Genomic DNA, 70,965 nt, shown 5'->3' with positions numbered 1-70,965 from the left:
ATGATGGAGCGGTTTTTAATGTCAAAACCCCCCAAAAAAAGAAAGAAAAAAAAAAGTTGGCCTGCAGGAGCGGAGGCGTCGGGGTGAGAGAGGGGAGGGGGTGAAGGGGGGGCAGCAATTACAGTAGGCCGTGTCTCCCAATCCATCATAAAACGTCAAGTTCATTGTTGATGATATTGATTATTATACAGCGCATTGTAATGTTTATTGCGTCCCCTATTATAATATGCAAAATATACCACATGTAAACACCTGCCATCAATTTCAAAAGCGGGCTAATTTGTCTCGCCTCTTGCACCAACAACCCCCCGCCACCCCGCCTCCTTTCATTGTTTCATATTCTTTTGATGTTTTATGACTAAGCACGTGGCCTCTGTTTTACATGAGACTCCTGGTTCAAACCACCAGTCAGTCAAATCTCCTCTCAATTATTTCCCTCCCAAGTCAAAGAGTCACAGGAACCCAAAAAGAAAACCGCACACACAGAAAAATAAAGGTGCCAACTAGAGTCAAAAATGGTTCACGATGCCATAAGAACCATTTCTGGTTCCACAAAGAACCTTTCAGGCCAAGGACCATTTCTGCACTCCTTTGCTCAGACACCTGCATTGTGTTTTTGTTTAATTGCCCTTGTATAGGCTCATTTCCATACCACCCAGCCCATGGAGGGGTGTGGTTATTTTCCAAATCCATGCCATCACCCACCATCCAATCACTCAAATAAGAACCTTTTAACAGCCCAAAGAACCATAGAGGAACACAAAGAACCATCCACTAAATAAAGTAGTTCTCTAGTAGGTTAATGGTTCTTCATGGAACCACACACACCCTTTTAAAGAACCTGTTAAGAACCATCATTTTTTTGTATGTATGATTGGTTCCAAAATGTGATGAGATCCAATAGGAATCTATACTGTATATCCAGGGGGATTTCAGAACTGAGGAGTCACATGGTTCCCTGATGCCCTAAAAATGTGATCACTGGTAAACAGGGGCGTAGCTAGGAATTATGGGTCCTATGTACAGGCAGGGGAGCCTGGGCCCCCCTCCACTTTCCTCTCCTTCCCATACTATCATTATTCGATTTATGACAAATATCAGTCTACTCATCCACAACTCAAGCACGCCTCCACGCATTCATTTACACATCAATTATCGGACACATCCCTGATTGAAAGTATGGGTTTTGTCAAACCGTTGCTATATCATATTTGTTGATAAAGTTTTGTTTGCAGTTTTGTAGATTTCCACCAAAAGCTGTTTCAAAAGCAGAGCAGTGTGAAATAAAAGTCTAAAATATTCATTAATATACACTTGAGGATCACAGAAGGCATTTTAGTCCGGACACTTCAGCCAAGTCTCTGGTGAAGTCTGAATAAATAAATGGTCAAATCCACAGAAACCATTTTTCTGCTCTATTGTATATAAGATTATTAGAATGTGTTTAGATTTAAATAGTAAGTCAAGGTGGTTTCATGCTATCTGAACCCATGAGATCTCCATCTGAATCTTTTTGGACTTGAACAATCCTATTGATATGGCCAACATGATGCTTAATAACTGGATCCAAATATTAATACCAACTAGATTTAATATTTAGGACTATTATATACTCAGTCTCATTTCCTATTGGAAGTTTCTCATAAATAATTCACAATAAAGCCAAAAGAGAAATGTGGTAATATAATTAGAAAGGGATGCTATAAAGTAAAGTCACCTTAACTCTTTAACAAACATGAAATCTGTTATGCTGAGCCACATAATAGATGGTAACGGTGTTTCTATGAATACAATATGTACAATTTTTGTAGGTTTATAAGTTGACACATAATAATATAATAATAATAATAGAGATCATTTTGAAGGAAAGACTTCCTCTATTGGTTGTATTGAAATGAGCTGACCCTGATCAGAATTGAAGATGTTTTATGGAAAAATATTATCTGACATTGATTCCTTAGTATTCAAAGAACAGATGATTTAATTATCTTAAATGTCACTATTTTGTAAGCAAAGTGCTCAAAGAGAGATAATAATATCAGTGATGAGCAACAGCTTCACTTTGATGCCAGTAAATCATTTTGTCAAAATAGGCGCCACATTTTCAGACTGTGTGCATGTCATTTTGTAATGAAACTCTTCAGTTATTATCTATTAATCCAGACTTTTTTTCATCTGACTTCCAGGATCAAGCCTGCCTCCTTATCTCTCTCCTCGCTAACAGAAACTTCAAATTTGTAAACTGTAACTTCGACACAGGAAGTCCAGTTGTCTGGACTTCATGTGAGCTTTGTCACTGTTGCTTCTCCTCAGGAAAGCCATCTGTATCGATGGCAGAGGGCGCCTCATACTGCCATGACTATCGTCCAATGGCAGGGCCTGTTGATCAATCAAACCTAATTTAATTGGATGTAATCCTTAAAGAACAGCCAGATGGGAGCCATCAGAGGCAGTCTGTCCACTCCAGCCTCTGATTCACTTCCTGTTCCCAGAAGGCCGTTCTCCAGGCTCTGAAGAATGATCCTGCACCACAGAGCGTGAATGGATAGATTAGGCGTTCCGGGTTGAGATCAATATTTTTGAATGGTCGATTGGCTGCTACACAAGATGGCTGCCGTCGAATGTTTTATAACGTTGTCATGGAAATTAGTGTTAGTGAATTGCACTGCACTAAACTCAGACAGCTGATGTGTTGCCATGGAAAAGACTCTAACTGGATTTCCAGCAGCGGTTGTGTTGAATTTCCCATATTTCTGAGTCTCATGCACTGTGAATGAAGCACTGACAGCATTATTAAACATCTCAGCGCAGCCATCTTAGCTGTACCAAAGAGAGATTGCCACGGTACGTCAAGGAGCCCCTTTTTCTACCCCTTCTATTTCTATGTCCTGTATCTTTCCCCTCTCCTTCTCCCCTGAGGAAGCTTGACGTGACAAATAGCTGGATCGGCACTTTTCTGCAGCAAAACCAACATGCCCCTCATCATCGCTGGGTGCAAATTTGATCAGAACACACCCAGAATCCCCCGGCTGCCTGATGATGAATTGGCATATTAGGAACAATGTTTATGCATCAGGCCAGCACTCTCTGGCAAATGACAGTAAATTGCCTCTCAGACAAATCTCTGGCCTGGGATTCCACTGACTGCGGATGAATTGAACCTTCTTGGATCCCGCGGGTTCCAGGAAACCTTGTCAGAGGAGAGCAGATGATGACTTGTCCCTAATAGGCAGAGAGTCACTGATCCTTTTGTCTAAAGTGGGTCATTCTCAACTCATTTGTCGAACACCAAGGTGAAATTGAACAAAACCAAAATGCACAGCAGCACTTCAGAGGATTGACATAAGTGATTTGAATGAAGATAGAGGTAAAGCTACACTAAATATGACTATTGATTGTCCGCAAACTATTATTATATTACTATTATTACCCTGTTTTTTGGGTTATGTATGTTCTTTGATGTCTTAAATGTTAGCTTTGATGTCTGTAAATGTCTGACTCAATGATCTTACATGCAAGGCAAATCCCTGTAAAAAGCTAAATAAATGAAATCTGAAATCTGAATCTTATATTCTAATGTTTTGAATCTATTTTGTCATGTGCATTTGTGGAATATGAAGATGAAATCAAACAAACCTAAATACACAGCAGCACTAAACATCAGTTTGTCATCAGTGACTTGAGTTATCAGGTATTGGAGTAAAGCTACATTCATTACTACAGTACTTCATTACTGTAGTGTATATTTATGTTTTTAATACACTTTGTCAGATGTTGTTTTCCCATTGATGGAGTGACCTGTGAAGTTAGGAGTTGAACTTGGCTGTTCATATAGCTTTTATATGAATTTACGTCCATGTAAGCTGGTCTAGCCCGGCTTGGTCCAAGTCCAGATTGAAGCCACAGAATGAAAACCAATAGCCCAGGGCTGATATAGAGTAGCAGTGAGAAGACGGAGCAAACCGTAAGAGGAGCAATAAAGCTAATGTGATCAAAGAAAATGGCTCTCTGAATAGAGGTGGGATGAAAGCCACAGCCCTGAAATCTGGATTTGCAGACCCTGGCAGAGGTGACAGAATGATGAAGTTTCTATTGGATTTACTGAGAGTCGAGGCAAAGTAGCCCTAAACCGCTACCACTCGTGTGTTGATATGAAATTGATAGGCCATATGTGTTCATGTAAAGCAAATTATGTTGGTAGACTTGGTAAGATTTTAGGCACATGAATAACATCCCAGATTGAAAAAAGTTGTGAGAGATGTATACAGTGAAGTAGAGCTGCAACGATTAATCGATTAATTGATTAGTTGTCAACTATTAAATTAATCGCCAACTATTTTGATAATCGATTAATCGGTTTGAGTAATTTTTTAAGAAAAATAAGTCAAAATTCTCTGATTCCAGCTTCTTAAATGTGAATATTTTCTGGTTTCTTTACTCCTCTATGACAGTAAACTGAATATCTTTGGGTTGTGGACAAAACAAGACATTTGAGGACGTCATCTTGGGCTTTGGGAAACACTGATCGACATTTTTCACCATTTTCTGACATTTTATAGACCAAACGACTAATCGATTAATCGAGAAAATAATCGACAGATTAATCGACAATGAAAATAATCGTCAGTTGCAGCCCTACAGTGAAGCAATACATTAGCGGTTATTGTATTCAAGGTATTTTTGGTATTCTGAGGAGAAAATGTGAAATCAAAACCCTAAACTAGAATGCCATTAGTGGTCGTAGTATTCTGAGTAGTACTAGTAGTAGCTGCAGTAATAGTAGTAGTAGTAATAGCTGCAGTAGCACTAGTAGAAGTGGTGTAAGGAGAATTTTTGAAATCAAAAACCCAAAGTAACCAAATTAGAATGCCACAGCAGTTTTTACAAAGTGATAATATGTGGGTCACACCTTAATAAAACAGATATTATGTGAAATATGAACTAACAATATTCTGTATTCATGATATAGGTGAAATAGAGCAAAGAAAGTGATTGAGAAACACTTTCACTTTCCACAAAAACTGTTGTCAAGGTGTCTTTGAGCAAGGCACTTGGCCATCAGCTGCTCAGTGGCCAACAGCAGAGGACTGTGGTTAGGGTTAGGGTATTTGGCAGCTCCCAGGTATGAAAATGTGTAAATGTATGAATGTGAAACAGGGTGTTGTTGAATAAAAGCGTACTAACTCCATTAACCTTCCCAAGGTAAAAAAAAAGGTTAAATAGAATTATGCAGCTAGGTATCACTGGAAGTTTTTCAAAGCCAAAACTATCTACAAAACTTTCTATTCAGTACCGTCTCTTCAGCAATACTTTTTACGTTATCAGTATTTGTTGAATGAAAGCACATTTCATTATGTGATTGAGGGAACTGTTTTCAGTTTTGGTGAAATTAAGCCACACAAAACTGTTTTATTGATTTCCTCAGTATGAATGCCCAAAAACAAGAAGAAATCTGGAGTTCTCCTTGGTTCTGTTTACATGCACAGAGAATACGGTAACACTTTATTTGGATAGTCTAATGGTAATATTTAGCCAACTATCAGGTGAGAAAAAGTAGATGTTCAACAAAGTGTCACTTACTCAAATATCTGTAGACTTTTCACAGTATTGTGAGTATCACCTGAAACTCAGCAGACATTTTAGTGACAGATTATAGTCACTTGATAGTAAGTTGAATATCACCACTGGACTATCCAAATAAAGTGTGACCGTGAATTATTTTCTTAACCCGGTTGACCCATGTAAACATTGTAACTGGGTTAGAATAACCTGATTAAACTCATACTCTGATTATGAGAATCCCAGTTCAGATGTCTGGTTTACTCCCATATTAAACTGGTTACTGTGGCATGAGACATCTTACTCCTTTCACTTTGGCTTTTCACTGTCTGCGCAAACTCAGACTCGCAGAGCATTATGGGTACATTTTGATGTCAACAAAAGACATGGCAGTGAGCAGTATTTACTATTATGACTGGGATCATCATTTATTTCCTCTGTATTAGAGGTAACCTGCTGCTCAGTCAAAGAGAGCAGCTGGCAGCCGCATCTTTATCAATGTTTTGCTTGTGGATTGTTTTATCTGTGGGCTGAACACCACAGGTAGACAGGAATACTCTGTTAACTGGTTTATTCATGGCAACAGCGATAGAAGGATATCAAAGGTTCATGTAAACAGATTAACCTGAATAAGACCTTAACTGGAGTATGGCCAATAGCCAGGTTACTCTGTGCATGTAAATATAGCCGCTATGAGAAACCAAATCTCCGTGAAACCTTTCAATACCAGTTTGGATGCTTAAATAATCAAAATCAAAAATTGGTAAGGCACCAATAGTCATCATTTTTGATTCCCTGCCCTATCTATTGGACATCGGCAGCATCTAACAACCAAAGACAACAAGCGGGGTGTGTCGAGGTCTTGTTCAGTCCCCATTCAGATGCAATCACAAAATGCCCACCAGTTTGCGTCCACGTTCGTCCGCCCTCTCCTTCCCCTGGCTGTGTTTGCAGGTTTGCATCTGAATCAGGGGCTGGCGGGGGCCGAGCGCTCGGCCACGTGGACCAGATTGATGTCATTGTCTCGGCACACTGACCTTTGCTGTAATACCCACGGCAGACATCACAAACTCTCACATCAATTTAGCCCAATTGGATGTGGCATGTCTTGGCTAACTCAATTTGTGGAGAAATGCACCTGTCTCTGCCTTCCCTCCCTATAGATTTACTGAATTGGGGGGGTATTGCAGGGAAGAGAAAGGGAGAGCGAGGGGAGGGTTTTGGAGTGGAGTCGGCTGCTGCTCCACCCCCACCACCCCCACCCTCCACCACAAACACACACACACACACACACGCACACACACAAACACACACGCATATAAACACCAACCTCTCTCTCTCTTTCTCTCAGCTCCTCTCCCTCCACCATACTTTGCAGATGTAGCCCTTCTGCGGCAGCACACACCCTCCCTGCAATTGTGTATGTGTGTGTGTGTGTGTGTGTGTGTGTGTGTGTGTGTGTGCATGTGTGTCTTCCAAGGTCTGGGCAGAGCGTCTGGGAGGAGCAGAAGGAGAGCCATTAGCCCAGCGGTAATCAGATTAGAGCGACGTTAAAGGGGGATGTGAATTTAAACAGCCAGCAGAGAGAAGAAGAGGAAAAGTTGGAGGTGTTATTAAGGTTGTTCATTACTCATATGCTCTGTGTGTGTGTGCGCGCGCATGTGTGTGTGTGTGTGTGTGTGTGTGTGTGCATGCTTTTGTATGGTGTGCGAGGTGACTTTTGTATGCAGCATAATGTGCCTTCTCTGTGTCCATACAGTCTGTGGGTGTTTACTTGTACAGTATGTGTACGTGCATGCATGATAGCCTGTTTGTTTAAGTGCACATGTGTATGTGTGTATGTGTGTGTGTGTGTGTGTGTGTGTGTGTGTGTGTGTTTTATGCAAAGCGGGCGAGCTGTCAGAGATGAATAATATGTGTTGGGTTCTGAGCATTAGGTAATGAGCAGCATGCTGTGAGGTGAGGCATAAGCCCTCCATCTGTGCTGATACTGTTTATTTGTAATCACACACACTCTCTCTCACACACACACACACACACCTACTTTGATACTGATATGAGGTATTCAGTTAATACACATTCTAGTCAAACATGCTGTTAGACCTTTAAAACCTCACACATATGCACACACACACATACACACACACACACACACGCCCACAAACGGATGTTGAGATAACATTTGCTGGCCTTATGGATTTTCCCTGCAGTGTTATTGACAGGCGAGTCGATAACCCAGCAGGGCAGAGACAAACTGAACCTTAGTATTCACTTAACATTGACTTGACTGGAATCTGCCGGACGACACACTGACAAGAGCGCTGCACGTCAAAATAGCCGAACGTTTTGCATGTCAAAATGTTAGAGCCGATCTTGTGATAAAGTGTCAAAACATTTTGCATTTCAACATGTTTAATGGAGAATGGGAGGAGATGTGAGATTGAGCAACATGACTGGCTGAGAATCCTGGCTAATAGGGAGGAGACGATATGCTTCGATATCGCGATGTGGGGTTCACGATTCGATAAATCCACGATACAATGTAATAAATAAACATTCATTGACAACAAAGTATGACTGTGCAGAATTATGTTTATTTCTGAGCCACAAATCTTTCTAGCAATGGCACTGGCTCACTAGAATGTAATTTTAATTTTAAAATGTCATTACAAAGTGCAAATAATATAATTTGGATGGAGAGTTTGTGAAATTGTGATGGGCAAGCCGTCTCATTTGTGATTACTATAGCAGAGTAAAATGAAGCTAATATCACGATTCATTTTCCAACCCCACGATGTCACATTGTCACATTTTTGTATTGCGATATGTTGAATTTCGATATATCGTCCCATTCCTACTGGCTAACAATGGTAAATTTATAAGAGACAATAAACGTTAATTTATTCAGTAAGATATTACATAGCTACTATTAGACAGCATCAAGACAGAAAATGTTATTAAGTTTGATTAATAGTGACGTATGTTGGAAATCAGTCAGAAGGACAGAGGAACCTTTGTACACTGTAACTGGGAATGCATTAGGTTACTGTAAAAACATTTTGGACTAAAGTTTTGGAGGTGTTGGGTGGTTGGGTGGAGTCACTAGTACCAGTGTCCCCTCAGTTATGTTTGATGGGCGATAGAGCTCAGATACCCAATACATCAAATGATGAATTCTCAGTTATTATACTAGGCATCATGAGAATAATTCTAAGTTACTGGAAAACACCAAAGACCTTGGATCTTAAGGAATGGGTCAAGAGACTGCATCATATAAGCTTATGCTCAATAAAATGGACAGTAGGAAAGAAGGCAGAGTATTTGTTACCTTGGGACCGTTTCTGGACGCACATCAAGTTTAATGATGGATCCATAAGATTGCTCATATCCACGTGGGACTTGTTTGTTTGTTTGATGTGTAAGATATCTTTCCAATCTGATTTCCCTGTATCATTGCATCATTGTATCATTGCATCACTGCTTGTTTCACTGCTGTTTATTGTTTAAACTTTGAGATGTGTCATTGTCATGTGCCAAACCTGTTGAAATTTTTTTTTTTTTTTAATTACAACATGCCTTATGGTGCTGCTGGAGCAATAGTATAATACTGATGTTACATTATCTGCTATGTGGTAGATGCTTCGTCCAAAGTGTCTTGCAGTACTATGAGTGGATACATTTTGGTATGGGTGGCCACTAGGGCTGCACGATATATCGTTTCAGCATCGTCATCGTGTGCGCATGCGCAATAGTCACATCGCAGGACATGCGATGTCAAGTTAAGCAAATTAACTCAAACGCGTCATGCTACAACTTTTTTGCTGCTTGATACAAAAGGAAAACTCGCACGGTTCTCATTTTCCATGACTAATCTACAAGATAAGTCTGTCTGATATAACATAATTTACTCCGATTTAAGGGTTTGTTATAAGAGTAGCGTATGTTACCTTTCCAGCTTTCGCGGCTCCGACCCGTAGTTGGGAAGCCTCTGGTGTTGTGCTAGCCTACTTTAGCTTAGCCTGGCTCGTAGCTGGTAACAAGCTTTTTACTAAGAGTCCGGACCAACTCTGCAGTGGAGAACTGGCACTTTATTTCTGTACAGCAGCGAACATAATGCACGGCCTCTCGGTGACGGTCTAATCTCTTTTCTGCTAACTATGCTAACTTTACTCACTTAGCATCCCGCAACTCACTCTGGCGGCGGCTAAAAACCAAAACACACTCACTTCCTAGTACGTCACCCGTGCAGGTTACCCACAAGGCCACCTTCTTAAAGGGGCAAGGCTTGATAGAGCTATTCAAGTCATTTGGTGAAAATTCCTGTATTTTTTCACATCGCAATATATATCGCAGAAAAAAAATATTGCAATGTCAGTTTTTTCCAGTATCGTGCAGCTAGGAAACAAACCTCAAAGTGTTAGTGCCTTGCTCTATCATTTTGAGCTACACAGGGAATTGAACCCCCATCCCATCGACCTACACTGGACCACTGAGCAGTTAGTTTTGTATTTTTTAAGGAAAAGCACTTCGAATATTTGTGCTGGTGGTGAATCTTGAGTAAAATTGCACCGGTATGTACAAAACAGAACAAATAAAAAATCATAAACACATCACAGCAATCTATTTTAAAGTGATATTTCACTTTGATATTGAATATTTTCAGTTTTTTAGTACACAGACCTCAATAATGGCCACTCTGGGGACCCGGGCTCACCGCCGCTCACTTCAGTTTCTAACTCCAAGCCTAACAATTATACTTTTAACACATCTGCAAACACAGCAAAGCGGACCCAGGTGATATTGTTTTTCATTCTGAGTCCTGGGTCAGACTTTTCAAGAAGCAATTTTGCCTTTTTGTAATCGATACTGAGAGTTAGAAAAAGCTTGAATGCCAGTGGTGACAGAGAGATCAATTTCTCCACCCACAGCAGCAGTAAATAGACCAGAATGCAATGCAGCTATAAGATGTTGTTGTTGCAGTTTGAGTAAGGAGATTTTTTTCTCACCTGGAAAAACTCTCACTCTGCTATTGCTGTTGCTATCACTCTCTCCACCTACATGTTTAACACAGCTGAATGTTCATACCCCTTCTCTGGGGGTTGTGGAGAGGCATTCTGGGAAATGTAGGAGATCACTAACTGAAGTAGAAGTAGATGAGGCAGGTTGAGGGAAAGTGGGTACAACAAAAAAGTATATTACAATACTTCATCACAAAATAACTCCGGAGGTCTCCACAGGTTACACACACACACACACACACACACACACACACACAGACACACACACAGACACACACACTTAATGACATACAAACACACAGTCACAGTCACATGCAGGCAGACATACAAACACACTTTTCTTTCCCTCCCAGCCAAAGGTCCACACAGTGACCTATTACAGCCAGGCTGCACAGACTGACCCCTACTACCCCCCCCCCCCCCCGCCACCACCACCACCCGTCCCTTTGCCCCGCTCCCCACCCAAATGCTGAGGCATCAGTGCTCCTGAGCACACAGTCCTGCAGCCCCCCTGACCCCGCGCTGTCCCCCATTATAGAGCAGTCAGAAAGCTTTTAGGGGCTCCGGTAACGCTGAAAGATTGATGGCGTAAAATGGGGTGGAGGAGGGGGGAAGAGCAGGTGGTTAAGAAGAGAATGTCCTGCTTAATGGGTTGCCAGGAATGTAATTCAATAATTATGAAAAGTGACTCAGGAGAGCTGGCTGGATGGATGGATGGCTGGGTGGATACTGAGGGAAGCAGCAGCAGCACATGCCTGAGCATCCTGCCCCCCCGCCCGGCCAAAACAGGTGAATTATTGTCTCTTTCACTCTCTCAGCCTTCATCTGATGGGTGCCAGGGCCATAATACAGCACAAGGCCAAAAAAAAAATTTTTGCCAAACAAAGACTTAAATTACCCATTATCCTTTTATAAAGAACTGTAACTTGTTTTAATTTTGTGCTAGCAAGTTGGTGGCACTTTTATCCAGGCACTTAGACATGTTTTGGCAAAGGTGGTAAATTGTCATCCCTTAACCTTCATTTGCCACCCCAAATTTTTGAAATTGTAAGGTGCAAAGGATTCCCTAATAGCAAATCAAATAGCTGTATTTCTACTTTTGGTGTCATTTTCACCTTTATTTAACAATTCAAAGAAGAGATAGACAGGAAAGATTGGGAGATGACATGTGACAAAGGTCCAGGGCCGGATTCAAACCCAGGACACTGTGTTTACATGATATGTGCCTTAGATCACTGATCCACCAGGATGGCACCAAAATCACCAAAGTTTTGACTGATAAAGTTTGATGTTCACTTTTCAGCCACTGACAGATGAAAAGCACAAAATATCTGCAAACAGTATGAAAAGTTGCTTTATTTCCTCATGTGAATAAAGTCTGATCCTCCTCCGCCTTGTAGTAACTATAAGCAAGTGTAAGTATTTGTATGTATATGTAATTATATGTCTGTTGTCCACTCTTATATTTCATGATTCTGTAAAAACATCCTGGCTTCACTTCTGCTTTTTTTAAATGTTAGATATCACATTTTGAGATGGATTTCTTCAACTATCCCTGGCTACTGTCTGACTTTACTGATTAAATTAAAGTTATTGGGTGTCCTCAAAACTCGTGTGTTGTCAATATTTTACAGACCAGATCCCACACACGCTGCAGACCTGCTGCACGTTAAAGGTATCTTTAAAATCTGTCAGTATAATTTGAGGTTTGGTTTGATATCATGAGAATCATCCAACCTGTCATCAACATGCTAAAATGTCTTCTTGATACTTTCTTCCTTACACAACATTATATCTATTCAAATGGCGCAAAGTTGGACAAAAATGTGTAAAAAACTGAACATTTTGTTGATGTGGTGAATGTGTACAGTGTATGGTGTACATTACTATGGATGAAAACAGTACAGCATATCTCCACTGCATGATGTTTTTTTTCTTACTTGAATTAAAAGATGACATAATCATTATCTGCTACTACATTATCTACATTATAATCATTACATATTTATCTGACAAGTTTCATAATCTTTGGGCTTTTGAGATCTGTTATAATCCCACTGTATATTTTTAAAATACACAAGCCTCATTGAGAAAATGAACATTATTTTCATCACTCCTGAAAAATATATTTTTGGCAGATTTTTTTGTTTGTTTGACAGTGATATCAGTGATATGGCATCTGTATGTTGCTTCTGTTGTTTCAGTATATACTGATTTTACTTACTGGATTTAACTGACACACAATAAAGTATCTTCTGTGCAGGAAGAGTATTTTGCAGTTTTGATGTGATTTACAAACTGTAGCATATACATCTGACCCCACATGTCAATAAATGCCTTTGCCAGTTGGTGAAACTCTTCCCATCAACTCTTCCTCATCTTTCATCTATTTCATCCTCCTCCTCCCACCTTCCTCTACCCAGGGTCTATTCTTGCTCTGTGTCTTCTTACTTTCGCTCTCCAAGATGTATTGATAATTTCCAGCAAAAATACAATTTCAGTTTATTCTACAGAGCGAAAAATCCAATAGCGGAGTCTTCAATTCAATTGTGTTTTACCGGAGTGGAGAACAATAAACAGGGAGGAGGGCTCCGTTCCAGACGTTCACCATGAGATTATTGTTCAAAAGAGATCTGATATGATTACAGGAAGCAATAGATGATAATTACATCACAACATGACTTTTCCTCAGCGAACACTTATATTCATCTGGGTTATGCATTGGCCCAAAACTGAAATGTGGCAATGCGTGAGCTGACATGGCCTGCTAGTCCCAGTGACTGGGGTTCAGACAGTGTTTGCAGTCACTGCAGTGTCATGGGGCCGGAGTCCAGGACGTTTATTTGGTGGACTCTTTTATCCAAAGTGCCATACTGTAACATGACTGCATATATTTTTAGCATGGGTGGCCCAAGGTGGAATTAAACCCGATAGCAGTGTTAGTGGGATACAGAGCCAAAATTAAAAGGATATCAATTTTCTGTGTAAATGTGTCCTTAATATAATCCAAATTCTTTATGATTCATCTTTTAGGAGGTTAATACAATAATTGAAACAAATTGACTCTTTAAACCTCTTTAAATCTATAACTACATATATCATAATTGTAATAATTTGATTTGATAATTGTGTCTTTATATTACATAGGGATATACAGTAGGCTACATTTTGGTCAATGGCAAAACATGCAGACAAAAGATCAATATTAATACCTTTCTAACAAAATAATCTCCTTCAATACTAAACATCTGCCATATGTCGGCTATAATGAAGAATATGCGCAGACAGCCTTCAGTACAAAAATAGTGTAACTGAGGTCAAGTCTTGCCTTGTTTATTGAAAAACTTTTTTGGAGTGCTGCCTTTCCTCTTGTTTTCAGGATTTTTGTGAAAATATAGGCTGTAAGCATTGATTAGTGTTATTATGTTGATGCCCATATGTTTGTATGGCACTGTCTCTATCTCCACTGCTGAGCCAATTCTTTGTATAGCTGGCAACACATGCACTGAACAAAAACTGGGGAAAAAAAGTAAAACAAACAACAAAAACAACAGACTTGGAGTAATGGGACTGCAGTTTGCCAGGCTTTGCTGTTTGGTAAAGAGAGAGCAGTGGTGAGGGCCAGGCGGTGAAAGATGGCCACTTTTACAAGGCAAGACAATGCAAAAGAAAAATAACAAAACTGGCCAACTTTGATGGCCCCTGAATATATTGGGCACTCTGCCTCGGCTGTGTGTGTGTGTGTGTGTGCGTGTGTGTGTGTGCCTGCAGCAGCGGGTGGGGGGCAGAAGGGTTAAGTAGGATAGAAGGCACCCATACTTCAGATTGGCAGCAAGCTGCCGCAAGGATAATCTAATCAGGGGATGCAATTCAATTAGCCAGGGGTCTCTGGGGCCACCGAGCCAGGCAGCCGGTGGCAGCGCTGCTACCGAGGGGCCGCTGCCTGCGCACCCGACACCCCGACGCTGCCTCCGCCGGGGCCCCGGCCGCTCCGCATGAATGCAGATGAAATTTGAAATATGAAAATCTCCAATAATTTATGGAAGTTGTCAGGAACGCCGAGCCAAGCTGCTGCTGCTGCTGCTGGTGCTGCTGGCTGGAGGGAGGAGGGGGAGGAGGGGGAGGAGGGGGAGAAGGGTGTTTTTTTTTTTTCTATGGAGGTAAAATTGTCTTACAGCTGCTGCTGGTGCTGCTGGTGTGTGAATGGTCACATTATAACACACATAACAGTACAGTATGTCACTGCTGTTGTGGAAAAAAAAAACATAACTGCCATTTGGGTGTTTTTCATGTTTAGATGATCTGTTTTGTGTTGAGTTTCACGTTTTTCACCCCTGGGCCTTTGAGACCTGTTACAACCCCATTGTAGAATTTAAAAAATACATCAGCATCAATTAGAAAAGAAGCATTGTTTACATCATTACTGAAAAGCTTAGTTTTTGCAGATGCATTGTTTTCCTTCAAGGACATACAGTACATGTAAGACTATGTTGTTTTTTCCCCATAAGAATTTAACTGGAAAACAATTTCTAAGCCTTTGACAAGAGCTCACTCACTTGGTCAAGTCTAACTTCTAACTTACCCTCATGCTGCATATTATACATTCTGAAGATACACCTTAATTAAACATGTGAATCCTCAGACTTGTTTCAAAGAGCAACACTGTGCACATCGTAGCCTCTATCATGAAGATTTCCTCTTCCTCTCCTCCATATCTGTCTCAAATAACAACAACACGCACCTCCTCAGGAAAAGAGAAGAAGCTGATGAGAGATGAAGGGGAAAGGGGGGGGTGAGAGAGGGAGGGAGAGGGAGAAACCAAGCAAGACAGAGACAGGGAGAGAGAGAGAGAGAGAGAGAGAGAGAGAGAAGGAGGGGGGGGGGGAGAGAGAAGCTCTTAGACAGATTATTGCTCATTAGAGGCTGCCTTGCACCGTACCATTATGTCAGGAGGAATCCTTTTTCATTTGCACAAATTTGCCTGGAATTTTTCTTATTTAGCCTGGCCTCCATTATCAAAGCTGGAAATCAGATTAGCCTATGATTATTCTCTGGCTCGCTTGCCAACATTTCCCCATGCGGCCAACGCCGGTGGCTTGGATTTGTCTTGGCCTTTTGTTAACCTCTCTGCCCACCAACAACACACACAACAGCAGATATGAAATAATTCAGTGCGGGCTAATGGCTCGGCACAAGCCCACTCAGGATTGGATTTGTTCGTGCTGTACAGTTGTTTGTGTGAAATTTGAGTCCCATGGGATCATGGGAGCCTTTGTGGCGATGTGTTCCAGGTCAGTAATAAAGGGGGAATTACAAGTCATTCCCCTTTTTGATGTATGAATTTCTTTCTAATATAGATTTAATTGATCTTACCAGCCAGTAAACAAGGGATGTGTTTCTATTTTTTTCCTTTTTTGGGGGATAACCATATGTGAATGGAGACCCACTTTGTCATTCACGACTATCAAACAAGGCTGACACTTCCAGAAGTACAGAGGAACAGGTGGAATGGTTTCCCATTGCTAAATAATCACTCCAATTAGTCAATTAAAACCCAAGGGCGGAATCAAGTTATGGATACCCCATGAATACGCCCCCGCACTAATCACAAATCAACAAAGACACATTTGACTGTTGTGGTTTCATTAACCTATTGCTATTGAACTGTTCACACTGATTTTGCATGGCTTTAATTGGCTCTAAAGCAATAAGGTGTAATTTGTTGTTAGGTAGGTAGTTTTCGGTTCATTAGTAAATAGTAGAAGTCGTTGATTGTAGCTACAGTATCTGAAAGCATTGTGAAACTTAATAACAACCCAAATATATAAGCAGGGTTGGAAATGAACATCAGCCTGCAGCCAAATGCTGGTGTATTTTGGGTGTAGCTGATGAGTTTTTCTCTACCGGACACTTTAACTGGTAAAGTGTCATCCCTCGCCACCATTTTAGACCCTATTCTACACTAAAAACCGGGTAAAATAGTAATATTTGTTGATTAATTCTGGGATTTACCAGCCACTGTGTCACATAGACAAACAGGTAGCTGCCCTGTTGACACAAGACAGTCAGTAATGCATCCATATTTGATGCTTCACTGAAATCTTTTGTGATTTAACCAGTGTGTTTTCAGCATTTGTTTCAGCTCCAGAGGTTGATTTTTAATTCTCTTTGCAGTCTGTGGTTCCCAGCAGCCGATCACCAAATCACCAAAACATCCTGAAGTTCACCGCCTGTGATGACACCTTCTTGATTTTAAGTAGTTTGTGAATTTTGGGATGTATAGCCACTGTGACTGGTGGGTGAACAAGTTAATCTTCTTCCCTGAATATAAGGCTGCATAAACTGAATGAAATTCAATCGCAGTAACATCTCATCAACCCTCATCCCCCAACCTAAAAAGTCAAGGTTCTCTTTTTAATTACTATTTTTAAAAATGCTTTATCAATATATGGAAGAGCAGAAATTCAAAGGACAAAGACAGACATTTTATGCAATATTTTGTTAATTTATTTCCATAAAGGACAATAACATGAAAAAGCAGAAACCATAAGGAGTGACAGTATTCATCACATCGGCTGCGTCAAAATACATTTACTCCATATATAGTACATTTTAACTACTGTTATCATTAAAATGATGCAACACTCCATACAATGAGGACATTGACTTAGGGTTAGGAAGCAATCAATAGCATATGAAATGAAATCTAAAGGAGAGAATACACACATTTGAGTGTAGTCAATTAAAATATAAATGACTGAGACTGAATTAAACAGGGTATTGCTGAAAAAAGAACATTTGCACTCCTTAGTATTGGTTAGTGATCTCAGTATTTAAGCTTATTCTACTACAGTTCTCGTTGCAAATCAGTCCGGATCAGCTAAATGCCTGGAATATTAAATGTAAATGTAACATACGTGCTTTGTAATGTCTTGGGTAAATCAGGGTTCCCACACTCACCTGGACATCGAATTCAAGGGCTTTTCAAAGACTTTCAAGGTCTGGTTTGGTGAAATCCAAGGACTCAGAATCAGGTCTTTTCTTTGCTCATGAACTTGTCAAGTCAAGAAATCCTGGTGAAATGACTGATTTTAAAACTGATCACTGCTGCTATATCAACACAAATCTCCATCACAGGTTTTCACATATACAGACATATTGATGAATTTGGGTGCTGTATTTTAATTTAAAAAAAATGAAGTACTTTCAAGGCCACCCCATTCATTTTCAAAACCTTTCAAGAACTTATTTTTCTCAAATCCACAAACTTTCAACAACTTTCAAGGCCTGTGATTTAAGCTTATTCTAATATTGTCCTCATTGTAGATCAGAAAATAATAAAAACGTTGAATGTAAATGTGACACATCGCTGTTGTCCTGCAAAAACTTTGTAGTCTTGGTGATTTTCATGTTTTAACTTCATTTGACAGATTAAATGTTTCTCTATGGGTTGAGAATTTCTACCACCCTTGGTTTTTCTGAAACCCTTTCAAAAACCCATTGGATAAACTCAAAAATGCATGATGGTCAAGCTGAAAATAAGGCTGTTTTTCTTTATTCCTGAAAAGCTGACATTTTGGAGATACGCTGTGCCTTGTAACATCCTTCCTGGGTGAATTAGTGTTAAAAAACACACCAATTTTTGATCCTCCTCGATCTCTATGGGACCTGCTGAGGCCTGATGAGCCTCGGAGCCTCGGAGCCTCAGTTCCCCGGCCCCACCGCTCTCCCAGACCCTCGTCCTGCCAACTCCAGCCAGGCGGGCCTGCAGGACATCGTGTAGCCATGCTGGAGTCACTGAAAGCTGCCTTGGTAGGAGCAGATTGCTGCCTAATTGTGCTTTTGAGAGCCGCTGTGCGCTGGGGGTTACAACAGGGCGGCGTGCGGTCTGGGGCCACAGCAGTGGACGTCGGACCGGAGGAATCCAACCTAGCAGGGTCTCATTGATCAGCTGAAGCAAAGGTCAGCGGAGTTATGCATCTGCCGACCGGCTACTGGCCACCCGGCTGCACCACAGATACATCTATGTGGGCGTGTTGCTCGACTTTGCTTTGAAGCTTCTGCCATGCTGGGGCCGGAGAGGCAAAAGCAGCCGCATCTCTTTGAATGATAACTTTTTGGTTGTGAACTTTTTTTGGCTTGTGATAATTTCAGTTTGAATAGAAGCCTACAGATCTGATTTCCAGCTTTGCTTCTTCCGCTTCCATTTTTCCCATTACATCCTGAGTCTAGATGATCCATCTCTCTCTCTCTCTCTCTCTCTCTCTCCATATCCCTCGTCCCTACATCCTTTCACCCCCCAAGCACTCCACCAGCCAACCCCTGCTATTTTCACCCCACACACATCCGTCGCTGCACTTATCCAGCCTCAGACGGCTGCTGGCTCGATAGCTAAACGGATTATCCAACAACAGAGCACCTCTCCCTCTCTCTCTCCCTGTCTCTCTCTTTCCCTCTCTCTCCCCATGCACTCCTCTAGCCGTGGGTCCTCGGAGGCGGAGGGGCCCTATTGAGCGGGGCCCGGGCTCTCCACTAGCCAGGCTCTTTATTGAGGCGTCTATGGGGCTTTATGCTGCCAGCGCTCGGCCTTGCCCTCGCCATCATCAATCATCCCCGGCTCCAGGGCTGCTATCACGGCCCAGACAGGCGGCCAATCACAGCCTTCCAGGAAGCTCTATAGGAGATGGAGAGAGAGAGAGAAGGAGACAAGGAGAGAAGGGGGGGGGGGAAAGAGAGAATCACTCTGTTTCCGTGGCTGCCAGTCTCAGTCTGATTTGATTGACATCCTCTCTACCTACTGAGTGCATGACAGTACTGGGATTAACAAGGACTGGCCTATATGGCATTTCACTTGATCATGTAGTGAGAGAGCGACATTACAGCACACATGATCATGTTAAAAACACATTGTAATAATAATAATGACAGCAGGTATTTTGTCAGCAATAGCAAAAAGAAGTACAGTAATCTTATAATACATTTTAGAAGATAGGCCTATACAAATAATAGAAATCCCTATAAGATTAAGCCTATTATAGGAGTATTATGATATACCACAGGAGATAAAACATACTATAAGGTGCAATAAGATTACTAAAAGCTCACTGAATGTCATAGACACACTAGAAGTTCTTATAGGAATATTATAGGAATATTATAGTGATACCATAAGAAATAAAATATATAGGTGTAATAATGTCACTGTTAACTAATAAGTGCCACAGACACACTAGAAGTTCCTATATGAATATGAGAGGAATATTACAGTGAAGGAAGGGAAGATGCAACAAAGCCAAAACGAGAAAAAGGGTAATTTTAGGAGGGTAAAAAATTGCACGTTAAAGCTCACTTTCCTCTTTTTCATCAAGCCTCAACAGTATGTCGAATTCCTACTCTGGGCTTAACTTTTTTAATAACGATTTTTTTTTTTTTTTGCCCCATCTCTCTGTGCAGCCCTGAGCTCTCATCCTGCTCCAGGAGGAATAGGCGGAATCTGATTATAGTCCTATTTTACAGCAGACGCCGGGGCGCAATAAAGGGAGAGAGCACGGAAACGGGACTCGGCCCATCAATTAGATCTCTATTAGCAGCCAATGCAGACCTCACCTCAGGAAACGCCGGGGCCCTGAAATTAAACAATTCTTCAAGCCCGACAAGCCCTAGTCAAGTCTCACAGTTTTTTTTTTGAGAGGGGGGAGGGGGGGGGGGGGGGGGGGGGGGCAATTTCCTTACAAAAAACAACTATCTTATAATTTTTTTTAGAAGGATATATACAAAAATCACGGGAAAAATATGAACTATATAGAATATCCTATTATAGGCTAGTGATAAAGGGAATTTAAAAAATACCATCAAGTATGATAAAGTCACTTTAAAACTCACTATTGAGTGCCACAGACACACTATGAGTCCCAATAGTAATATTATAGGAATATTATAGAGATATAGGATGTTTACAAAATACCATAAAGCGCAATAAAGTCACTAAAATCACCACAGACACATGTAAGTCTCTATAGGACTGGAGCATTACAGTATTATCACAGTGATTTTTCGTTTGGCTTGCTTGTCCTATAACCTCCATCCAGTGCCATTAATCTCCAACTGTTGACCCGCTGACCTGAGGCGGGACAAAATGTCAATATTGGATAATTAGCCGCAGCAATAAGGCTATTTAGAAAGGACACCTTGAGAGGCGTCTGGTCATTAATTCATAATTGCTTTTAGAAAATTGAAAGTTTTTACTTTGCAATGTTTAGGTTTCATTTTGGGTCGCCTGCAACAAGAGCTGTGAAATCCCCACAACTATCTAATTAGGTTTATTTGTCACTGGAATAAGCTATTTCTATGTAAACAGGCGCTTTATGGGTGAGGGATGTGCAGAGATACTGGATCAGCTTCCTGCAGTCCCAGGCCAAAGTCTCCTATATATTTATGGGTCCATAATCTGGTTTGTTAGCTCAGTAACCCAGTGAGAAAGACCAATATTACTGGAATGATATCTGACACCAGTAGTTGACCCACATGCCTGCCTGCCAGTGGTTTTGGTGTGTTTGGTTCTTTTTTTTCCCTAAGAAGAGGAAACCTTTGTCCTATAGCTGCAAATTTTGATCATTTTTACAGAGGAAGACAAAAGGCTGGGCGATTATTCCGATAATAGACGAGGTAATGAAATTTCCAGTATAGTTTAATAAGGAATAATAGGCTCTTTATAGGCTACCAATCAATCAAAGCATGTCCAGTCAAAGACTTTAGGGTTATATTATGATGTTTGTTCACATAAGTGATCACAAAACTTTTTTCTTTCTTTCTTTTTTTGGGTGGTAGGCTGGATAAAATGCAATTGCTTTTTATAATGTTTCGAGGCAATTCATTTCTGGCATGATTTGATGCAAGCCCAGACCACGAGTCCTCTTAACAATCTTCGCCTGTTTCTCAGTACTGTGGCACGTATTTCTCTATTTGTTCAATCAAAGGATGGCCATTTATCATCGAGAAGGACAGCTTCGTATTTTCTACCTAGCTCGCTCGGTTCCAGCACCAAATTCAGCATTTTTATGGAAAACTGCAGTCATTTTGATTGATGAAATCCAAAGATGTCTAAAACAATCCGGGGGATCCCCAACTGTGGCGCACCGGCGGGGTGCTCCAGTGTTGTCATTGTTCCCCAGAAATAAAGGAGCGCGTCCGGAGAACACCAGGGAAAAAAATCACGATTTCAGTTCAAAAGGGCCAGAAAAGCAGCATTTCTTTACAGGCAGTGGGAAAGTGCAGGAAAACCTTTTCCACTTGCAGACGAAAACAATACTTGCTTGGTTTTTTCCCTCTTGATGCATTCAGCTATATAGACATGGGCTCATAGAAACAGGGCCAGAATAATGAATTGATTATTTTACTGTGAGGGTGGATGTTATTTGTGTGTGTTCTGGCCTATCCTATGTCAGTCCAGGCCGGCTGAATGGCTGGTGCAACACATCCCCCCGCATTAATCCGATTTGCTAAGCATATACCTCATAGCTGAGATTTTATACATAAAGTAAAATAACTATTCTTTAAAAACCTATTTCAGCGCAGGGATACACTTATAGGCTTTCCCTGCTTGTCTTGTTTGGGATGATTCATAATGTCACAAGAAATGTCACCTGTCTGGGCTAATTGGCGCCTTCTGTTATTAATACCAGGAGTGTGGCTCCCTTTTGCACCCGCGGAAATAGGCCTATATTACTTAATACAGCGTCACCCAAAGGGAGTTTCAATAAATCTCCCTTTAACGGCGTATTCCCTCAAAACTCCTCCAGGCGAGTGGAGGCCGTGTCAAGATTGCGATTGTGTGCCAGTGCTTAGGACCAGCTGCTCCCAGGACAGACAAGCCCTTGTCAATTAGGCAGTGACAAGCAGGTCCTCCAGTTGCCTGCAGGCGCTCCACCAGCCAGCAGTGTACAGTCCCCGCAATTAGTATCAATTTCTGTCGAGACCTCCTTGGAGCACACAGACACAGGCCGGGTAAATGGCCAAACATTGTCCAAATAACACCATGAGCCACAAATGACAACGTGTAATGGGCCAGTGTTAACCGCGCCGCGTGCTGCAGAGAGAGAGGGAAACGTCTGAACGCCAGAATTCAAATTTAAAAGAGCAGGATAGTCCCGGTCTTCGGTTCTGATTGGCTGAATCGAGTTCGAAACTGTTGTAAAATAAACCCATCAACTCATACCTGTGACCGTGTAACTGATAATGTAACCTACATATTAATGCGCCAACCCAAAATCACCACTCATAGGCCTACTGCCACAGGTGTAGCGACCATCCTGTTAAGTGTTTAGTGTTTATCCAAGAATTGTATTGCTTGATGGAATAATAACAAGTTAATTGTAACTGTTTTATAGATATGTGTTTTAAAAAAAGGAATGCACTAAACGAATCACCATACAGGTAAGCCTACTTCTGGGAACAACTTTGTTACGCTAGCTACAGCCTACTGTTCAAGAAATGTTAGCTAACGTTACATCGCTTATGGCAGAAGAGTATGTAGGCTACTTAACATGTAATTATTACTGATTAAAATGAACAATTACGTTATTGTTATTACAATGGTTTGTTACCGCCGTTTTATAAAAGCATAGCCGACTTAAGGCTGTGATTTCTAGTGAATTTACAGCAGCTAAGAGCCGTTGGAGATGAACTAAGCTAAGCGGAAACCACGGCTTCCTGCGGCTCATCGCTCAAACGAAACCGGGTCGTTTTGGTTCTATGAGAGAGTAAATAAATGTCAGACCGACACTGTCACAATACTGACAACCTATAGAGGGATTGCTCACCAAGCGCCTTTGTAACTGGTGTCACCGCTAGCAGCTGGTGGTGGCATTCCCGGGCCTCGGACTGCCCTTTGGCCCCTGGGGGGTTGGACTCCGGACAGGGCGGTCCAGCCGTCTCTACGGCGCCGTGATAGCTCGGGTCAGCGGGGCCAAGTTTCCAGCAGGACGGGCAAAGTCGTCGAACAAAACCCCCAAAGCTCACCAGGCCAGTGGGATCATTAGTATGAGCGTTTGTTTAACTAATTAGCAAGCTGGGCAGTCACAGGGAGGCTTGTAGGCTACATGGGCGTCAATTCATGGGTATGGCAAGGTGCGGGCATCCCTTAGTCTAAGTGGGTCCAAATTTGATACTCATAGTTTTTAGTATTATGATGAAGCAAATAATTTTACTTGGAAGCCATAAGAAAGCACACCAGTGTTGCATTCAGGACCAATGTTTGGTTATGTAATAATTTATCACACTGACCAAATAGCCTAATGTCTAATCAGTCATCAGTCATGGCTCCATTTGTCTCCAGAAATATAAGAAATAGCCTAAATAACAATAGATGCTTTGCCATAGTGAATTGACGCCCCTGGGCTTGTGTGAACAATAAGTCGTTATTTTGGGGGGAAGATATGCTTACTGGGTTCAAAGTACAGGATGGGGACAGGGCAGCACACTGAAGTTCAAGAACAGTGCAAACAGCACATGCCAACAAAGGGAGACACAAAGCATTCAGCTGTGGTAGAGCCGAAGAAGAAGTCCAGAGAGAAGAGAGGGAGGGGGGTCCCGCGTTAAATATGGGAAAGTTTGGGGAACGGGGTCGACAGGTCAAGAAAAGTCAACAAGAGAGCAGTCTTGATGACAGAAGGAATTTAATATCAAAAATACATAAATCTTCAAGTGAGGGCAGGCGTATAATGGGCACAAAGGAGGCGAGTGTTAGAGTCAACACAGATTTGTTGTTGGCGATAAAATGGATCGGGCCAAGTTGTTAACATTTAACACAAAACGTTGGCACTAGAATAGAAGTTGAGCAGAATAGAAGGGGGTTCATGTCAGGCAGAGAGACAGCTCGTCTTTAGGGACAGATCTGGCGCTGGCGGGCACTTTTTTGCGCACCAGCACATGAAGTTTATGACTTGAAATTCATCCAAATTCCCCTTTAAAGAGAGCTATATTCTGACAATGAAATGAAATAATCCAAAGTTAACAATTAATGCCCTGCTTCATGTATTGTTTGGCTTTGATTGGGCTATTCCCTATAGCTTGCATGATGGCAAGGGGGCCCTATCTGTGCTGTTGCGCTTTTACGCACGACTTTTACGCATTTGGATCACTGGATATCTTCGGGAATGCAGTCAACCTCAACTCATAGTAAATAGTATCAAACTGATATAGCTGGGGGTCATGGTTTACCAAGCTTTTTGTTTATCATTACATCACTGGATATCCTTCATCAGGTACAAGCTGGAGGTTAATATCCCCATCCTGTTGGAAATAGACCTACATTTGTGTCTGTATTGCCTCTGACTGCTGTGCCACACTGGCTGCAGCGCTGAGAACTCTGTCTGACCTTCGCCCTCGGCCCTGCGAAGCCCTGCAAGTTCCCCGGCAGTCGCAAACAACTCTGAATTCCATAATTCTTTGCGAAAAGGCACTATTAGGGGAAAAATCCTTCCTTTTTGACAATTTAATAGTGCAAACTAATCATCTGGGTGACATGGGCCATTCATCTCCTTACAGGCAGACAAAGACAAGGCCTCTTCCATAGGTTCGTCTGGATCCTGCAGTCAGACCCGGCTCTATTTTGAGATCAAGTGCACAATAAAAGCATTGTGACTGCTTAATGGCTATGTTTGTGAAACCACCCAAAACCCAGTGTATTAAGTGCATTTTTTTTCCACAGAATGAAAAATAACGTGGACTATAGCCCGCAGAACTGAGAATAAGCCGGTTTCTATGCGAAGCAAAATAGAACGAAACTTTGTTTGGATGCTTAAAGCAATCAAAACATGAAACAAGAGAAAAGATCAGGGATAAAGCTTGGTGCCACAAAATTGCTTAAACCCCCCAAGTTATGAATTCGTTTCTGAATCAATTTAGCGGTTCCAGGCATTTTCCAAACATCCTCTTGCGGGAGTAACAAGACAGGGAAATTGATCCGGTGAGACCTCACCTCTCGGTGCGCCTCAATAAAAGAGACATCAGCCTCTCTCGACGACTGTATAATTTTTAATATATATGCAATAAATGTTCAATTTGTTTCCTGAAATGACGGGAAATAATAACGTCAAATTTTAAAGCCATCCATTACAGACAAACGATGCTCATGCATACGTGCTCTAACGCACAGTGCTTTGATTAATTCACATTTTGATTGTGTTTGATAAAGCAATAACATTACAGCGCTGCATGGGCTTGACTTTGGACCAGTTGGACCAATTCCCCTTCTGCAAAAAAGATATGATGGTGGCTGCGTTTTGATTTTTTGAAAATCCTATCAATATTTAATTTATTAGGCCTTTGTCGTTATATAGACCACATTTTCGTGGTTTTGATATCCAGTTGCTCTCCAGGTGGGTCCTTAAGGCTGAATTTCCTCCATCAAAATGAGGAATATCTTAATTTCACTACAGATTATCCAAATTAAAGAATGTATAGCCTATGAATGCCTATTGTGGGGTTCACTATTTTCCCATGTAGTCTACAGTGTGGACAGTTAAACAATTCAATACTGAATCAACAACCACAAAACTCCTCTATATGGGGGCATAATCTCATCAAATTGGTCCTTGATATGAAAAGGTTTGACAACCTCTGTCCTATGTTACAGACAAAATCTACCCACTCCTCTGTATAAATCATATAGCCTACAATTGCATGCTCAAAATGTCACAATTTTCTACATAATTCAAACAGTAGATATGTAATTTAGGAAGGAAACTCCTTAGATGATATGAATCTGATCTTTGCAATCAAATATGATGGAAAAAAATGTCTGTTCAAGATGTCCATAGACTCTTATAATAATCCCATCACAACACAAACATACCCTTATGAAAAAAATACAATAGTAATGTAAGGATAAATACATTTTAGGAGGATGCTATAAAGATATAATAACAAAACTGTAAGTCTATATTATAGCAATATCATAGGAGGTAAAATACCATTTAGTATAAAGTCACTATAAACCCACTATTGAGACACTAGAAGTACCTATGAATATTATAGGAATATTATAGCAATACCATAGGAGGTAAAATACCATTTCATATTAATATAAGGTCACTATAAACTCACTATTGAGACACTGTAAGTCCTATAGGAATATTATAGTGATACCATAGGAGATTTAAAAAAGTACCATTGAGCATAAGGTCACTAAACTCACTTTTGAGTGCCACAGACACACTATAAGTCCCTATAACAATATTATGGGAATATTACAGTGATTTTAGTTAGGTCACAGTCCATGAATGTGGTCAAGTGGAAGCAGTGCAGGTACAGAGAGGCCAGGATCTCGGATCACTGTAGGCCTCGACACAAAGTGCATTAAGCTGGCTGATCTTTCTCAAACCATTTGATTAATTCACCCCCATTCAAGCCAAAGGGAGCAAGGAGTGGAGGGACGTGACCAATGACATAATAGGCTCTGTCAAACAGCCTTGCAAAACGCCCAGACCATTTGTGGTGACAATCCTGACGCCATCAGTTCCATTATAGGCCCCTATTCAACCCAGAAACAAACATAGGCTTACTTCTAAAAGGGAAAAAAGTCGACTTTCTCGTGGATCCCATTTGCTTTTTATGTCAATAGTTTTTGACTCAATGGTTGCGGCGGGCATCAGATTCCTTGTAGCCTTTACAACTAATCGACCAGCAGACAATTTTTGTCAGAAATAGAATAAAATCACTATTGAATACCACAGACACTGAAATGAAAACTGTTTAAATAAGACTTTTTCCACTTTCATTTCAATATAGCAAACCAGCAAAATCAAAGGAGAAGCAAAAGGCTGCTCATATCTGACAATGCATTCAAAATGGAAAAATAAAACACCTTGGTTGCATAATGCACACACGCCTTATAACTGGGGATGGTAACTGTGTTAAAATTGAACTAATCCCATTCCAAAGCATGCACAAAGCAAATTCTCCTTCACCTGAAATTGATTAAGTGATTCTAATTAGATCAATCAAAACCTGGATTTCACTGAAGGTTTCTTTGTTGCATAATGTCAGTGTGTGCAGGGAGAAAGTATGGGCAACAAGGAGCTAAAGCAAGATCTTAGAGATGCTGAAAGGTTTATATCAGATGATTTAAGAGACTTTGAATATCCTGGAACACAGTGAAGACCATAATGAAGATCATAATAAAGAACCTTATAGATCAGGCCCGATCCTCCAAGATAGATGACCTGCGTGTGAGGGGGAGGCTGAGGCCAAGAGCAACCTGCCTGCTAGAGTCTGGTCGCTCCATGCATTTAACAACCATGTTCCCCACTATTTTGAAGACGGAAGCCAATTGTCACCCAAAACAACATCTTCATCATGCAACAGGACACAGCCAGTCTCCCAAAACCATGTGGGAAAATGTCTTATGGTTTGCTGAAACCAAGGTAGACATTTTTGGTTTCAATCTCAAAGATGCCCAAGAAGCCAGTATGTCGGGCTACATGTGTATGGTGGCAGCATCATGCTACGGGGCTACAAGGCTGCAGAAACCATGAGGTTTTGGGGGAAAACCTGCTGTAAAGCTGTAAAAAAGCTCAAGTTAAAGAAGAATTTCATCTTTCAACATGGCAGGCATCTGAAGCACACAACCAAATCACCCAAGTGATGGAGGAAAAAAAGGAGGATCAAGTGTGGCAAAACAGGAGACACTTCTCACTAAAAACAAACAAAAATCCAGTCCCATCTTAATGATGCAAGCAGAGTCAATCTCCCAAAACCATGCTGGAAAATGTTGCATGATCTGATGAAACCAAGGGAGAACTTGGTTGGTTTAAATCAGAAAACAGTCCCAAAGAATCCAGTATCTCTTGGCATATGGTGGCAGCATCATGCTTCAGGACTTTTTCTCTTCACAGGGGAAAGATACCAAGATATTTTGGGGGAAAAAATCTGCTGCCATCTGCAAAAAAGCTCGAGTGAAAGACGAATTACATCTTTCAACGTGACATCGATCTGAAGCAAACAATCTGAACCAAATTTGGAGGAAATTGACCAAGGGATGGCTGAATAGAATATCTGTGAATTGACTTGCAATTTGAGTGAGCCTGAACTCTTCTGCAAAGAAAATAGAAGAAATCTTCTGAATCTGCTTAGTTGGTAAAAGTGCTGTTCTCAAAGCAAAAGGTGCTTCAGCTGAGTATTAATTGAAGGGTGTGCACACTTACACAACCAAGGTGTTTTAGTTTTCCTATTTTAATACTTTGCCAGAAATGAGCAGCCTTGATTTTGAGTTTTTGCTTTGATTTTGCCAATTAATGGGTTTTCACTTCAAGCCTCAAGGCAATAAAAACTATAACTTCTGGAGGGTGACCTTTTATATGCACTATAAATAATACGATTTTCATTCAAATTGTATGTTTGTATTCAGTATTGTATTGTCGTGAAATATTCCTGAACAGGCTTGTGTCTTATGTGAGTTGAAAAGCTCTTCTCAGACCAGGCAACAAAGAGATAAAAGGCAGAGGGGGCTGTTGATAACTTGCTTTATTGTTTCTTTAACCAGTTTGGGGGAAATTAACCGTGTCCTTCTTTTCCTCCCTATCAAACCAACTCTTTTTTCTAGTCGTCTTCCTCGCTTGTCCCGATTTTCATCCCATTCCACACCCTGTTTGTTTTGGCAAAATAGAGCCAGGGAATGAGATACAGCTCTCTTTTTTCCATTACAAGCGCATTCCTTTGATTAGACGATGGTTTATTTCTTTTAGCAGGCTTTCACTTTGTTCTGTCACCCGCTTTCATGGCTGATTTTTTTTATTTGAAAGCTGTTGATGCAGAAGCTTTGAAAGAGGAAAAAGTGAGCGCAGGTTCAAAGCTTCTTTGTTTATTTTGTTTATCCAGATATAAAAATGTGTGAAGCAAAACGTTGGTTTACATCAGTTAGAGAGAAACCCTTTTCATAAAAGAGATTTTTATTTTAAAAGAGATTATTATTTAAAAGAGATTATTATCATTATTATTATTATTATTATTATTATTATTATTATTAGTGGTCGGCAAATAGGCCTAGTAGCCAAATAATAATAGTAATATTAATACTAATACTACTACTAATAAAAATAATACTAATAATGTTATTGTTATTAGCCTATTATTATCCTGTTTACCCGAACCATTTGCAATGAACAGCGCATCTTTCCAGCTTGAATTGCAATCATGTTCACTGCCACTGTATTTTATGAAATCAGAATATCAGAATTTGATTTTGATTTCATTTTATGACGCTAAATTAAAAAATAACCAGCTGATAATGTTTAATAAAGCAGTTTTTTTTTGCCCATGAACCTAGGCTATCCTGTGGTAAAGTTGCCTAATAATAATCGTGTCAGTAAAAGCCGTCTGTGCTGAACTTGACCGATGCAGGTGCATATAAAGAGGAAAAGGAAATCTCACAGTATCTCGTTTTATAATAGCCTAGATATTCAATTCAAATATATGGAAAAAATGTTTTGCACTCTGTCATCCGATAGTTTAGTCTTAATGTCTCAAGGCGTGATTTTATTTAACGAAATTGTTTTGCGGCTCTGGTGCTCAATAGCGAGATTATAGTCATTTTATAGTAGCCTACTTTATGTTTTTTTTTTTTTTTTATCTCCTACGGTATCACTATAATATTCCTATAAGACATTCTATAGCCTATCGTTTACAGCCTACTTTTGCTGTGATTTCTATATAGTATTCCTCTAAAATGTATCACAGGATCATAGTTGTTCTTCGGTAAGGCTCGCCCTGGTAAAACATGGCCCGAAAAAAAAAAAGTTCTCATCTAAATTCTCACCTTGAGCTCTCTAGTGACTGGTAATGGTCCTAGAGGAGCTGACGCTTTAAAATCATCAAGGTCTATTCTCACAAGACGACATGCCGTTTGGCGAGTTCTGTCAGTTCGAGCAAATTAATATATCGACAGTGTGAAAATAGAAAATAAAACAGGGACAATGTTTTTCAACAGACAGGCAGAATAATTAATTAAACATATAAAAATGCATGCAAGCCAGGACGCTGTAGCCTACTTACTCTGCTGTGTTGGGTTGAGTCTCCGGAGTTTAATTATAAGCCTAATTTCCAATCGCAGATGGTGTCAAAAAATCTGCGACTATTTCTCAGGGATTCTCTTTAACAAGTGGAAACTTAGTGTCCTCCTGCACCATTTTATACATGATGAGCCGTCAGTAATGGGATTATTAAACAAAAACGTTTCAGGCGCTGGCGTTAACCTTTTTTAATGCCTAATTAGGTTTTGCAAAGAAATAATTAGATTCTACAGTGCTTACACTGCCTATATTTTCAAATGGCATCTACAGCAAACACATCAGCCTGCGACACTCTTGCCAATAATCTTCGGATATATGCGGCAGGCTTTACAGTAGCAGTCAGATGTAAGATTTTAAAACATGTTGGGACCAAATAAGGTGCGCTAAAAGCTAAAATAATTATCCAACAGAGGCTATAGGCTAAACTGTAGCAGCACTAACACGATAGGATGGTCGAGTGCGCCCTCTTGTGGTATTTACTGAGGTAACACTTGAATTAAGCAATAAACCAGGAGAGCACTGCATTTAAAAAAAAATAAAAAAAAGATAATAAAGAACTCAAATGTTCAATAAATCTGTTATTTTCAATCGATAATAACAATAACAAATATTATTCTTCTGCTAAGCAATATAGCCTAGTTTTTGAACAGTGGTTAAACCAAAGATCTTTTATTCAGAAGATGAATCACTTCTGGGGTGGGAGGGAGGGAAGGGGGGGGGGGGGGGGGGGGGGAGTACCTTCCGGTCTGCAAATGTGGGCGTTGACCCTCGCGCATGCGTTTTCCCTCAAGCAGAGCATGAGCATAGCCGTTACCATAGTGACCGATCCAGCGCAGACCTGACAGTTCTTTTTCTCCAAAACTACTCAGCACAAAAACATTAATTTTAGCTCTCTGGAGCTCCACAATAGTTTTTTCTTGGGTTAACTTGGTCCAAATAAATCCTAGACGTTCTTAAGCCAAATCTCCTAACTTTGAATTCAAATAAAACAGTTTAGCAAAACAGATAGGCTACAGTTAAACGTTCACGAATGACTGGTATTCGATATTTCATCTCTTATTTAATTATGACCATATTTCATGCCTTGGTATGACTTCCTACCAAATTCAGAGAGCAAAAACTGGGAGTGTGGAAGTTGTAGGTCTACCTAATGTATTGAGGAGGCACACATAAGGATAAAGATAAGTGTCATGTATTTTTAGTCATTTATAATCAGTAGCCACCTCAGGAGGTGAGAACATGGATGTGAACACCTGTTTTATGTTTGATGCTTGACTCAATGATCCTTGAACAGGAACAATGCAAGGAACTAAAAGCCTGATTTTTCTCTTGCAGGCAAAATCAGGGGACAGTAACACAGTACCACATTTAGGCTACCTGTATAAATGTGGTACTATGTTACTGTCCTCTTCACCTGATAGTAACATAGTACCACATGTATACAGGTAGTAAGCCTACTACCTGTATAAATGTGGCACTATGTTATTGTCCCCTTCACCTGATGAGTGTGTGGAGGATGATGTTGATTTGCAGTTTTCTAATGTTTCATATTCTGCAGTGGAATGCTCAAAGTTTAAAAGCAAATGATCATGAATTTAAAAGATTCGTTGCAGCTTTTAAAGATAAACCGGAGCTAATCTGCATTCAAGAAATATGGTTAAAGCCTAACCTGGACTTTGTCAGTCCTGGTTATGAAAGTCTGGGAAATGATTGATCTGATAGGTCAGGTGGAGGATGTGCTACTTTTGTGATAGCAGGAGCTAAATACAAAAAAGTGATAGAGGAAAAAATCCTAGGCACTCTCCTCTGTATAAAGTTAAAAAGTCTTTGTTATTCTTGGCTATTTCATGTTAAAATGTTAGAACATGCACCAACGCATTGCAGCCCCACCCGGCCTTCTTCAAGATGCAAAAAACAATGACTGTTCTTTGTCCTGATTTACTGAATGAGACACTATTATGCCTGTACAGGATAGAGGAACTTGGGTGTGAGGTGGGACTGCTGTGGGTTCAGGGACATGTGGGGGTAAAGGGCAATAAAATGGTGGATAAAATTGCAAAATCTACACTAAAAAGAGGAAGAATGGAGCTGAATTTATTATAGCCTATATGGCAGATTATAGTGTCATAGTATTTTCAGAGAGACTTGAGAAGGAATGGCAGGATGAATGGAACAACAAGGAAATGGGAAGACAGTATTTTACAGTCCAAAAGCCTGTTAAGAGGAGAAGTATTTATATGAGTGGTGATAGGAAGGACACTGTTAAACTGAGTGTCCTGTAGGCATTTGACACCCTACCTTTAGTAACAGCCACTTGTATGCAGAGTTATTTAAAGATAATGGGAAAACATCAGGATGGGTTATGTGAGTGTGGTAAAGTTGAAACTGCCCAGTTTTTATAGACTGTAAGAAATATAGCAAAGAGAAGGAGATACTGGTTGAGGAAGAAGCTAAATTAGGTGTTTGTTCTCTTTCTCTTGAGACTCTGCTAAGCTGAAATAAGAACCATCAGCTAGTTGAAAGAAGAGTCTTGTCCTTTTTACATGCCAGTATACACAGCAGCCTATATAAGCGGATATAGACAGATAATTAATAATAATAATAATAATAATAATAATAATCATTTGTAAATAATTTGTTATTTAATCATTTAATTGATGATTAATCTCTTGTTACATGCTTTGGCAATATTGTTTGTTTGTGAACTGTCATGCCAATAAAGCACCTTGAATTGAAATTGAATTGAATTGATAAATTATTCTGGCTGGTGGATGGCAGCTGGAAGTGTCCCAGCTGCCGGAAATTTGGAAGAAGAAGAAGAAGAAGAAGAAGAAGAAGAAGAAGAAGAAGAAGAAGAAGAAGAAGAAGAAGAAGAAGAAGAAGAAGGAGGAGGAGGAGGAGGTTTTAGGTTTTGTATCACAGGAAACCACTAGCGCATCCACACTCCAGCCCAATAGGTGGCGGTAATACACCTTTCGGTTGGATGTCAACCGTCACAAAACTAAAGAAGAAGAACCACTAGCGCCATATTTGTTTTGTTCCGCTGTATTAAACAGTCAATAAGCAATATCAGAACCAATCCTAAAACTAATGTGTTCTATGTGGAGATTTCATTGAGATATAATGATATAAACCAATATCCATATTTTCACCTCTTTTCTAAAGCTTGTTGTCAAATTCTGGTCCGGAACGAAGCTCCCCTCGGACCCTGCCGTAGCTTTCCATTGCTTTTTCAGTTTTGCCCGCTGTTTAAAAGCGGCCCTCATCTCCTCCCATTCCTGAACATTTTCTCAATGGCGGAATCGACGGCGCAGGGGAGCCAAACTGATGCAAGTGCCACCAAGCCAAAAAAGCCACGCCACTGGTCACAAATCTTACACGATAAAGAACGAGGCAAAACACGGGTCAATATAGGACTTGCATTAGATCCGTGGAGAGCTCTAAGAGAAAGAAAGGGGTTCAGAACTGACTGCGATTTGGCGTTCTTTCTTTTGGATAGGTGAGTGACATTTACCAACTCGGATGGCTTGTCATGTTGGTTTTAGACACTGTCATGCCTCAGATTTGTGCTGACATACTACTGAGATGAAGCCTGTAACGTTACAGGCGTCAGGTCAGTGTTAGCACCATGTCTGCCAACAGGCTACGAAAATGGTTAATTTTTCGATTCTAATTGGTCATCCGTTTCCTTTGCTTTCCCCGCCCCTTTTGTGTGAAAACGGTTTCTCAGTTGCGTTGGTAACGAAGACACTAATCCCGTTTGAAACCCCGGTAGAGTTTGGCTAGCTTGTAGCAGCTGTAGTATAATGGCAGAGAAAGAGCAATCAAAACTCCCACTCCCGCCTCTGCCTACAACGGCTTACACTACTAAACACAGCAAGAAAAGAAAGACCGAAGAATAAAAGCATGCGACTAAAAAGAAACTGTGCCAAGAAAGAGATAAGACCAGAGTCAACATCGGTGTGGCTCTTGAACGATGGCGAGAGCTGAGGGAGTCGAAGGGCTTCAAAACTGATGCCATGGTCGCTCTGTTTCTGATGGAGAGGTATTTTACCTGGTGGAGTTTGTTATCGTCCCGAACTGTCTAGCCGACGTAGTTAGCTAGTGGGTTAGCCCAATGCTAACGTTAGCTGTGCTGTAACTGTGTTAGCTACGTAGGTAGTTGTGAGTGGCTGTCGTTTGCTGGGATGTAAATGTCGTGATGTATAACGTTATGTGTCTTCTTGCAGCTATGAGAAAGATCCGACAAACTCCACACCTTGGAGACCAAACCCCCCCGCTGTTCCTATCTCCGTCCGGTGAGTGTGACTTTATGCCGTGGGTGGTGTCATGGATTAGACTGTTGTTATCTTAGCTGCCCACTATGTATCTTTTAATATCTTATTTACACACCAGACTACATCTTTCAGTGTCGTGCAGAACAATTTTACACATTAAGCCCCAACCAACCTCCTCAAACCATTACTTTCCTCCCACCCAACCCATGACATCTATTTCTATGTAGCAACGGCTCTGTGTTGTGTCCTTCATAGAGAGCGGAGAACAATTTTAGTGAGCAAAATTTGGAAAGTATACAACAACAAAAAAATCCCACACCCTCCTTTCAGCGCTCCCTCTAAACGCATGAGCGCAGTGCATCATTTGTCATCTCCAGACTCCCAACTATTTAATGTCAATCACATGTAAGAAAAGACAACATATATCGTTGACATAATGAACACAAACAATAAACATAGCTATAGTTTTTACTCACAGCAGCTTTGAGTAGCCACCTAGTGATTTATTTCTGTTTGCATCCGTGACTGACACATATTTACAAGGCTGAATTTGGCATTGAATATATTTTTTTACATGTTAGAGCTTCCAGGTCGAGAGCATTGGCTTTGATGAGGAGAATCTGCCCAAACAAAGCACAGCAACTGATTGAAGAGAATGGGTCCGGTGCAGTGGCCGAAGTAGAGGTGGTCGTGCCAGAGGAAGGGCAAGCGGTAGAGTCCGAGGAAGAGGAGGCAGGGTCCAGGGAAGAGGAGGTCGAGGACGAAGACGAAGACGAAGAGACAGATGATGCAGAAGAAGCGGTAGAGGATGAGGAATTGGAAGCAAAGGACGGGGGAGAGGTCGGCGTACAAGAGGCCAAGGAGCAGATGGACTAGATCACTGATTCTCAACCTTTTCCATATCAGGGAAACCCCTAATTTAGTCCACATTAGGGCTATGGACCCCCATTTGATGAGATTTTGTCTCTCCGAACCAAATCTGACAATATTTTTATTGCTAGATATGATTTTGTCCCGAATCCCATGACTATCTGTATTGTAGGTAGAGTGATAAGTGAAACTATGATCAAAACAGTCATTCTTCTACATTCTCTAATTGTGTTAACTTCTTGGAAGTTAAATAATGGTGAAGTTTCACAATTCAATTTGCTGGGGCCCCCCTGGAACCCCCTCAAGGACCCCTGGTGGTCCCCGGACCCCACGTTGAGAACCACTGGACTAGATGACGTGCGTTGGGTTGAGGACCTGCAAGCTCAAACGATTGCAGATGAGCAGGTATCTATAGTAGCATATTACATTTTTCTGACATCAACAATACCTACAATAACTTGTGTTTTGCAGTAGCTGTTTTCTGTTTGTCTGTGGATGTGATGCTCTGTGGCTCCTCTGTGTATCTATGTTGACCTGGCATGTACTGTGGCGATATTGACAAAATCAAATATCACATGTTTTTAGACTAAATAACTCAATATCGATAATGTGACAATATTTTGGGGGAATGAATATTCGTGCTATTTACACACAAGAAAAAATTGAAAATGAGTAGTGAGTTAGTAATCAGTAGGAATATGGATATGATGAGCAGATAAAAGCAATCATTGTTCATTTTACTCAGCCAGAACTGGCTAATAAGTTCAGAAAATTGTATCACTTTACTGTAACACAGCCTTTAAGACCAGGAAGAAGTAACATAATTTAAGTTATTTCACGATATTATAATAACCAAAACCCCAGGCGATATCTAGTCTCATATCACAATACCTGTTATTATCCAATATATCGTCCAGCCCTACTCTTAAAGACAGTAAAGCTCTATCCAGTTCTATTCAATAAAAATATCTAATCATGTCCTTACATGCCAGAATTGGGAGGACTGAACTTGGAACAAGTGCATCAAGTGCTGGAGCTCTGTCTGATCTCCAGTATTCTCCACTTATCCTCAACAGATGCTCCTCCGCCAGGCCCTCCTGTCCCAGGTCGACCCACTTGGTGTGTCTTGGTGATGCGGGGACATGTGACAGATGTGGAAAGAAAGTGCTGTGGCCAACATCCTGACTGGATATAGCACAGGGTTGTGATACCCAGTTGCTGTGTCTGGAAGATGCGCGACCATTGCACAGATACACATTCACAGTACAAATGCTTCCTCCCCAGTAGGGGAGGGGGGGAATGTTCTGCAATACTGCTGTGTCCTACACTACACCGTAATTTACATTGTTCAATAGAAATATTTATATTGAGTGGATTTACATATGTATATTGCAGATTCTATTTTTTTACAGAAATATAGATTATATAAGAGCCATACTGTATGTAAACAGGAGGGAAGAAACAGACTGCCCAGACTTTTCATTCAGTGTTGATTAGCAACACAGTCAGCAGTGGCTGAGAGGACAGGCCATGCAGGTGGCATCCCTCTGGTGCAGCGGCAATCTTCTACTGCTGTGGCCTTTTGAAAGGATATCAAAATTCGACATCTGACAGTAATTACATTATTTAAGAGACGCCCACATTACTGTCAAAAAACGCTAAGACTACTACTATGACTAGTTTATGCAGTGACAAATGTTCATGTCAAGTTTCAGTGTCATACTCAAGGTTCCTACACAGGTCTGGAAAGTCTAAATGTATGGAAAAATATTTTGATCATTTCATGATGGAAATTGCACAAAAATTTGGGGAAAATGTTGTACTGTCCTGATATACATACGACTACACATTCTCTGTGGCTTTAGACCGCCGTCATCTCTCATATTCTGATATTTTTTTGCTGTTAAGAGTAATCTTCATCCTTAGTATAACCTTAGTATAGGGGACTATCAGCATAACACCAAAATGTTCAAATCAAGAAATTAAAATCTGGAAGCTTGAAATTGACACTTTGTAGGAGCCCTTCATAGCCAAGTAATATTTGTCCATGTTAGATCGGCAAGATATAGCCCTAGTAATATTTAATGGTAATTTCATTGCAACATTTCATTGACATATTGAGTCATTTGTGTTTAGTTTTATGCTTTTATCAGTAACTGGTTACCATCTCTGAGATTCAGGGCTCGTGCTTTGGTGCCTTTGTTTTTATTCCCTATGTCTGATATTTGCGAATGCTCTTAGATGTTATTAGTTTGGCTGTGTTTAGCTATGGAGCCACACGTTTGTGTTTTTTTAACTATTGTGTCATGACTTTGTTTAGATAAATATCCAAGATCAGAATAAAAAGTTCTGGAGTTCAGATTCTGAAACCATCTGTAAATACTTACCTGAAGATCATATGTGGAACTTGGAATAAATTTCTTCACTTTTGCCTTCTTTGTAACAGAATACTATGGATGTTTAAACTAGCTCACACACACGATTATGTTACCACTTCAGCTCATGTTATGCAATGCATGTTACCTTGCATTACTCAATAGTTATCTAACATTTCAACAGAAAATGGCATCGACATACAAAATCAGCACCATATATTTTTGCTCCCGTACAAAAAACCAACAATATGGATCTTTGACATACTATTGAACTGCCTTGACTCAGCACCTGATGTCTTGTCAATTTAAAAGATAATTTTGCAAGTCAAGAAAGTCGCAGTTTGTCGTAAAACTGTTGAAGTATAAGACTGAAAATACGTCATTAGAAAGACTACACACCCAAAAGTCGCGTAAGTGACGTCATAACTTTCTCTCTCCACAAGCTACCCAGAGCCGCTGAAGCTAAGTCCCTCTCAGATAGCAGCAGTATTATACACAACCTGGAAGATAGACAGTAAGAACGGATTTAAACTGGTTTAGGATAGTTTTAGTACAGTGGGGGCTAACGTTAACGCGATGCCTGTGTGTTTCGTATGTTTCATTCCATGTAGGTGTCGGTGACGTATATTGTGCGAGACGAGAGATGTAGTTCACTGAGCGGTTTCACACAAAACTAAACGTTACTTTCCTGTTTTACGACAAACTGCGACTTTCTTGACTTGCAAAATTATCTTTTAAATTGACAAAACATCATATGTGTAATTCATGGCACAATTCAAACGGGATCAAACAATTATTTGTCTCGCCGTTGACTACCGTACATATTTTTGGGGGACAGCGGAAGGGGAGGGACTTCACTTAGGCTCTCTGTTGTGTGTTTTTTTTTTTGTGAACCAGAGTGTATTTCACCCATGGATGTATTAAACTAGATTTCACCGATGTTTCTGACCGCGAGTAGCCGCGACTTGGGTGTGTTTTTTCCCGTGAACCTATTTCACCGGTGTTTCTGACCGCGAGTAGTGTGTAGTGACAGTAGTGTGCGTGACATCAGAGTGATTAGAGAGATCTAATCTTTGTTGCAGACCACCTTTGCTGATGCTAACATGCCTAAACATAGCCGTGCCAGGCGGGAGCGGATGCGCGAGGCAAAGCGCCGTGCACGTGCAGCTGAGTCCGACGAAGCACGAGATGCACGCCTGGCAAGCAACGCAGCGCGCATGGCTAACATGAGGGCAGAGGAAGCGCCGGAGATGCGAGCAATACGCCTGGCAGACAACGCCGCGCGCATGGCTAACATGAGGGCTAGTGCGCGGCTGCAGCAGGCGCGCCATGACAATCGCAACCTCGCACGGTATGATGATACTGACTTCATGGTGATTACAGGCAGACGCTGAGCAAACCAGAGCATGCATTAACGGTGCCAGTGGGGCTACTCACAGCCTTAGTCATCGGGGAGGGTCGTATGGTATTGCTGGTGTAATTGGTGGTGTATTTAAGAATGCCATACAGAACCGATGGCACTGAGCATGCATTAACGGTGCCAGTGGGGCTACTCACAGCCTTAGTCATCAGGGAGGAACCGATGGCACTGAGCATGCTAGATGACAGCATTTCACGCGTTGTGAGAAAGCACATGGGTAAGTCTATTTGATGCAGTGTGAGGAAGGTGTTTGATGATGTAGAGATTTTTGACCACACAATCCATGTAATTATCCCCCCCCCAAAAAAAAGAACACACAAAAAAAAACCACACACACAATGAAGATGTAAAACAGACATGAAAGCCTAAGAAGATATGCTTCTGTGATGGCTGTCTGCAATCTGTGAGTCTGTCACAAAAAAGGAATGTATAGCTTTATTTTTCTCTTCCAATTCAGAATGTTTCTGTGTTTTATAGCCTTATGTCCCACTAGGGATGAAGAATATGAAGTCTTAAATAAATAGTTGCATTATTCTGGCAATGAAACACTGGGGCTTATCCATACACATTGCATGGGGCTTTGACTCCATTGAGGCCATAAAATGTTTGTGTGAGCTTTTGCACCCAAATGACGCGTAGACGCTAGCATTGCACTATGTCATGGCAGGTGTATTGCTCAGGACCCAAGGAAGCGCAGTGTCGAGTGTGAAGTTGTTTGGATGAGCGGTTCTCGAGAAAGCTGCAAGCAGCAATACTGGAGGCCAAGCAATCAGCCACTGAACGGGCACTGCACTAGTACTACTAAACACAGCAAGAAAAGAAAGACAGGAGAAGAAAAGCATGCGACTAAAAAGAAACTGTGCCAAGAAAGAGATAAGACCAGAGTCAACATCGGTGTGGCTCTTGAACGATGGCGAGAGCTGAGGGAGTCGAAGGGCTTCAAAACTGATGCCATGGTCGCTCTGTTTCTGATGGAGAGGTATTTTATCTTGCTTGGTCGGATTTGTTATTGTCCCGAACTGTGGGTTAGCCCACTGATAACGTTAGCGGCGCTGTACCGTGTTAGCTACGTAGGTAGTTGTGAGTGGCTGTCGTTTGCTGGGATGTAAATGTCGTGATGTATAAGTTATGTGTCTTCTTGCAGCTATGAGAAAGATCCGACAAATTCCACACCTTGGAGACCAAACCCCCCCGCTGTCCGGTGAGTGTGACTTTATGCCGTGGGTGGTGTCATGGATTAGACTGTTGTTTGCTGCCCACTATGTATCTTTTAATATCTTATTTACACACCAGACTACATCTTTCAATGTCGTGCAGAACAATTTTACACATTAAGCCCCAACCAACCTCCTCAAACCATCTTCTCTTCTCCCACCCAACCCATGACATCTATTTCTATGTAGCAATGGCTCTGTGTTTTGTCCTTCATAGAGAGCGGAGAACAATTTTAGTGAGCTAAATTTGGAAAGTATACAACCCAAAAAAAATCCTGCACCCTCCCTTCAGCGCTCCCTCTAAACACATGAGCGCAGTGCATCATTTGTCATCTCCAGACTCCCAACTATTTAATGTCAATCTCAAAAGACAACACATAGCGTTGACGTAATGAACATAAACAATGAACATAGCTATAGTTTTTACTCACAGCAGCTTTGAGTAGCTACTTAGTGATTTATTTCTGTTTGCATCCGTGACTGACACATATTTACAAGGCTGAATTTGGCATTGAATATATTTTTTTACATGTTAGAGCTTCCAGGTCGAGAGCATTGGCTTTGATGAGGAGGATCTGCCCAAACAAAGCACAGCAACTGATTGAAGAGAATGGGTCCGGTGCAGTGGCCGAAGTAGAGGTGGTCGTGCCAGAGAATTGGCAAGCGGTAGAGTCCGAGGAAGAGGAGGCAGGGTCCAGGGAAGAGGAGGTCGAGGACGAAGAGACAGATGATTCAGAAGAAGCGGTAGAGGATGAGGAATTGGAAGCAAAGGACGGGGAGAGGTCGGCGTACGAGAGGCCAAGGAGCAGATGGACTAGATGACGTGCGTTGGGTCGAGGACCTGCAAGCTCAAACGATTGCAGATGAGCAGGTATCTATAGTAGCATATTACATTTTTCTGACATCAACAATACTTACAATAACCTGTGTTTTGCAGTAGCTGTTTTCTGTTTGTCTGTGAGTATTCGTGCTATTTACACACAAGAAAAATTTGAAAATTAGTAATGAGTAGTGAGTTAGTAATCAGTAATAGTAATATGGATATGATGAGCAGATAAAAGCAATCATTGTTCATTTTACTCAGCCAGAACTGGCTGAGTAATAAGAGTAATAATAAGTAATAATAAGTTCAGAAAATTGTATCACTTTACTGTAACACAGCCTTTAAGACCAGGAAGAAGTAACGTAATTTAAGTTATTTCACAATATTACGATAACCAAAACCCCAGGTGATATCTAGTCTCATATCACAATACCTGTTATTATCCAATATATCGTCCAGCCCTACTCTTAAAGACAGTAAAGCTCTATCCAGTTCTATTCAATAAAAATATCTAATCATCCTTACATGCCAGAATTGGGAGGACTGAACTTGGAACAAGTGCATCAAGTGCTGGAGCTCTGTCTGATCTCCAGTATTCTCCACTTATCCTCAACAGATGCTCCTCCGCCAGGCCCTCCTGTCCCAGGTCGACCCACTTGGTGTGTCTTGGTGATGCGGGGACATGTGACAGATGTGGAAAGAAAGTGCTGTGGCCAACATCCTGACTGGATATAGCACAGGGTTGTGATACCCAGTTGCTGTGTCTGGAAGATGCGCGACCATTGCACAGATACACATTCACAGTACAAATGCGTCCTCCCCAGTAGGGGAGGGGGGGAATGTTCTGCAATACTGCTGTGTCCTACACTACACCGTAATTTACATTGTTCAATAGAAATATTTATATTGAGTGGATTTACATATGTACACTGCAGATTCTATTTTTTTTACAGAAATACTATAGATTATATAAGAGCCATACTGTATGTAAACAGGAGGGAACAAACAGACTGCCCAGACTCCCATTTTTTGAGCTCAATGCTTTAGCCTTCAGTATTCTCATTTTTCATGCAGTGTTGATTAGCAACACAGTCAGCAGTGGCTGAGAGGACAGGCCATGCAGGTGGCATCCCTCTGGTGCAGCGGCAATCTTCTACTGCTGTGGCAGTGATTGGCCTTTTGAAAGGATATCAAAATTCGACATCTGACAGTAATTACAGCATTTCAGAGACGCCCACATTACTGTCAAACAACGATAAGACTACTACTATGACTGTAGTTTATGCAGTGACAAATGTTCAATGTCATACCCAAGGTTCCTACACAGGTCCATAAATGTATGGAAAAATATTTGGATTATTTCCAGGATTTTGCAAAAAAAAATTTGGGGAAAATATGGGAAAATGTTGTTGTATTGTCCTGATATACAGTACATACGACTACACATTCTCTGTGGCTTTAGACCGCCGTCATCTTTCATTTTCTGATATTTTTTGCTGTGAAGAGTAATCTTTATCCTTAGAGAGATATAGTGGCGTTAGTATAGGGGACTATCAGCGTAAATCATACTGAACACCAAAATCTTCGAATCAAATCAATAAATTAAATTCTGGAATTTTGAATTTTAATGGTAATTTCATTGCAACATTTCATTGACATATTGAGTCATTTGTATTTAGTTTTATGCTTGTATCAGTAACTGGTTACCATCTCTGAGATTCAGGGCTCGTGCTTTGGTGCCTTTGTTTTTATTCCCTATGTCTGGTATTTGCGAATGCTCTTAGATGTTATTAGTTTGGCTGTGTTTAGCTATGGAGCCACACGTTTGTGTTTTTTTAACCGTTGTGTCATGACTTTGTTTAGATAAATATCCAAGATCAGAATAAAAAGTTCTGGAGTTCAGATTCTGAAACCATCTGTAAATACTTACCTGAAGATGATATGTGGAACTTGGAATAAATGTCTTCACTTTTGCCTTCTTTATAACAGTCCTATGGATGTTTAAACTAGCTCACACACACACAAATATGTTACTACGTCAGCTTAAGTTATGCAATGCATGTTACCTTGTATTACTCAATAGTTATCTAACATTTCAACAGAAAATGGCATCGACATACAAAATCAGCACCATATATTTTTGCTCCCGTACAAAAAACCAACAATATGGCTCTTTGTCATACTATTGATCTGCCTTGACTCAGCACAGAAATGTATGGACCGACTGCAATGGATTGGACTACTTTCAATAAAAGTAGTCCAATGCAGAGCCATCAGCCATCTTGGCTGGTCTGTGGATGTGATGGCCAGCATGGTCCAAGCTCTGTGTACTGGAGGGGAGAAGCAGTATGTGATTATGGGAGGACTCCAGTTCTGCAGTTGACCTGAAAGCACAGTGGAAACGATAAATCTTTGCTTTCTGTTTTGGTTATACATTACTATTCAAGGCACAGCAGCACCAATTCAGAAAGATGGTGAAATGATGGCATAATGGAAAACAATAAGATGCACATAAACCTATGTTGCAGGGTTAGGGTCAATTCATGAATGAACTCGGTTCCTATTCAACTGAGGAATTGGAATTTGAAAAAAAACTTACAGGAAACAGAATTGGAATTGAATTGAAATTTCAGAAAGTTGAATTTACCACTTACTTACCACTTAACACTGAATATGTACTAATATGTACTTCTCAGCCACTGAGAATTCATCATCTCTGCAAAAAAGACAAAACATTTTCGACAACCATCTGAATGAACTACTTGATCTGAATCCCCTAAGCGAGCGGGCTAAACGCTAAAATATCGCGATAACAACTCCCCTTGTTGCCCAAGAAGGTCAGCTGATCATTCACCTCACTCCCTGTAGCGGCGCATGTCACTGTGAACCTGGCACGCTACGGAACAGCACGATTCGTTTTATCCTGGTAAGCTATATGCTGCACCACTTTATATGTTATTAATATAAGCAGCTATGACTTTCCTTTCTGTCCAAGTGAATGCTTGTTGTAGCACCCGAGACGATAGTCAACGTTACTAAGATAACGTTAATTCATTAGCTTAATACAGCTGCTATGCTAGGTAGCTAACGTTAGCTGAGGAGCTAGCTCACATACTAGTAGTAACGGTAGTAAATGTGAGAATATTCTAGACTAGTGACACTGCTGCTAGCTTGCTAACACTACGTTAGCACCATCAAACCCCCGATGCGCAACCGTCTCAGTCTGATTCTCTACATACTGAGGCTTGGACTGATGCAAAGTCATCCAATTTTAAGCAATAGCTAGCTTCTCCGCTAGCCTTTCATCTTCCCTTAATAGCTAAACTAACTAATGTGTTGCTGTACAACTTGCGTTATGTCAGGCAGAACAAATGATGGCTGGTTGGTTATAGTCCATCAGTTCCTTTGTTTACTGTTTTGCTTTATTTAACCAGGTTCGTCCCATTCAGATTAAGACTTTCTTTCAAAGGACCACAGTCCGCACTTCCTAGTTTTCTTTACTGAATATTTACATATAATAACTTGGTTCACCTCTGCACTTCACACTGATAGCCTGAATGAAATTACACCGATTGGTCAGACGACTCCTTTCGTGATATTAGAATAATCGCTTGTTGCAATGTTGCAACTTGATGATTCCTACACGAATTAATCAGGGGACAGGTGGCCATGATTCCTGCTGTCCCCTCTTTCTTTATTTCTTTCTTTCTTTGGAAATGACACACTAGATTTGGCTCATGTTGTGTTGTTCCTTTCAACAGGGCGACCTACACTCCCAAAGATGTCTGACACCGAACAACGAAGCCCTCCTCCTCCTCCAGGGCCCAGGGCTCCAGGGCCCGTGGTAAGTTCTGTCATCTGTAGTCCTGTTACTGTTTGCTGCTGCAGCAAGCCAATTTTCCTTATGAATCAATAAACTTTCATCTTATCTAAAGGAAAAAAGTCAGTCAACCTGTTTTAGCCACAGAGGGTTGGTTCTACAACTGGGATGAATTCACAGTCAGTCAGTCACTTAATTCTAACATTTTTGGGGGAAGGTGAGTGTTGCGGCAGTTTTTTTCCCCCCCTCAAGCCGTGTATTCAAACTGGTCACCGTTATCAAGAACCTGTTTGATATGTAAAGATGGCTTTACGTCAGCTGATGCAGCAGGGTCTTTCATGAGCTCCAGCTGCATGTTGTCACCTGACTGATGATGAGAGGATGGTGAAATTGGGAGCTAGATTGAGTTAAGATGTCAGCTAATTTGGCTAGCATGCAGCAGAGTGAAGACCTGAGCCTATCAATAAATCAGTTTTCAGTATATTTGTGAGCAAATAGAAGATTCACGTTGTTGTGTGTGTCTGTGGTGGCAAGGATAGTCATTTTAAATATCAAAATGCTAAAACTGCATGTCATATTGGCCGCCAGAAATATCCCAGCTCTTGGAAAGCCTTTCTAGCACAGTTATACTTGCTTCAGCTATGTTGTTATGTGATAACAAGTGATGGAAGAAGTTCACCGCAAAGCATGTTGCTTCCTTTCAACTTTCATGTATCTAAACCTCCTGAATCTACTTTGTCTTTCACAGCAATTTTTGTTGAGTAACAAGCTGGAGACTGCAATGTGGCTCTCACGGCTCTTCACCGTCTACTGCTCTGTAATGTTTATTCTACCGCTCTTGGGGTGAGTGCGCTTAATGGCTCTGTGTTGCCTTCAGTCTTTATCAGCAGTGTAAAAAGATGATGAATTATGAAGCTGGATTAGACAGAAGACTGGCATGTTGTCTATCTGTCCCTCCTCTTCCTCCTTTCCTCCCATTCTCCCTTCCTCCAGCCAGAACAGATATCAGAATGCATTGTGCACGTTGTGAAATCTGTCAAGAAACAGATCTGCATGATTGGGAGATTCGGGCTGTCATCTAAAAAGTCTTTGTTCCCATGTTATGGAGATGTTACAGAGAGGTTTGTGTGTTCATACTTGTTAATTTATCACCGCTCCTGTATTTCAGACCCCATGCAGCAGCCAACTTCTACCAGCGGGCGTTGTTGGCCAACGCCCTCACCAGCGCCCTCCGCCTGCACCAGAGGCTTCCCCACTTCCAGCTGAGCAGAGCGTTCCTGGCGCAGGCGCTTCAGGAGGACAGCTGTCACTACCTGCTCTACTCGCTCATCCTGGTCAACTCTTACCCCATCACAAGTATCCTGTCACCGCCAAAGAGAGGGAAAAGAGATGGCAAAAATGATAGATTATTAATCACATTTATTGGTCTCTGTTTCAGGCAGCAGAATTTCATTGCACTTTTGCACATAATCCTAAACCAGAGTGTCTCCAAATGACAGATAATGACAGGGCTTAAAGACCTCGGCCAAGTGCCGGATTTCCGGGATATGCACGTTTTAGATTCACAAACTATTTTCGACAAAAAAAAAAAACCTCACTCCACGTGGGTTTTTGTTTTTGATGCGTTTTATCCAATCATATTCAGCAAAGCAATATTTTACATTTACCAGTGGAATGCGAGCAAGTTTTTTTTTTTTATCCAATGAACAGCAAGCTACTTTCTATCACAGTGTAGCACCGATTCCGTAGTGTAGCACAGCTGAAATATGGAAACGAAGTTTATGAAAGCTGGTGAAGATACACGCGTCACTGAGACAGGAGTAAAAAACAAACGGCGATAGGTACGGATTGAATAAACGGGTGGAGACGGGAAACCGTTTGACACTTGGTGCGACAAATTAAGGGAACCGGGTGTGTGTTCTGCACTGTGTGCTCAACCAGCAGAAAGAAAGTGAGGTAAATCCACATGAGGTAAATCCCAGACACAACGCCGCTATGCGCGCGCTCCGATATCTGACCACACCCGCTCCAGCGGCAACGACAGACCGGAACGTGATCTGTCTTTCACAATTTACAATCGTCATTCAGCATAAAAATATGGCATTGCTTTGGTTGTTCTCTACAGAGCTCCCCAGGGGTCACCTGGTAAGAAAAAAATAATTGATGTGGAAATCCATACGGGCACCGATTGGTAAACCGCGCACGGCTCCATGTGCACGGATTAGTAGACCGTGCACACGGATTTGTAATATGTATATTGATAACGTCGAACAGGGACACCACAGCGGCCCACAGAGTTGCATATAAAATTTAATTAACATACTTTTTCTACAAGCATGATTTATAGGGAGTAAATAGGTTTCATATTGTCACCAAAACACACATCGTATCATAAATTAGACCTACTGATGTGATTAATCAGTGGTTATGGTTCACATATGGTCTAGGTGCCTAATGGCTATTACAGCTCACTATATGTATGCCAAGCTGTGTGTAATGGCTCTGGCTCACTGTATATAGGCCTAAAAGTCCCTGTTTGATGTTATCAAGGTAGATATTACAAATCTGTGCGCATGGTTTACTAATCCGTGGGCACGGTTTAGGAGTAAATTGTAAGAAAACCACTGATTTCTGCATCATTTTTTTTTGTACCAGGTGACCACAGTTATCATTATTGCACTAGGTTTATAGATTAATAATGCTGTGTGTTGAATATTCATTCATTCAGCACAGAAATGTGTCAATTGTTTTCGTTGTTCTTGTTATTGGACTAGTTTTATAGAGAAATAAATGGTGCGATGGTGGACTCGGGAGAAGGATTTTCCTCTCTAATGTTGCGCCAATCCATTCATTTGCACTTTGTCCATCGCTGCATTTTTATGATGATCTATGTAAGGTTAAACATTTGTTTTGGTCACATGCACATGCAAATGTTCTTATTGGTCAGGCGTAGTGGAAGTGCTTGATATTCCACACCGGGACTTTAATATTGCAGAATTACACAATCATTAATCGTGGAAATATAAAACCATGATATACTGTTATCTACAATTTATTGTGCAGCCCTAGTACCTACACTGAATCATTTGGGCAGCCTCACGCGGTGTGATGATTTGGTGGACATGTTTACGTTAGTTAGACTGTAGTATTAACTGAACCTTTTTATGTTCAAGCCTTAACCATTTTCTCCAGTGAGCATCTTCCCAGTCTTCCTCTTCTCCTTGCTTCATGCAACCACCTACACAAAGAAAGTCCTTGATGTAAGTATAGACATCAGCCACCTGCTGTTAATGTTATTTATAAAATACATATGACGGAACGCTGTTTGAAGAACAATGTTCTCTCACCGGGTGGGAAATAAATTACCACCAGCCAAATGGTGGTTTAATTACCCACTCAATCAACCAAGTCTCCTGCCCTGGTTGACAAAGGGATGCTGTCTGAAATTCATCAAAACTCGGTGCCTCACTGAAACATTTGACTCACCAATGTGTTGTCAGTTTTTGTGTCAGTTCCTGAGTATTTCTTTCTTTTTCTTTGCAGTCCATGGGCCCCAGCAGCCTACCGTTCATCAGGAACTTCCTGGACAAACTCACGTCCAATCAGCAGAACATCCTGAAGTTCATCGCCTGCAATGAGATCTTCTTGATGCCTGCCACTGTTTTCATGCTCTTCAGGTATGCTTATGCCTAGATGAACATGGCTGAAGCCAAATTGTTTTTCATGCTCAGTAGTCATTGGTGGATTCCTGACACTGCAGATCTTGACTGTAGATTCTCTTGTGCCATTTACTTTGGCATTGATTGGGCAAGTCATGACTCCTCATTGGATTGACTAGAAGTCTTTGCACAGGAAGAATTTATGACCACAAAGGAAAATGACTATGGAATATAACTTGACACCCTGAAATGCAGTGGACCACATGAATCTAGGCAAATACTTCAGTCTATACTACAAGTTTGCACCGGCAGTTTTCACTTATTCATGTCATTCATCTCTTGTTGACAGCGGCCAGGGAAGCTTGCTGCAGCCTTTCATTTACTATCGATTCCTCACTCTCCGCTACACATCCAGAAGAAATCCATACTGCCGGTAAGATGTTACACAATACAAGTCCTCAGTTAGTCATCATAGTGATAATGAACTCATGAGCACTTCTCGAGGCAGTTAGGAAGACCGTCCTGTAACTGGAGGGTCCCAGGTTTGCTCCCCTGTGAGCCAATTTATCCTCCCTGCTGAAGTGTCTTTGAACAGGATACTAAATTCCAACAAAAAGATGAATTTTCCATCAGATGAATAGAGTATCACAAAAATATATAGCATATATGAAAGGGATACTGTACAGTGAGCTGGACATTACAGCAAAATCAAATGTGAACTCAAGGGTGAATCAAGACCCTGACGCGAAGCGGAGGCTCTCTGTTCATTATCCGGCTTATTACATGGCTACTGACCAAAGACAATCATTTGACACAAAATATTCATTTGAAATTATTTTATTCCAAACTCATGTAATTTCCAAGCTTCCATCCATGGCTATACTGTAGCAGAACTGTAACCATAGAAACATAAACTAATCACGTAAAATTGCCGTTCAGCCTCTAACTAGCAATCAAATGTTTTGTGTTCTCAGAGTAAATTAAAAGTAATATTGGAAAAATCGTCCATGTTTTCTAACTTAGGTTAGCCGAGTGTTTGTCCTGAGTAACGAAGGAGTAACATCTTTTTAATTTGTAGTTAATTTGATTGGAAATCAACTTCTTGAATGTGGAGTGATATGATCAGATCAGTCAAACGGCACCCTGTTATTCGAATGCCTTCACTGGCCAATCAGAATTCAGTATTAAAGACCCCGTGAAACTGCATTTTTACTTCCTTGATTTGATGTATTTCCTGTTGAAACAGGATGTTGGGGCGGGACATAACACAGTGAGGGATCATTCAAAAGTCTAAACCAATGGAATATCAAGAGAGAAAGGCAGATTTGTTTGATGGGAGTATTGTTCAGAAATCTGTGATGGTTTATTGGTTGGAATATTTATTTGGTGCAGCATGAGGTCACCATTAAATGGACATGGGGACTTTAAACAAAGCTGTGTAATAGATATGTATTTAACTCTGTTGTCTTTCCTCCGCCCGCCCGCAGCACCTTGTTCACAGAGCTGCGGATTCTTCTGGAACACTTCATCATGAAGCCGACCTGCCCCGCCTTCTTCAGGAGGATGTGCCTCAGCAGTATTGCCTTCATCAGCCGCCTCGCCCCGACGGGGGTCTGACTTCACTCCTGAAACTTTTGTTTCTTTGTTTTTTTTTAATTGTGTCTTGTTTTTCCACCATGAGGGATGTGACAGACTTTTTGGTGGGGACAGACAATGCCATCAACAGAAGAAGAAGAAGAAGAAACTTTTTATGAATGTCAACAATATAGTCTGTGTTCCTGCTTCGCTGTATATTTGACTACAGTGGAGGACCAGCCTGTGATGCACTGAACCCCTCATGGTGATATGTTTTTTTTTTTTTTCCTTTTCCACCCTGTTTTCAATGTGACCTCATTCAACTGCTGGACCCCCCCTTTCACTCTGTTAGGTTCATGTTTCAGCTGAGGATCGACCCCATGCTAACAAATGTCTTTGGTCCTTTTAAGACCTTATTTATTCATGAAAATTGCTTATTCTATCACAAAAAACATAACTTTCTGAGATTAGTAATTTAAATGAAAATGTACTATACATAGTTACAGATGTTCTTTTTTTATAATCATATTGTGCTTTTTTCAAAACATGGATGAAGATGGATTTTTGTGTGCAATTTCTGCATACTCCAATTCCTTTTTTTATGTGTAAAGCATTGGATGTTCTGATTTGTCTTAACGCTTGAATCTAAATGCATTCTATAAATGCCATTAACTAACTCCTTTTTAAAAAAAAAATAAAAAAAATGCAAAGAATATAGGTAGTTATGGTGTCAAAATGGGCGATGAATTGAGAAACAAGATGTCTGCTGTGTTTTATAGGATATTTTAAGGTACAAGGCATTTTACTGTAGGATTTACATTCAAAATGAATTGCACAATGCATGTGTCATGCAGTAAGTGGGAAAACGTGCTGCTTTCCAATGCATCGTTGCATTCTGACCTTGTTTTTCAACTTCAAAACTTGTCTTGAATTTGCATCATTCAGTTGTGGCTTTTGTAGTAATTGCATGCCCTGATTTTCTGCCATGTTACATGTATTTATTTGCCTATAGATAAACCACGTTTCTAGGACCAGAATAAATTGATCCCTTAATTAAACCAATAAAATATTAAAGATCTGATTTAATGCTTATATTTTTTTAAATATTATGATTACTATGGTTGACATTAACAGCTCTACTTATGACCACTATTTTTTAACCATGCACCCAACGGTAGTTGGTTCATAGTTACGGTGTCTAAACCCAGCTATAAATCTTAAATAATTTGAGAATCATATGTACTAGTAACATGGGCTTTGAACAAATGAACTTCTGAAGCAGGATCGCTGGATCAGATGGATTACCTTTCTCATTATATGGGAGATAACATTTTTTCTGCGTTGAAAAACATACTTACATACTTACATATAGTGAGCTGTAACATACTTAAGCAAAACAATTTCAGATACCATAACTACTTTTGGTCAAGTCAGAGTAGACACCACACATCTTCAGAGCCAAAGAGGAAATAGAAAACCAGTGTTTTTTGTATTTAGGTATTTTTTTTATTGTATTGAAACCATATTGAAACAATCAAATAAGGCATATTCTTTCCATAGGTTTACAGCTGTTTATATTTTTCATTATTATTAATGTTCAATTAAAAATGGCCAGTAAATTTCTGAACACTTAATTTAGGAGGGGTTTTGATAAATCGGCTTTTGTGAATAAAAGATTATACCAAAATGTATAAATTATTTACCAAACAGGATATCTTACATTCATTATTCCATATACCAAATTTGACACAACTGTAGTCAAAAACATTACGTTGTGTGTCCTTTGAGGCAAGCCAGTCTAGTAGGTTTTTCCAAACAGAATCACTGTGGGAGCAGACAAAGAAGATATGCTCTGTAGTTTCTATATCATAGTGACAGAAGTTGCAGTTATTCTTATCAAAATTAAAAACTCAGGAGGAAACCATAGGAGGAAACCAGTGTTTGTGTCGGTGGACGGGGTAGGTGTACGTGAACGAGCGAACCAATCAGGATTGGATTTCAGTTTCGACATCTAGTCTCATCCAATGGTGTCAGAGCTTGTTACAGCCGCTGCGTTGTCATTGGCAACGTCCACTGCGTTCTTCATCTTTTCATGTGTTGCTTTGGATTTCTATGATTTCTATTCACGAAAAAACAGAGTTCAGTTCCATGTTACAGTGCGCACTGGCCGCGCTTTACTTGAGGTTTATTCAATTCGCTTAAGACATTTTTAATGATGTTTGTCTTCCATTTCTCTTCATTAAAGTAGTGAGTTTGCGTGCTAAAAAGTCGTCTTAGCTGATTAGCTTGCTAGCTAACGTTAGCATGTCGAGCTAACGCCTGTTAATCTCATTGCTTTGGATAATCCAATCTCTCTTTCCCATTAGTAGCGTCTTGGTTTTCTCATAAGAAATTTGCCAAGAAGCTCTGAATGGCAGCCGGCTGCAGCGGACCGAGAGTATCGATCATTGCAGCTTTATAGCTGATCACCTAACTTGAAAAATTGCACCATACTTTTTGCTTCACAAGACTTGAGATAAGAAGTGTGGCATTCAGTCAAGAAAGAAGATGGAGATCCACCTAAATCGAGTTGATTATATGCAGGTAACGGTTCGGCTGTCACACTATCTGGTTTACACTGCTCTTTTAATTTGATGAAGAAGCCTTAACGCTAATAATTGTATTAAATAGTAAATTGATTATGGTAGTGTTCCTCTCTTTAAATGGAATTGATCCAAGGTATACCCAACCATTGTCAAGTTAAGTAACTAGATATTTTTTACCTGTCAGTTTTTATAGCACTTGGTCTTCCCTCTTCTGTCATCACAGGTGGGTGTGACATCCCAGAAAACCATGAGGCTGCTTCCAGCTTTGGGAAAAAAGGCAACCCAAAAGGTATTGTTAATCATGTGTTAGAGCTAGGAAATGACAGTGATTAACCGCTAACCTAGATGTAATATAGAGTTTGTAGTATAGTCTGCTTTCCATAGAATATCATCAAAATGTTTTATAAGACAGCAGTATGGTGCATGCTTTCATCTTGGCTGGTTACTGTGTGTTTCAGGTTGCTATTGCTGATCACGAGGGTGTGATTACATGTTTTGGGATGAAGAAGGGAGAGGCAGCGGTAGGTTTCTAGGTTACGATGAGATTTTTCCTTTATTGTCATACAGTCAACAGGACCAGAATGCATCAATTTTGAATCAAAGTTGTCTGACTCAAAGCTTTCTGTTTCAGCCCGTGTTCAAAACGCTCCCGGGGCGGAAGATAGCCCGTCTGGACCTCGGAGGGGCCGTGGGAACTCCACAGGAGAAGATCTTCGTGTGTTCTGGCTCTGAGGTCCGAGGATTCACCAAGAAAGGCAAACAGTTCCTCACCTTTGAAGCCAACCTCACCGAGAGCATCAACGCCATGTACGCATCGCTTCTCCCTATTTCCATCAAGTTAATTATACTTTGACACACGCTAACCAGGCTCCTCAAACCCAAGAATCAGGGAGCGCCAAGTGAAACTTTGTTGATCGATTCATCAGTCGAAAACTATGATTTGAACTGTACAACTTTCACTGTATTGAGTGGTGCTGGTAATCTGTTTTCCAGGCACGTCTCAGGCGCCGACCTTTTCGTTTGTGCGAGTTACATCTACAACCACTACTGTGACTGCAAGGACCAAGACTACTACCTCTCCGGAGACAAAATCAATGACATCACATGCTTGTCCACAGAGAACCTGGCTCGTCTCGTCCCCGTCCTGGCATGCCAGGATCGGGTTCTCAGAGTCTTGCAGGTGGGCTGAACTCATATTTCCTGTACTGATTTTGATACAATACCTTGTTTTACCCTAAATAAGCAAGTTGAGATTTGTTATTTTTTTATATTCCATAGGGATCAGAGCTTGCCTATGATATTGAAGTCCCCGGCCCTCCATCTGTCTTGGAACTGTACAACAAAGACGGAGGCAAGTTAGCCCCTATTTGTGCTTTTCTCTCTTTCTCTCTCTATATAGGAGAGAACGTCACAGCAAACTGCATGCAGAAATTTGTCGGTTTAATATTTCCTTGCTCACATGCAAACATACATATAGTACCTCCTAGAACATGTCTTGAGGCTTTTTCTGAATCATTTGGAATCATTTGGAAGCATCATTTGAATGCATTTTGGCATACATCCAGCTCACCAAGCAGCACTTATTTGAATAAAATTTGGTTTGTCTGTTATGACTTCATTGTCTTCCACCAAAAAAATAGGGCAGTAGCAAGCAGTGCAAACCACTTTTAAAAGGCGAAATGTTATTAACATAATAACTTAAAAATGCCTAAAACTGCTTTGTACTAAATGCAACTAACATAGCATGACCCATCTCACTACAGGAGATGAAATCCTCTATGGAACTGCAGATGGCAAAGTAGGGTTGGTCCAGATCGGCGAATCCTCGGCTGTGCCCAAATGGGAGATCGACAATGAAAAAAAGAAAGGAGGTATTCTGTTGTTTTTTAAATGTGTCCAAGAATGAAAACTATTACTAATGGCTTTATTAATTCACTTCACAGAGTGTAGGTTTATGTATTTGCCTGCTCTGTGTTGTTTTGATTCACCCCTTCACATGCAGTCACACTCTGCTGTCTGCCACCAGGTATTCTTTGCATTGACACTTACGATATTCTCGGAGACGGTGTGAATGACATCCTGGTGGGCAGGGACGACGGCACAGTGGAGGTCTATGGTTTCGACAGCTCCAGTGAGCCCACGTTACGCTTTGAGCATGTGAGTTTCTGCCTAGCACAATTAATCGAAACTGGAATTTTTACTATTGTCATTTCTTACTCACAAGGGATGCAAATCCTGTTTTCTGGTGCTGTGCAGAATCCCTGGCCTACAAATGGCATTGCACATTGGCGAATCATTTTCTTGATAGTACTGGCGTCTTATTTTTCACCCCAATTTGTATTTTTCAAGTGCTGATTAACAAACTTATGTAGAAAAGCTGAGTCCACACATATCGCAGCTCATATTGCAATATTCAGCAAAAGATTCAGAATGTGATATTTATGTCAGTATAATGCAGCCCTACTGGATGGTGCACACATACTATTCAATTTAACACGAGACAGGCCAAGCCACTGTCAGCTGATTGCTGTTTTAAATTTTTGAATTGAATCATCTCAGCATTCAAAATGTCTGTCCATTACTTCTTTCAAAATCCCAAATAGTAGTAGGAAATAGTAGTTATATTTATCCCCCTAAATTCACAGCTTGCTGGCCTTTCTAGTGTTAAACGATTGCCACTGGTCATAGGAACAGTCAAGGTTTCCTGTCCTTCTGTCTGCAGGTTTTGTCTGAGAGCGTGACGTCCATCCAGGGCGGCTGTGTAGGGAAGGAGTCTTACGACGAGGTCCTGACTGCCACTTACACAGGTTAGACAAGGAATATTTCACCTAACAGTGCACCTAGTGTAGCTTGTCCCTTATTTTCCCTCAGAGATGAATAAAGTATCTGTTGGCCTGCCTGTATAACTGTCCATCTGTCTACCTGTCTTCATTTGTAATGAGAGACTTGATTGGTTGATCTGTCCAGCATCTACCATGGATTACTTAAAACACTCACTATTAAAAAGTGAATTATTGGGGGATCTGACATGTAAATATACATTAAATTCTGTGTCACTGCCTCTCTGTCTTCAGGATGGGTGACCGGTCTGACCACTGAGACCCTGAAGGCAGAGGCCGGCCCCGGAGACGAGGTCAAGATGAGCAAGGAGACCCAGTCCAAAGTAGCAGCACTCAGGTATCAGCAAAACAGGGGTCTTTCTCAATATGCGTGTTTGTGTCCTCCATGATGCGTTTGATGTAATATCCAATGGCAGAAGTAACGATTCCAAAACAAAAGAACACAGGATGGAGGATGGAGGACGGATAAAGAACCCAAGAAGTTTACATGCTAACCGAGGATGCATCGGATTGTAACTTGGCCAACAAGAACGAATGGGAAACCCCAAGATTCATTGCAACAACTATGCATCATGTCCAAACAGTGCTATAGTCTATAGCACAGAAATGGTTGAAACAGCTATATGTACAGAAGGACTTTATAGGCTTCTCTTAATTTGTAGTGAGCCAGCTTTGATCTGCTATCTTATTAAACTGTGACAATATCAAGAGAATGTTGGCCAGCAGCAGGGCAGATAGGGTTTTATAAAACGGTGAAATTCCTGAATTCCTTTCAGAAGTGCCCTCAATCCATTATTCAGCTCAGTCTATTGTTCCCTTCCAGGGCGGAGCTGGAGCAGCTGCAGGTCAAAGTCCTGCAGGGCCGGGAGAAGTACCAGCAGACGTCCCAGTCGAGCACGGCCGTCTCCGCTGTGCCCGTCTTCAGCATCAACGACAAGTTCACCCTCTGCCAGGACGATGCCAGCTACAGCCTCACCCTGGAGGTGCAGACCGCCATCGACAACCTGCTGCTTCAGGTCCGCTCACAGATAAACCCTCACATATCCCTCTAGTGAAATCAGTGGTGCATGATGGAAGCCTTGATAATTGTGTATGTAAAGTCAGCGCTTTTATATGCAAAGCATTACTAGTGCAGAGATTGTCAACCTTTTTGTCTTGTGACCCCCAAAAATTAAACAGTGCATACTCGTGATCACTTGTTGCAGGCATAAACATGCAGAATGGTGGACTTAAACATGGAACTATGATTTTTATTTTTCCTTTCCAGTCTGTTTTACTTTATTAATTAATTATTAAAAGACTCCTAGAAGCTGTAAAAAATCATTATTTCTCAGGAAACAAAATCTTTTTCTACCAGCGAAATGGTGAAAAGTTCAGTCATGTTGTGTAATTCATTAGAATAACTGTATGTATTTCACACATTTAGGCCTAATCATGTAAAATCTACGACATGGTATCTCTCATCTCATACCCAGCTTGCGCATGATAAAAAAAACACTTATATAAACTTTATGATTGATCTCCTGTGCAGAGCGACGTGCCAATAGACCTGCTGGATGTGGATAAAAACTCAGCTGTTGTCAGTTTCAGCGAATGTGATTCAGAGGTGAGCTTTCTAAACTATCTCTGTACGGGACAAACAAATGACCCCCCAAACCCTCTGCTGCTCAGCTTCCCCACAGGACTCACTCTGTCTTGCTCTGTTCCCAGCAGCCTAACGGGAACTTCCTCCTGGCCACATACAGATGTCAGGCTAACACTACAAGACTGGAGCTCAAGGTAAGGGGGCATCAAAACTGCATAATCATGACTTTTTAATTTTGTCAGTGAAGTCTAATTGGTATTCTGTTATACTGTTAAATGAAAAAAACACTTATTTTTTTCTAGGCTTTTTTCAGATGGTATATTGTTTAATTTATTGTGTTTTAATCTATCACTATTGTCATTATTGATATCCTTAATATGTTCAACTTGTGGCTGCTACAACCAAAGTGTGCTTCCTGGAAAATAAAAGTTATTCTATTCTATTCTATTCCTTTAACCCTATGCTATGCAACTTTGCAACTATGCAGTTTCAACTAAGCAATCTCTGGGGTATTGTGGTTGTATTTGAAAATGGCCACACCCTCTATTCGCTCAAACTGTTTTCTTGTATAATGCACTGCAGGAGAATAATATGTGTGGTCTGTAATGTACTGTCGCTCTAGGTAAGGTCCATCGAAGGTCAGTACGGCACCCTGCAGGCTTACATCACCCCCAGGCTGCAGCCCAAGACCTGCCAGGTCCGCCAGTACCAGATCAAACCACTGTCCCTCCACCAGCGAACACACAGCATAGACCAAACCAGGTAAGGACTCACAACTGAAATGTTTGGGGTTTTTTTGGGGGGGGTTTTCTCAAAATGTATCTGATAAGATTTCAGTAATCCTATTGTATTAAATCTGAAAATTGGGTTTTTCCAAAAGAGATAAATGAGATTCTGATCATTCAGATCGAGATTTGGATTTGGTAATCCAGTCCTTTAATCAATCTTAATCTCTGTGTTTTTCAAAACTCCAAGGCAGAGATTAAGATAGTTTTGATGCCAAAAATCAGGATCATCTTGATCCCACTGGAAGGCTGGATTCAGGGTGGATTTAGAGACATGAAAGTCTGTATATAACCAAGAAATTGTGATGTAACCGGTGAGGATTGGATAGTACAGCCATCATGAATATACATATGACCCAAGTTCGATTCCTGGCAGGACGCTTCTACAACATTCTGTGTCGCGGAGACTCTTGTCAGACCCTTGTGTCAGATCACTCATGTCTTTTTGACCTAACATGTTGTAACATTATTTGTCCAACAGATGGCGAGATAGAGGTCATTGTAAAGACTGCAAATCTGGATTCTGTAATCTTGATCTCATGATATCTGGATCAGCATGATCCTGAAAATCTGACTCAAAATCAGCAAGATCAGTCTCTAATCTTGGATTGCAAAAAAGGGATTCGAAAATATGTATAATTCTGATACTCCACTGATCCTCTCTCTCTCTCTCTCTCTCTCTCTCTGTCTCTCTCTCTCTCAGACCCATGAACAGGCTCAGTCTCGTGGGTCAGTTCAGTTTTGCAGAGATCCACTCCTGGGTGGTTTTCTGTTTGCCGGAGGTTCCTGAGAAAACTCCAGCAGGCGACAGCATCACTTTCCATTTCCACAACACTTTCCTCGGCACACAGCTGGAAGCCACCTACTGGTAAACGCAAAGACTCATATAGGATATTTATGTATTTAAATACATGAAGAGAATGTCAAGTGGTGGTTATGAAACTCTTCAGATCCTGTATGATGTTGCTAGAAATTATTTTGTTTGATTTGTAGAAGCGTCCACACAGAATTGAAACTTGTCAATGTAATTTGGGATTAGTGTTAACATCTACTTTTTTTTTTCTAACTTTTGTCATTATAGCAAAGGGGAGGGCCACTTCAAGTCAGACAACATCTCTACCATCTCCATCCTGAGTGACGTCCTCTCTAAAGAAGCAACCAAAAGGAAAATCAATTTGAATATTTCATATGGTCAGTCCTACCATTATCCTTTCTATTTCAGCAACCGTTTCAGCAAATTATCTAAATGGAATCCTGTTCCGATACAACTGGTTTAATTTAATGTTTTTCGTTTATTTATGCCCCAGATATCAATGACGAATCTGTGAGCCACACTCTGAAGATGATCCATCCAAAGCTGGAGTATCAGTTGTTGCTGGCTAAAAAAGTTCAGCTTGTGGACGCACTGAAAGTAAGCACTGATGTTATGCACCATCTTGTATATTTTCTTCGAAATCTTAGAATAGATGACATTACTTCACATTGAGATATTTCCAGGAGCTACAATGAAGTTTGACATCAGACGATTTTTCAGCGATCTAAAACATAAACAGTAATTGGTTTTGGTGTCAGTCCCTCAGAATCAAAGAGCGAGGGCTTCTTTCTACACTCACCATTTTGCATCAACGTCCAACAATCACACATTAGTGTAGAAGAGGAGAGAGACCAATTTCACCACCCACAGTAGCCTCAATAGACCAGAATGCAATGCAGCCACAAGAGGTAGAAGGCAGGTTGAGGGAAAGTCGGTACAACAAAGAACTAAATTACAACACTTCAAAACAAAATAACTCCTGGAATGGATTGTGCATCACAAACTGATGATATCTAACAGTGTAAGAGTATCTGAGAGTGGAGTGGAGATCCTCTTAATTGCGTCACTAAACCCCCTGATCACCCCCCCACCCCCCCACCCCACTCCATCTCTGATTGGCAGGAGCTCCAGGTTCACGAGGGGAACGCTGACTTCCTCATCCCAGAGTATCGCAACATTTTGGACGAGTCGGCCCATCTGCTGGAGGAGTACAAGAAGCAGCCAGCGCACCTTGAGAGGCTTTACGGTGTGTCCCTCAGACACTTTTAACTGACATTCATTCACATTGCATTTTACACTTTAGGCATTTCACTGACACTCTTTCAATAGACTGAATGTCCACAATACACAGTGGACAGTCCCTCTAATGTTGAGAATATTCTAAAATTGCTGCATGATTATGGCTAAAATGATAATCTTCTGCAGCTTTCTGGATCTTACATCAACACCTCAACTATTTTCCAGATACAGTGGGTGTTGTGAATGAAAGAAAACTAAGTTAAATGTATTTATAATGGTGAATTCTGCAATTATTTGTGGAATTTAAAACTGTGAACCTTTTTGAATGATTTAGTATTCCATAATTACTCAGCCCTAGATTTTTCTCTGTTTTATAAGCTTGAAGTTAAGAAGCGTTTTGTTTTTTTTCACCTCAGGCTGATGCTAACTCGTAGCATCCGTGTGTGTTTCTGTTTTTCCTCGCTGCAGGCATGATCACAGACCTGTTCATCGACAAATTCAAGTTCAAAGGCCAGAATGTGAAAACCAAGGTGTCCTCGCTGCTGGAGATCCTGGACAACTACGACCTGAAGTCTCTGTTAGAGTTTTTCAACGAGGCCTAATATCACATAGATTAAGAGGGAATTATTTATTTGTGCTAGCTTTTGTATTGTAAATAGAACAGTTTTGTGTTTGTAATATAAGATAATGTCGCTAGCAGTATCGATGCCATGTTGTCATGCTAGCATTTAGATACTGTCTGACCTTACTGCAGTGTACCATATCGTAAACATTTATGACCACTTGAATGTTATTTTTTATTACATGTGAAACTGTAGGATCCTGACATGGTAGCATCCAAAAACAAGTGTGACAGTTAATAAAGAACCACAAGTTTGGTTTGTGGCTGAATTTGTGTTGAGGTTTGAATATTCCTGTGATCACATATAAGCTAGTTAAAAGCACATGGAAAGTGTCTTCACATCATGATTACTATAGGACAGGCTTTATTTCTAAACAAAATTAGATTGTGTTATTTTATTTGATTAGTACCAGTATTTTAAGACCATTCAAGGGACGTCATTTTACTTTCTGGTGAAGAGTTGAGCAAACAGATAGAGAGACTGCTTGTATAATAGATATTATGGATTAAAACATTTATATTCATAGGAGGACAAAGGGTTTTACGGTACATGAATCATCTGACAAGTCTTCAGTTCACTTTTCAACACTACTCACTCGAGACTCATTCACTAAATGAACATTTAAGTCCACAATAAAGCAATTGATCAGTAATATTACTGAATTAATTATCAGTGTTCTGTGACAGTTGTATTCTCTCTGACAGGCACGTTAACTGTCCATAAGAACAAAAACACCGTGTCGTAGTGTTAAATTAAAAGGTGGGTAAACTATAATTTATGGTCGATCATCGTAAGGCAAACAACCATAAACAAAGCAATAATATTGTGATAAAATCATTAATGTATGTTTACCCTACATTTACTTGCATTCATGTATAATAAAAACCTTAAGTAAACACTATTTCACAGTGATCATCCTGCTTTTATGTGGTAATCACAATCAGGATTTGAACATGACAACGTCAATCTAACCTAGTTTTGAATTGGCAATCACGTGCACAATGTGCTCCTTCGGCTACCGTATAGCCAACGCGTAATTGTCTAGACGGCCTGTGATTGGTCCGTTTCAATAGTCGCGGGCTACTTGAACTGAGAAAAGGCAACATCTCTACATGTTTCTCTGTAAAGGGACCCCGGTTAGCTACATCCTCTGCAGGTTGGTCGTTAGCTTGGAAACTCAAACTATGGCGAGTTAAAATAGATTTTTCCGACTGTAGAGATTATACTGCCTACTGTTTTTTTTTTTCATTTTATCTGCTGGGTTTTTAACGTTGCATTTCCGAGGGTCGTTGCCATCTCAACAGCTTAGTTTTGATTGTGAGTGATAATATTAACCTTCCTTAGCGAGGTAGCAGTTAATGCTAACCTCATTCTGTGTAATTAACAATTCGTGATCCGTTGCAATTCAACACTATAAGGTTTTTGTTTCATTTTTAAAGTACAAGAGCACAAAACGCCGCTGTTGGTCTGGTGAGCGAGTGAAGAGAGATTGGACTTTTTGTTTCAAGAAATTATGTCAGGCGCAAACGGGGGACAAGGAAGCGCGGTTGATGAGTATCACAACCAAGAAAATATGCTGTCAAGACTGAGGGGAGCGTTAAAACCCCGAGCTTCTGCAGCGGAGAACCAGGAGAACCTTCCCCCGAAAGCAGCCAACAGAACCGTCCTGGGAGCCTTGCAGAACAACCAGCGCAGCAAACCTCAGAACCAGCGCGGCACGAAACAGGTTGGTTTGGATAATGATGCTAACGTTAGCTAGCCTAGCCCTTTGAGTTAGCTTGGAAATCGTTATTCAAACAGAACGTTGCAAAGCTAATGTTGGCTAATATCGCATGCATTAAGATGGGCTGCCACTGTGGATTTTGGAGGCAACAAAGTTCAGCCATAGTTGTAGTTATTGAAATTCACTTGCAGGTTGTAATAGGCAGATTGGACAGCCAAGGTTAACGTGTAACGCTAATTTGAAATTGGCAAATGGCACTTAATTAAATGTATACATGCATTTTTTTCCCCAGGCTGTCCGCCATTTTAATGTCACTTTTACAGCTTAATTGAAAGACGCACAGCCATGTCCCATGGTCGTCTTTGTCCAGTGTGCCCGCCTAACATAATGTATACATTTTTGAGTGGAGTAACTAATTCAAACTTCTGCTAGTGAAAACTAATCACAGCCACTATATCCCTGAGACAATGTTTAATGTGTTTGCAGGAATCCTCGTCACTGTCTTGTAAAAATGATGACTATGGCAAAAGCTGCCAAGAGAAGGTTTCCTCCAAGCAGCCCACCTTCCAGATCCATGTGGACGAGCCTGATGGAGCCTGTCCGAAGAAGCAGGTGGCCCTCAAAGCTAAGCCCACAACAGAGGACTCTCCCCTGACCATCAACCATGCCGTGGCCCGGCTCAGACGGCCCCTCTCCACCATCGATGTGCCATCAGCGATGGATGTCAGTTTTGGTAGGTAGAAGTGTGAGAGTACATCTGTGGTCATTTTTTACATCCTCTGCCATTGGCTAACGGGGCTGGAAATGACCTTTTTTGTAATTCCTGAAAGTCACTAGTCGCTATTACCAATCAACTAAAATTTTACATTTTTGCCTCATTGAATGACTAATGTTTCTTCAACAGACTCTCCCATGGACATGTCTGTGGTTGAGGGGGAGGAGAAACCCATCAATGTAAATGAAGTCCCAGACTACGCTGCTGAAATTCACACCTACCTACGGGAAATGGAGGTGAGAATCTTCAGTTGTAAGAAAACTCAAAAACCTTTTAGTCTGGATGGCAGGAACGTTTCGATAATTTGACCTTTCCGCATAACCTCTGAATAAATTGGTCTTATTTAAATGAAAGTGTAAACATTTGCCGTTTCCTTTTACCAAGTATTAATGATCCATTGTATCTCATCTTTATGCTGAATCGGAATCTCTGCCTCCTAGACTGTATCTTTCAGATGATGTTTGACTTGACGTTGACAGGTCTAAGAAGGGATGTCAGTTTCTGTCATCATTAGGCCTTTTTTGAAATGCTACTGTTCAGAAGGAAAGGTCTGAACTTTGCCTGTCAGTATGTTCTTCAGTAGCCTTATACAGCGGTGTTGGATCTCTTGTCACCCCACAGCTGAAAACCAGGCCTAAAGCAGGCTACATGAAGAAGCAGCCTGACATCACCAACAGCATGAGGGCCATCCTGGTGGACTGGCTGGTGGAGGTGGGAGAGGAGTACAAGCTGCAGAACGAGACGCTCTATCTGGCCGTCAACTACATCGACCGCTTCCTCTCCTCCATGTCTGTCCTGAGGGGGAAGCTCCAGCTGGTCGGGACTGCTGCAATGTTGTTGGCTTCGTAAGTATCCATCATACACTCGTTTAGACCAAATGGCTTTTTGGCACCCAAAAAGTTGTCCAAACTTGTCTATTTGCACCGAAATGCCAAAGTAAATCTTCACAAGAGTGGGGTTTTTGTTCTTTGAGCCAAGTCCCTCACTCTCTTTAATCTCCAATGCAGGAAATTCGAAGAGATCTACCCCCCAGAGGTGGCAGAGTTTGTTTACATCACAGACGACACCTACACCAAGAAGCAAGTGTTGAGGATGGAGCATCTGGTGCTCAAAGTGCTCTCCTTTGATCTGGCAGCCCCGACCATTAACCAATTTCTCACTCAGTACTTCCTCCACCAATCGACTAACAAACAGGTGGAGAGCCTGGCAATGGTGAGCTGGTGGCATTGATTTCATAAAGAACCTTCATACAGTTGCATATGCGATTTCAGTATCATTAGTACATGCATTAACGTAAGTGGCCATGGTGGGAATCCAACCCCTAACCTGGCATTTAATCTAGAGTTTTTCTGAATCTGCTTAATTCTTGCACATGGATTGGCAGTCCTAAAATGTGTTTTTTTTCTTTCATTTCCCCCCCAGTTTCTCGGGGAGCTCAGTCTGGTCGATTCGGATCCCTTCCTGAAGTACCTACCGTCACACACAGCTGCTGCAGCCTTCGCTCTTGCCAATAACACGATCACCAGTGGCTCATGGGTACGTTTGACATGGACTGTTTTTCTGGACCTCAACTGGGGAAACTCTCTGCCATTTTAGCTTAATTTCTTCCTTGGTTCTGACTCTTTCTAAAAGCACAACTGCTTAGATGTTGGGCAGTTCGATTTCTCATCTATGGCTAGTTGGTCAGAATGGTACTTGAAAACTAACTTGCACAAAATTGTTTCCCCCTGAATGAAAGTTGCATTGATGTGTGGAACTTGGAAGATGACTGACTTGTCTTCTCTCTCTCTCTCCAGCCCAAGTCCCTGTCGGAGATGACTGGCTACTCGCTGGAGGAGCTGACGCCGTGCATCGAGGATCTGCACCAGATGTACCTCGGTGCCGCTCAGCACGCCCAGCAGTCCGTCAAGGAGAAGTACAAGGGCTCAAAGTAAGTGAGCCTCCAAAAAAAAACCTGATCTGAAATCCATATCACATGGGTGTATAGGATAATCTACAGCCACATGTTTTCACTTGGAGGTCTGATCACTGGAAATGACTTCATGCTGGCTGCCATGTGGCCAAATTTCTCATGCTGGCTTTTTGGTTGACAGTGGGCTTTGATTTTTTTTTAAAATGCTACTGTACATTCCTTGTTGCTAAACATATTCAGGTTGGGGAACATTTTCTAAAACGGTTCTCTTTGTTTCTTCCCAGGTACCATGAAGTCTCCCTCATCGAGCCGCCATCTAAATTGCTGTTGAACTGAGTTGTTTTTTGTTTCCCCCCCTTTGCCCATGCAGAGTTGTACCCCTACATTTTTGTTTTTTTATAAATGGTGCGTCATGCCACAATACCAATAACGTATAGCCTCCTCTTCTTGGAGTGGAGGCAGACAATTAGTGAGGTTTTAATACTATTTTTATATGTTCAGTCCTGAAGGATTGTTAATATCTGGCGCTACAGTCAGTTTCATAACCTAGTTAATCAAGCAGTTTTAATAGTTTGTCTTTAATCACAAGGCAAACGTGTAGTGGTCTTTAGCGCCACATGCTGTAAAAATTGATGTTTTCTCTGTGGTCTGTGTTTAACTCCCTTTTTTTAAATAGACCTCTGAATAAACTCAGACCCAGGCCAACTGCATTTGGGTTTTCTGGCAATTTTTATGAGAGCTCAGAGTAGTTGATGTTCTCCTGAGCACGATTTTATACTGGTTCGTATTGAAAGGTGTACCCCCAAAATCACTTGGCCTCATGGGATGCAGAACAAAGCAACTGCTTTTCTTTTCTTTTTTTGTGTCTGTATTTTGTTTAAGTCACCTGCCTCATTCAATGGGTGTCTTGGAAGTTCACCACTTATCAATCAAGGCATCTTCTGCTCTGTAAAATATAGCTCTTGTAAATAAAGTTCATTTAAGTAAGACTGTTTTTTGCTTTTCATTTCCACATCCTTTTTAGTCATCTTGGCCTCATGGGGGCAGCAGAGCACTAGTCTGGTTTTCTTAGGATCCTGCCGAGGTGTGGAGAGAACATGGGAACTGACTCTTGACAACTGTAGAATGAAATGAAGGTGAAGTTTAACATTCATCAATTTGCTGGGGATCCCCTCAAGGACCCCTTGTGGTCCCCAGACCCCATGTTGAGAACCACTGCTATAGACTGACTGAAAACAGTGGTAAATTAGCAATATAGAATTCTAAGGTCAGGGAAATTATAATATAGACCTTATTTCAAATGGGTAGAAACTGTTTAATGCCTTTTCAACCCAGCATGTCAAAACTGGTTCAATAAATTACACTTCTATTTTTAATTTAAAGACTGCGATGGTTTATTGATCTATGGTGTCTTTTCTATGAATGCATCTCATTACTTGGTTCAGTTAGGCCTTATAATCCTTAGCTGTTACACTTGAGGCTTTCTTTCGATGGGGGTTGAAAGCAAACAAAAGGCAATGCAGCACATTGATGTTTATCTGATGTCCTTGGACAGTCGTTTAACTCATTCAATGGTCAAGTATCATAATGGACGGAGGTTACTTTTACATTTCATGACCATGGATTTGTCGTGATTGAAAAATTCTGTGGTTTAAAAATAAGTTTGAGGAATGGGTTTTATTCTTGGCAGAGGCAAGATGTCAAAACGAGCGCATTCAAAAGCTTTCTCAGAAAAATCTCACTTTGACAGTTAAATTATCAGAATTATCTCGGTGATTAGTGTGAACTGTTAAAGCTGTTTAGGCCAGTTGTTGCCCGTGCTATTCTACTGAGTGGATGTTGATTGTAATTGCAAGCAACCATTTGCTGCATGGCAAACACAAAGCTTGCCCTTTAGCTTCTTTTTTTTTTTTTTTTAAATGATACATTTACACATAATTAAAGCGTCAATCAATTGAAAATGACTAATTGAATAGCATTGATGTTTTCTCCCCCCCCCCCCTATTCATCTGTGATTTGATTTTCTCTCGGAAAGTGAGGTAAAGGGAGAGGTAGCCAATGGCATTGAGGGCATCTCTCTCTCTCCCTCTCTCTCTGTCGCTCTCCCTCTCTCTCTCTGTTTGTCTGTCTCTCTCTCTCTCTCATGATAAATTGGGAGGCTGGCAGGAGAGGGGGGAAGTGCCGAGCCCAGCAGCAGAAACATTCCCACAATTTCACCATTCAGCATGCACTCTCTCTCTCTCTCTGTCTGGCTTTTCTCCATCACTGACAACACACACTTCTGACCAGCTGGAGAACTAAACCATGGAAGCGAAGGGAGGAATTCTATAACTTAAGCCAAACCCACTCGGATACCCGCTTGAACGATGGCTCCCACAGCCTCAGCACAGCATCTGCCTAACCCTTGAGAAGATCCTGCAGGGTTTTCTTTTTGGGGGGGGGGGAAGCCCCTCCACGGCCCTTTGGAAGAGGTGGGGAGGGTGGAGGGGGAGGTGTGTCGCCGCCTAACCCCATGCCCTCCCCCAGAAGGTTCCTGGTGGCGTCCACCTCGCTGCCCCTGGCGCTGGGCTGGGGCTGGAACCTGAGCCTGTACGTGGGGATGCTCCTCGCCCTCCTGCTGCTCATGATGCTGCTGCTGTGGGTTCTGCTCAGGCAGCTGAGGAACTCGGTGGGGAACTCCACCCTGCAGCCGGCGCGCTCCTTCAGGCAGCCGTGCCTCGCTCAGAGATGCCAGTACGTGCTGTGAAAGATGGGACAGTGCTGCCGAAAAAAAAAGACTTTGCTGGGACTGTTTTGCTTTGTTTTTGGAGGAGTTGCTTGAGTGTGCCTTGCAGTGTTCATGTAAGAAACGATGATCCACGTAACTTTGTGATTGTGATTTGTTTTGGTATGGACTCCAGTGTAAATATATGTTTAGACTGAATAAAAAATGTTCATCTTCTTATTTAGAGTCTATTCTTTTACCAGCTTTACATGCAGCTACAGTCTTATCTTTCTTAGATGAGCATGCCCCAGGGAGTCTTATCTACTATGTTCTGATTAAAATGCTGTTGCTTATGCAAAAGCTACAACGCTGCACGTTTTAATTTCTTTCATCTTTCAGATGAATTTACACGGCCGAGCTCAAACATCAAATTTTGCCCAGTAAAAAATGCACAAGCCAAGATGAAATCTGCATCTTGATTCGTGCTGATTAAAGCGGCGCATTCAGGGAGGCAATTTGCAGTCCTCTCATCTCATTGGTGAATTGGCAGGGGGGATATTGAGGAAATGCCGCCCATGAAAAATATGAAAGGAGCTGTGCCATTTGTTTTCTCAAGTCCCGCGTCCATGTCGAGGCACAAAGCAAATGAGACCCTTGAGGCAAAAGGCTAATATCAACTGCAAGCGACCAGGAGAGAGAAGATCCAGAGAGTACATTCTGCTTTGAGTTTGATATTCCTCATGTTATTTACATCAAATGTTTACCAATGCACAGGCATAAACATTTGTCATACCTCAAAGATCATACAGTCCACTCAAAATAACTTTGTAGTTCCTAAATTTGTTTCTCCTTCTGCCATTAGCAGGAGTCGGCCAGGCTGTCTTTGATTGAATAGACTGAAAAGCAATCAATAGCTTCTCAGCCCTGAGGGGAGCGTGTTAATTCAACCTCAACAGTACACTACTTTTTAATGCAGCTTTGCATACCTACTCCTATTTATTCATGGAATTGTTTGTGTTTTTAATGTAATTTTATGTGAGTCTTTCATGGGTGTATGTTTTTATGTTGTTTGTGAGCTCCTAACCTAAGACAATTTTCTATCATTATGTGATAGACAATAAAGTTTTTTGAATCTTGAATCTTGAACAGTTGATCCTTATTCAGCCACACAATAACAAAACACTCTCAGCTCAGTGTGCCTCCATGTGATGCCTCAGATCATGTTAGTATTGCTCATGGGCTTAAAACAGTGGCAGGTTCCCATGGAAACCATTTAATCAGAACCTACAGACATGAGCTGGACTGGATGCTAGTCTCTTTATTTGTCTTTAACACAATCCATTTAATTTACAATTCATGTGGCAGCATCTGTTATTAGGTGGTTTGTGGCTGTCATTCTGGTCATCAAGCTTGTTTTTTTTTTGTGTCTATTCAGCGTCTTTTAAACCTCTGCCTGAAAATCCTTCCTTCTCTCTCCTCTATTTTAAGCCGGGGGATTTCCACTCTTTCTCCACAGGTCTGCACACAGCTTATTTTCAAACTACATAACAGTTCGCATGTCCGCTCCCCTCGGTGATGACAGACCCATAAATGAATAAGATCTGAGGTCGTGGACAGATCCCATGACTCTGCATGTTGTTGCCCAGATGGGATCGTTCTTCACCTCCTGTTGTTTGCAGTGACAGCGGCTGACGGTGCGAGACGCCTGCAGCCCGGCGTCCAGAGAGAAACGTCACGATGACAAATGTCCTCTGCCACCACTTGGTCATCTGCAGGGCTTAATAAACCTGCGGCTGACCTTTATCAGAAAGCTCACAACCATCTCCATCTCCATCTCCAGCCTCCTCTTATGGGCTGGAGAGACAATGACGCAATGTCTGTAAATGAAGGTGGTGAAAAGAAAACCTTTGCACATTTAAAATGGTTTTCACAGAAATGTTTGAGCCAATATTCTCTACTCCAGCTGTCTCTCCTTCTCCTGCTGGGCTTCTGGTTATCCCGCAGATTGTAGAGAGGCAGATTCTGGTGGAGAGGAGATCAAAACACTTTGTTGGGGAGGATAAAGCCTATCCATGAAGAAAGCCACAACAATGTTGAGCCCGTTTCCTCCAGAACGAGCTCTCTGGGCTTCTGGCCGCATTGTAGTTTCTTGAGAGGGAGATTCTGGCAGACAGGAGATAAAAACACTCGGTGGGTTAGGGATGTGATAAAAAAGAAAGAGAAGAAAATGAAATCTTATGGGATAGATATTATTCCCACGGTGGCCATTTTGAATTTATGTCACAGTCAGGGTGCGAAACTCTATTTATCATTTATCATCTCATTTACTCCCTGCTGAAAAATGTACTAGAAACAAATGGGTTTTAAGAATCCAGAGGGATTTAGGCTGAAATTTTAACCGACTTCCAGATAGAGTTTCCCACCTGAGTGTGATGTCAGTTCAAAATGGCCACCGTGGGAATAATTGTGCGTTCATGTACCCGTGATCGAATATATCGGATTTCCTACTAGGAAATTTTATATGAATGCCCTCCAAAGTCAGATGATTAAATTGGAAACTGAGAAAATTTTGCTACCCGAGTTTCTGAGTTATGATGCAATGGTGAACTTTAACCTTCTCAACAAGGCGAAAAAATATAGTTTTGTGTCAGTCAACAGTAAGAAAACACATAGATTCTCCTTTATTGCAAGGTTGTAGTTATCC

General features: G+C 41.1%; 5 protein-coding genes across 6 annotated transcripts; all 5 read left to right on the top strand.

Annotated features, from left to right (window-relative positions):
- Positions 1-33,933: 33,933 nt before the first annotated feature.
- On the top strand, positions 33,934-38,165 carry LOC139912450 (uncharacterized). Its single transcript, XM_078289313.1, has 4 exons — positions 33,934-34,142; positions 34,873-34,941; positions 35,502-36,195; positions 36,867-38,165. The coding sequence occupies exons 1-3, from the start codon at positions 33,937-33,939 to the stop codon at positions 35,794-35,796; spliced, it is 570 nt and encodes a 189-aa protein (XP_078145439.1). The 5' UTR covers positions 33,934-33,936; the 3' UTR covers positions 35,797-36,195; positions 36,867-38,165.
- Positions 38,166-39,444: 1,279 nt separating this feature from the next.
- On the top strand, positions 39,445-43,592 carry LOC144542468 (uncharacterized). The gene is made up of 4 exons (XM_078289314.1): positions 39,445-39,516; positions 40,730-40,786; positions 41,336-41,670; positions 42,239-43,592. Exons 1-3 carry the CDS (start codon positions 39,452-39,454, stop codon positions 41,619-41,621), a joined length of 408 nt encoding a protein of 135 aa, XP_078145440.1. The 5' UTR covers positions 39,445-39,451; the 3' UTR covers positions 41,622-41,670; positions 42,239-43,592.
- An 892-nt stretch (positions 43,593-44,484) lies between these two features.
- Positions 44,485-51,750, top strand: tmem33 (transmembrane protein 33). Its single transcript, XM_071900247.2, has 8 exons — positions 44,485-44,548; positions 45,384-45,466; positions 46,191-46,285; positions 46,611-46,798; positions 48,635-48,702; positions 48,986-49,119; positions 49,451-49,534; positions 50,589-51,750. The coding sequence occupies exons 2-8, from the start codon at positions 45,404-45,406 to the stop codon at positions 50,716-50,718; spliced, it is 762 nt and encodes a 253-aa protein (XP_071756348.2). The 5' UTR covers positions 44,485-44,548; positions 45,384-45,403; the 3' UTR covers positions 50,719-51,750.
- A 1,060-nt stretch (positions 51,751-52,810) lies between these two features.
- bbs7 (Bardet-Biedl syndrome 7) lies at positions 52,811-61,405 on the top strand. Of its 2 annotated transcripts, none has more exons than XM_071900253.2 (19): positions 52,811-53,259; positions 53,485-53,550; positions 53,720-53,782; positions 53,893-54,068; positions 54,255-54,441; positions 54,540-54,612; positions 55,025-55,132; positions 55,288-55,418; positions 55,984-56,068; positions 56,336-56,438; positions 56,925-57,117; positions 57,633-57,707; positions 57,815-57,880; positions 58,309-58,448; positions 59,175-59,339; positions 59,553-59,662; positions 59,779-59,882; positions 60,408-60,531; positions 60,993-61,405. In XM_071900253.2, exons 1-19 carry the CDS (start codon positions 53,224-53,226, stop codon positions 61,124-61,126), a joined length of 2,139 nt encoding a protein of 712 aa, XP_071756354.2. In that variant the 5' UTR covers positions 52,811-53,223; the 3' UTR covers positions 61,127-61,405. The 2 variants fall into 2 exon arrangements, with proteins under 2 accessions (XP_071756354.2, XP_071756353.2); XM_071900252.2 differs by having other exon boundaries at positions 57,812-57,880.
- An 881-nt stretch (positions 61,406-62,286) lies between these two features.
- On the top strand, positions 62,287-66,513 carry ccna2 (cyclin A2). Its single transcript, XM_071900245.2, has 8 exons — positions 62,287-62,873; positions 63,357-63,603; positions 63,775-63,881; positions 64,267-64,490; positions 64,653-64,857; positions 65,068-65,181; positions 65,442-65,575; positions 65,842-66,513. The coding sequence occupies exons 1-8, from the start codon at positions 62,661-62,663 to the stop codon at positions 65,891-65,893; spliced, it is 1,296 nt and encodes a 431-aa protein (XP_071756346.1). The 5' UTR covers positions 62,287-62,660; the 3' UTR covers positions 65,894-66,513.
- The last annotated feature ends 4,452 nt before the right edge of the window (positions 66,514-70,965 follow it).

Source organism: Centroberyx gerrardi, chromosome 16 (genome assembly GCF_048128805.1).
Source record: "Centroberyx gerrardi isolate f3 chromosome 16, fCenGer3.hap1.cur.20231027, whole genome shotgun sequence".
Lineage (NCBI taxonomy): Eukaryota > Metazoa > Chordata > Actinopteri > Beryciformes > Berycidae > Centroberyx > Centroberyx gerrardi.
Note: the sequence above shows the minus strand (reverse complement) of the source record. Positions and strands in the feature narration are given on the sequence as shown.

Bases quoted from the DNA above. Each gene is read 5' to 3' on its own strand.
- LOC139912450 (XM_078289313.1), top strand. From the start codon at position 33,937: ATGGCGGAATCGACGGCGCAGGGGAGCCAAACTGATGCAAGTGCCACC. The intron at 34,143-34,872 runs GTGAGTGACATT...GTCTTCTTGCAG, and splicing joins GCGTTCTTTCTTTTGGATAG to CTATGAGAAAGATCCGACAA. The intron at 34,942-35,501 runs GTGAGTGTGACT...TTTACATGTTAG, and splicing joins GCTGTTCCTATCTCCGTCCG to AGCTTCCAGGTCGAGAGCAT.
- LOC144542468 (XM_078289314.1), top strand. From the start codon at position 39,452: ATGGCTAACATGAGGGCTAGTGCGCGGCTGCAGCAGGCGCGCCATGAC. The intron at 39,517-40,729 runs GTATGATGATAC...GTCTTCTTGCAG, and splicing joins GACAATCGCAACCTCGCACG to CTATGAGAAAGATCCGACAA. The intron at 40,787-41,335 runs GTGAGTGTGACT...TTTACATGTTAG, and splicing joins CCAAACCCCCCCGCTGTCCG to AGCTTCCAGGTCGAGAGCAT.
- tmem33 (XM_071900247.2), top strand. From the start codon at position 45,404: ATGTCTGACACCGAACAACGAAGCCCTCCTCCTCCTCCAGGGCCCAGG. The intron at 49,120-49,450 runs GTATGCTTATGC...TCTTGTTGACAG, and splicing joins ACTGTTTTCATGCTCTTCAG to CGGCCAGGGAAGCTTGCTGC. The intron at 49,535-50,588 runs GTAAGATGTTAC...GCCCGCCCGCAG, and splicing joins AGAAGAAATCCATACTGCCG to CACCTTGTTCACAGAGCTGC.
- bbs7 (XM_071900252.2), top strand. From the start codon at position 53,224: ATGGAGATCCACCTAAATCGAGTTGATTATATGCAG. The intron at 56,439-56,924 runs GTATCAGCAAAA...GTTCCCTTCCAG, and splicing joins TCCAAAGTAGCAGCACTCAG to GGCGGAGCTGGAGCAGCTGC. The intron at 57,118-57,632 runs GTCCGCTCACAG...TCTCCTGTGCAG, and splicing joins TCGACAACCTGCTGCTTCAG to AGCGACGTGCCAATAGACCT.
- ccna2 (XM_071900245.2), top strand. From the start codon at position 62,661: ATGTCAGGCGCAAACGGGGGACAAGGAAGCGCGGTTGATGAGTATCAC. The intron at 63,604-63,774 runs GTAGGTAGAAGT...TTTCTTCAACAG, and splicing joins AGCGATGGATGTCAGTTTTG to ACTCTCCCATGGACATGTCT. The intron at 64,858-65,067 runs GTGAGCTGGTGG...TTTCCCCCCCAG, and splicing joins AGGTGGAGAGCCTGGCAATG to TTTCTCGGGGAGCTCAGTCT.